Source organism: Nicotiana tomentosiformis, chromosome 10 (assembly GCF_000390325.3).
Source record: "Nicotiana tomentosiformis chromosome 10, ASM39032v3, whole genome shotgun sequence".
NCBI classification, from domain to species: Eukaryota; Viridiplantae; Streptophyta; class Magnoliopsida; order Solanales; family Solanaceae; genus Nicotiana; species Nicotiana tomentosiformis.
Genome location: NC_090821.1, coordinates 51,150,687 through 51,222,775, shown reverse-complemented (window position 1 = coordinate 51,222,775; position 72,089 = coordinate 51,150,687). Strand labels below are relative to the sequence as shown.

The following is a 72,089-nucleotide window of genomic DNA, read 5'->3' as shown; positions in this document are numbered from 1 at the left end:
AAGAGTTTCACAAAATTAGGTCAACTTTTGACATCAGCAACTATATTAGCCATTTCTCTTTGATTCTATTTGTAGTTTATCATATTTTGGGATATTTTAAAATAGATTTTATCATTTTGATTTTACAATATGAGTTTAATTAACATTTCTTCTTTTATTTCTTCAATTTCAAGCATGAGTAGCTAGATATTTACTAGGATTGTGACCCAACCCTAGTGTGTAAACCTTATGGGTGTTTAATTTATTGCTTGTTTATGGTTGAGTGTTTATTGTTTATCCTTGTTCATGCTTTAATTTGTGTAATTAATGGTTGCAAACATTAGTTCATGCCTATTTGACTTAGTCTTTACTTAAGAAAGAGAGACTTAGTCTAGGAAAGCTTGGCTAACAAGAAGTTGGATCAATCGAGAGATTGATAATCCCAATTAAACGGTTCAGAGATAGTAATAACCCGACTTGAGCTTTTATCAATTATTTTGTGCAATACCCATTTGGACTTGAGAAAGCCAAATCGGGCAAAATCACTCTCTGACCGAGAGGTATTGAGTGGGTAATTGAGAGTTGATAGCTATTATATACCCCGATCAACAAAAAAAGAATTAAGGTCTATATCCCATTAGGCAAACACCTAGGTGATGGTCATAGCCTTAGGCGTTTTACAAAACTGGAAAAACAACAAAACAATTTCTTAGTTTCATTTCTTAACTTTGCAATCTTAGTTTAAAATAGACATAGAAACAACACCAATTTGTGGAAGTGTAATTGAGGTAGTTCAAACTCATGTACTATAATATATACTCCTAATTCCCATATATAGCTCCCTGTGGAAATTGACTCTTGTTGGGTAGCAATCGACCGTTTCAGAACCTTGATTTGGGGTGTGAAATTGGACGAGATCAATTTTTGACGCCGTTGTCAGGGAGTTAAAAAATGATGTTAACTATATATTTAGGTGTGTTTTTGGAATATCTTCTTTTCCTTCCTTGTTACTAACGTGCTGAGAAATTGTATGTGCAATTATAGCAAACAATGAGCTCAGAAACATCGCTTTGAGGGATGTGGACGCTGAGGATGATCAAATGGATGAGGTCCCTCTTGAACCTCAAGACAATAGATGAGGCCGAGTGCCTCATGAAAATGTTCCTACTCCACTTCCACCTCTACCACGAGCGGCTCCACACCGAGTGTTGCCGAATGAAGGGTATGCAAGTTCTATAGTCCCTCCCCATTTTAGGGCGGGCAACTTTCAAATAACTAACGCGATGCTCACTTTTCTCGAGCAATGAGGGTTCTTCACTTTTGCACCAGATCAAAATGCATACAAACACTTGAAGGGGTTTGTAGATATGTTTTGGGGGATTAAAAAAATAAATGTCTCCAAGGATGCTTTGAGGCTAAGGCTTTTTCCCTTCTCTCTACAGGGAAAAGCTTTAGATTGGTTGGAACGTTTACCAAATCATTCCATTCATACTTGGGATGAATTGGTGGATAAATTTATTTCTAAGTACTTTTCTCCTAGGCACATGGCTATACTTCAGGATGAAATTCTAGTATTCAATCAATAGCCCAATGAGCTACTACACGAGATATGGGAACGATATAGAACAATGGTGAAAGAGTGTCCCAACAACGATATGACGGAGAACATGAATCAACAAACTTTGTATCGGTGAATCAATTCAACCAACCAATGTGTAGTGAATCAACTTGCCGATGGAAACTTCATGACTACGCCCTATGCGTAGGCGTGTGATATTTTGGATGAGATGGCAGATACTTCATCAGCGTGGCAATCCCGAGCTAATGTTCCTCAAGGTGATCCCAATGTGATTCACCTTCACAAAGAATTGCATGACCATGGACAAGCCATAGCCGAATTGACCACCACTATGAACTAATTGGCAAAGGCTCAATGCAAAACCTAAGGCAAGTCAATGCAATGGAGAGATTAAACATGACGGTGAACAAACAGAGAACAAAGGGTCCGCAAGTGCAACAAAGAGTAGAAAATTTTGTGCAAGAAGATAGTGGGTTTGAGCAAGATGATTCCTACAATGACCAAGAAGAAGAGGTCCAATATGTAAAAAACTTTCAAGGGCAAATAAACAACTTCCAAGGCCCAATACAACAACAATGGAGACCTCTAAACAATCAAGAAATTTGGAATTCTCACAACCAAGGTAATTGGAGTGGTGAAAATAATCAAAGCAACTAGATTAACAACAACAATCAAGTAAATTAGAGTGGAAGCAATAATTAAGGGAATTGGCATACTAACAATAACCAAGGCAATTGGGGAGGCAACAATCAAGGCGGTTGGAGTAACAATCAAAGAAATCGAAGGTCGGGTTTTCAGAGGCCCCCAATGTATCAATAACCGAGAAACCCACCTCCTTATCCTTCCTATGGTCCGAGTTCTTCCAAAAATGAAATAGGCCGTATTGAGAACATGTTTAAGCAAATGATGGAGAAGAATGCTGATTCTGAACTTGCTTCACACAACACATCGTTCCGTAACATAGAAGTGCAAATGTGGAAAATCTCTCAAGCTTTAAGTTCTCGTCCTAAGGAGGCACTACCAAGTGACACGGTGGTGAATCCAAAGGGTGGGAACAACATGGGGCATGCCACGGCCGTTACTACAAGAAGTGGAAGAGGTGGAAATTCACCCACCTCAAGTCAAAGGCAATTTGTGGATGATGAGCAAGTGGTAGAAGAATAAGAGATCCCGCATAATATGGTGCAAGCAAATAATGAAGTGCTGATTGATATTGATGACAATGTGGGACAGACGCAAGCGAAAGTGAACCCGTTTAGGGATCATGTTATTTACATACCGGAAACGATAGCACAAAAGGCTAATGTACCATTGCCTAAGCCTCCTCCTCCATATACTCAAAGTCTAGCCAAGCAAAATGGCGAGAATCAATTCAAAAAGTTCATTGACATGATGAAGAGTCTCTAAATAAATGTGCCATCAGTTGAAGCCTTGGAGCAAATGCCATGTTATGCAAAGTTTATGAAGGATTTGGTGACAAAGAAGCGGTCGATGAATTTTGAAACTATCAAAGTCACGCATCAAGTGAGTGCAATTGTGCATTCGATGGATCATAAATTAGAAGATCCCGGTGCTTTCACAATCCCTTGTACCATTGGAAGTGCCAAATTTGCTAAAGCACTTTATGATCTTGGGAAGAGTATCAATTTGATGCCCTATTCGGTTTTCAAGACTTTGGGAATTGAAAAACCAAGACCCATATCTATGAGATTACAAATGGCTGATTGTACCATGAAGAGACCATTGGGAGTGATTGAATATGTATTGGTTCGTGTTGATAAGTTCATTCATCCGGCAGATTTTGTTATTCTTGATTGTGAAGTGGACTATGAGGTGCCGATTATTCTTGGCAGACCTTTCCTTGCTACGGGAAAAACTCTTGTTGATATGGAAGCCGGAGAACTCACTTTCCTGGTGGGTGATGAAAAGGCGGTATTCCATGTGTGCAAATCTATGCGGGAGCCAAACAAGAATGAAGTATGTTCTTTCGTGGATTTGGTGACCCACGTGATTATTGATGATACAAGTGCCACGATTAATGTGGGTGATATATTGGAGGTCGTCTTGCTCAACTTTGATGATGACGAGATGGATGGCTTCATGAAATGTGTGAATTCTTTGCAAGGAATGCGGTCGTACAACTATGCGCCCTGGAAACTTTTCTTGGATCTTGAAAATAGGAAAACTCCTCCTATAAAGCCTTCAATTAAAGAGCCTCCTATCTTGGAGTTGAAGCCATTACCTCCACATCTTTGGACTATCGCAAGCTAAACAAAGTCACGAGGAAAAATAATATTCCACTTTCCTTCCTTGACCAAATGCTTGATAGGTTTTCTGGTTGGCTTTCTATTTTTTTCTAGATGGATATTCGGGGCTACAACCAAATCCTTATTACTCTGGAAAATCAAGAGAAAAGAACTTTCACGTGTCCCTATCGTACTTTTGCTTTCAAGCAGATGCCATGTGGATTATGTAATGCACCAGCGACTTTTCAAAGGTGTATGATGGCAATATTTACGGATATGATCGAGGACTACCTTGAAGTATTCATGGATGACTTCTCGGTGGTCACGGATTCCTTTCATGATTGCTTGGCAAATTTGGATAAAGTATTGGCAATGTGTGAAGAAACGAACTTGGTGCTAAATTGGGAGAAATGTCATTTCATGGTCGAGGAAGGCATTGTCATTGGCCACAAAATTTCAAAGAATGGCATAGAGGTCGACAAGGCAAAGATTGAGGTAATTTCTAAACTTCCACCTCTAACTTCGGTGAAAGGCGTGCAAAGTTTCTTAGGTCACGTGGGGTTCTACCGGCGTTTCATCAAGGATTTTTCTTAAGTGGTGAACCCATTGTGCAAGCTCTTAGATAAAGATGCTAAATTTAACTTCAATGATGATTGAATGAGAGCTTTTGAATTGCTAAAGTTCAAGTTGACAACCACTCCTATTATCACCGCTACTAATTGGAGTATCCCTTTTGAGCTCATGTGCGATGCTAGTAATGTAGCAGTTGGAGCAGTTTTGGGACAACGCATCAACAAGATTTTTCATCCGGTCTACTATGCTAGTAATACCATGAATGATACCCAAGTCAACTACATCGTTACAGAGAAAGAGCTCATTTCCATTGTGTTTGCAATTGAGAAGTTTTTGCCCGTACTTGATGGGTGCAAAGGTTATTGTTCATACGGATCATGAGGCACTTCGCTATCTTATGAGCAAGAGAGAATCCAAAGATCGGTTGATGAGGTGGGTGCTACTGTTGCAAGAGTTTGATATTGACATCCAAGATCGAAAAGGGAGTGAAAATTAAGTGGCGGCCTGTTAGGCCGGACTGACCGCTGAGCGCACCACCTCCTGCAGGAGGTGCACCAGAAAGTGGCTGAGCAAAGTGTGCAACATGAGACCTTAGAATAACCAGAGCACCACTAGAAGTTGGAAGTGTTGAATGAACTAGACGACTCACATAGCCTCTACCACTATAGGCTTTAGCTGCAACGTGAGCACTACTAAATCCTCTCGTACCACGAGGCCTCTTGGCCTACCTATCATCTCTCTCACGTCTTCGCATACCCTCCAACCTCCGAGCAATTTCAACCACCTGCTGATACGGAGTATCTGACTCCAACTCCCTGGCCATACTAAAGCTAATACCATAGTTGAGCCCCTCGATGAATCGTCGGACTCACTCTCTGACTATAGAAACCAAAGCAGATGCATGCCTAGACAAATCGCTGAATCGGACAACATACTCTGACACTGTCATAGTACCCTAGCGTAGCTTCTCAAACTTCACGCGCCATGCATCTCGAAGGGTCTGAGGAACAAAATCTATCAAGAAAAACTCTAAGAACTGATCTCATGTAAGTGAAGCTGCCTCGACTCGGCTACCCACCTTGTACGCCCGCCACCACTGGTGCGCCGCTCCATTTAGTTGGAACGTAGTAAAAGAAACCTCACTCATCTCCACAATGCTCATAATACGGAGAATACAGTGACACACCTCAAGAAAACCATGTGCATCCTCTGAAGCCAAACCATTGAAAGTAAGAGGGTGGTAATTCTTTAACCTCTAGAGCCTAAGCTCATCCTCCTCAGATGATGTTTCCCTAACCATAGGTTGTACTGTAGCAACAAGTGGCACTGATATAACCTTTGGGACCTGATCAACCTGGACTCGCGGCTCTGTGGTACGGGCCACAGAAGTTTGTGCTCATCCCCCAACCTGAGAAGTGGCTGGTGCAAGTGGGGTTCAACCCCACCTGAGCTAAGGTACCAAACTTACTTAGGAACTATGTGAGGGTCCCCTGAAGTGCTGAGGTGGCAATAGGCTCCTCGGGTGCCTATCCCCCGACTGGAGCTATTGATGGCTCATTTGTCACAGCTCGGACAGGTTCTCTAGCTGCACCACGTACCTCTCCTCGGCTTCTGTCCCAACCCCATCCTCCCGTGCTCTAGCAGGGGGCGTGGGTGTCTAATCGTCGGATCTAGCGGTGTGTGTCCTCACCACATGTGAGAGAATATAAAGTCAAATATTTAGTTTTCGAAATCAACGAATTTGCGCGATAAGGAATCAAAGAAGTGCTGTTTTCCTAACAGTTCCGTAGCCAATCAAATATAAGTACAGACGTCTCCGTACCGATCCGCAAGACTCTACTAAACCTGCTTATGACTTGTAACACCTATGAATCTAGAGCTCTGATACCAACTTGTCACGACCCTAATTTACCTCTGTAAGATATCGTGATGGCACCTTACCGCCGTGTGAGCCTTACATTTGAAATAGGTTTTGAAAACAGTTTTCCCGAAATAGCTACACGCACTTTATCCTACCTTATGACACCATATGGCTTCATATATGTCACGACCCAAAATCCACCTAGTCGTGATGGCACCTAACCCAACCTGTAAGGTAAGCCAATTAACAACTATCCAATTTAGATGAGATTTATTAAGAAAAGAAAGGATAATAAAACTGCTTTTATACAAGAATTCCCAAGGACTGGTAGTACAAATCATGAGCTTCTAAGATTAGAATTTACAAAGATGGTAAGAAATGAATATATCATCTGTTCGAAATGTACATAAACAGATTTTTATATATCTAAGGCTACCATGAACAAGAGGTAGCTACATCCGGAACGTAGGTACGTCTTCAAATCCTGCCCTCGTCGGTCACAGCATTATCAACATTCAATATCTACACGTAAGGTGCAGAAGTATAGTATGGGTACAACCGACCCCATTTACTCAATAAGTAACAAACCTAACCTTAAGTTGAAAGTAGTGACAAGTTGGAACACAGGTCAAAGTTGAACACCAATAGCCAACAATAGCTCATAACAATATAATAAAAGTGGTACAGGAAATAACTTAGAAATAAAATATTCAGGTCGTTCATAGTTCCAGAAAATAGATATGCTTTTCAAGTATAACAGTGAAAACCCAAATCTTTTGCTGAAAACACCAAAATATGAGTAAGTATGTAAAATCGTGATTTTCCTTCCAAAACATTTCAACAGGTAAATGTTTCATTATCAGATGCCATGAGGAAATGTACATCTCTATGCCTACATGTCAATGTGTATGAAAAGTCATGAATGACGTAATACCGTACAACATGAGGAAAATGCGTATCTATGCTTGTATGTCAAGTGTGCATGTCAACGCAGTACAACATAGGGAACAACCATATGCATACTCTCAGAGTATCAATCCACTCAGTCCTCCCAATCACTCGGCACTCGCACTCTCTCTCAATTGGTACCTGCGCTCACTGAGGGTGTGTACAGACTCCGGAGGGGCTCCTACAGTACAAGCCCTATAATCCGCATGGACAAATCACGTGTTGCATGGATAACTCACGTGCTATAGTATCAATATCTGGATCTGCACGGACAACTCACGTGTTGCACAAACAACTCACGTGCTATAGTATCAATATCCGGATCCGCACAGACAACTCACGTGTTGCATGGACAACTCACATGCTATAGTTTCAATAACCTCACAATTAGGCCCTCGGCCTCACTCAGTCATCAATCTCTCTAGTCTCTTGGGCTCAGTATGTCATGAAACTAGCTCAAAATGATGATGTGATGTGTCAATAATTAACAAGAGAGACTGAGATATGAAATGCAATGAATGTACATGACTGAGTAAGAAATTACAATTTAAAGATATAATTTGACAGCAGAAATGACCTGGTAGGTCCCAATAATACCAGCATTTGCCTAAGAATGATTTCTAACATGAGTCACAACTCAGTTTCTTTAACACATGACAAATACATGAAAACATACAAGTTAATTGACTACACAGCTCTACGACATCGATTGAGTCTATATTTCTACGGTTCACGCCCACACGCCTATCACCAAGCATAAGTGTCACCTCCAAAAAATCACATAACACGTAATTCAGGGTTTTATACACTCAACACCATGTTTATATGTGTTACTTACATCAAACAAGCAAAATCTAATACCGATCAAGCCAAACGACGCTCCAAAAATGCCATCCCGCAACTACCGACCTCCGAACGACTCAAAAATAGCCAAAATCAACTCAAATACATCAAATAATGCAAAAGGAAACAACCCGATCAATAAAGGTTGAATCGTTAATCAAAAGCCCAAAATTAGCCAAAAAGCCAAACTCGGGCCTGCATCTCAGAACCCGGCGAAACTCACAAAATATGACAACACATTCAATTATTAGTCCAACCATACAAGTTTCACTCAAATCTGACTCTGAATCGACATTCCAATCTCAAAAATTTGTTTTATAAAACTATAGACAATTCCTCTGATTTCTCTTTAAAAGTCAATAATCCAATGCCGCAAACGAAGATTAATTCATGAAATATAATCACAAGTGAGTCAAGAATACTTACCCCAAGTCGTGTGGAAACATATCTCTCCAAAATCGCCTAATCCAAGCTCCAAAATCCAAAAATGAGAATAACCTCAAAACCCACGATTTTATCTTCTGTCCAGGTCTCTTCGCATATGCGTAAAAACTTTCGCTCCTGTGGCCTCGCATTTGCGAACCAATTACCACATCTGAGGATCCACACTCAATAGCCAGCCCTCGCACCTGCGTAACCTCTTTTGCTTCCGCGCAATTGCAGGTTTGAGCCAAGGGTCCGTATCTGTGCTTTATCCGCTTCTGCGATCAGCACCACCGCACCTGCGATGTCGCAGGTGCACACAAAATACTCGCTTTTGTGGCCTCACGCTTAACTACCAATTCCGCTTCTGCACCTCCAGGTTCGCACATGCGGCCATCGCACCTGCGCCCAGTGGTTCGCATGTGCGACCACACCAGAACAGACCTACCTAGCCTTAACAAAAATGATCTGAAACGATCTGAACCTCATCTGAGCCACTCGGGATCCCGTCGAAACATACCAACAAGTTCCGAAACATAACATGAACCTAATCGAGGACTCAAATCACGCATAACAACATCGAAACGACAAATCGTACCTCAAATCAAACTTAAATAAACTTTCAACTTCAACTTTCAAAACTCGCGCCGAAACATAACAAATCAACTCGGAATGAACTCAAATTATGCACACAAGTCCCAAATAACATAATGAAACTATTCCAACTTCCGGAACCACAATCTGAACCTGATATCTACAAATTCAATTCTCGATCAAACTTATGAACCTTCAAATTTCCAAATTTTGCCAATTCATGCCGAATCCTTATAAGAACATCCAAATGTAAATCCTGGCATACGCCCAAGTCAAAAATCACCATCCGGACCTAACGAAACCATCAAAACTCCGTTTCGGGGTTAAATTTACAAAAGTTAAACTTGGTCAACTCTTCCAACTTAAAGCTTACACCATGAAATTCATTCTTCCAAATCGATTCTATATAACCTGAAAACCAAACCCGATGATTCTCATAAGTCATAATATCACATACAGAGCAACTCATTCCCCCAAACCTCCGAGCGAAGTGAAAATACTTGAAATGGCCGGCTGGGTCGTTACAACGTAGTTCCCCTACAAGACATATACACATAAGTCCCACCTTATACTGCCGCATGTACATTAACCCCAAGCCTTATACCGCCGCATGCGCGTCAATATAATATCATAATAACAATTCGCAGTAACAATTCGCACCACAAGTGCCTATATATCACAACTTGCCAACAACAACAATATCATTATTTCCATAGCAATAGCCCATGGCTCCACCACAACATATAAAAGAATATAAATAACAACAACAACAATGAATGAAAAATGCTCAGTATGACAGATGTTTCAACAATAACCAATATCGCCTCAACGTATTAACGACTTTCACAACTTCAACACCAAATAACTTAACATTGAGAGAAATAATGTATAACCACGATATTAGATAAGACTGACTCACAATAAAAGAGATAACATTTAACAATGAGTCTCAAATAATGGAAATCAACAAGTAAGGGGGTAACATGAACAATTACTTCAAGTAACGAAAACCAATAAGGGAAGAGATAACACGAACAATTACTTCAAATAATAATATTTATCAATGAAGAGATAGCATCTAACAATTAAAAGAGGAAACAAGTTCAACTAAAGCATGAGAGAAACTTTGCAAGTAGGATGTAGAATAAGTACTAAACAAGTCAATTAAGTCATGTAAGGATAGTATAACACAATTAAGGATAAATTGACTATGAAAATTTAGAACATGATATGGCCTTTAAATTAAAGCATGAAAATAGTCTAGGTAGTCTAAACTGGTCAAATACCACGTATAACTCGTGGTCCCACTTGTCACTTTGCATACACAAATTTCACTTAGCACAATTAAATCAAACAATATCAATCCTAAGGGGTAGTTACCCCACACGAAGTTAGGAAACACACTTAACTCAACTAAGCCAATTCAACACTCGAAAATAGCTTTTCCCTTAAAATCCACCTCCACACGGCTCAAATCTAACCAAAATTGACTCAATATCATCTAACAATGCTCTAGAATTCAATTGCAATAGATAAAGATAAGATATTTACACTTTTTCCAAAATGTCAACAAAAGTCAACCCAGGGCTAGCCCGGTCAAAACCTGGGCCCAGTGATAGATTATGCCTACCCATGACCCCACAAGTTCATATATGTGATTAGTTTCAAAATTCGAGTCCAAATCGACTCTCAAAACTCAATTTCTTATATTTAAACATTTTGACAAAGTTTCACAAATTTTCGCTTTGATTCACATGATTTTGATGTTAAAATGTAAGATATGTTGATGGAATATGATTAGAAATAGATTCGAATCAGTTACCCAAGGTTTGTAGGTGAAAATACCCTCTTCAAATCGCCTCGTACCGAGTCTAGGGTTCAAAAATGAGAGAATGAGAGATACAATCCCGACTTTCAGGCCTTATGTTCAGCTGCAGTTATCTCAATTTCGATACGGGTTCGCAATTGCGATTAGAACGTCGCAATTACGGGACTGAAGGCTTGGGGAGCTTCTTCACAAATGCGAAGATGGGTTCGCAATTGCGAACCTTGCTGCCCTCGCAATTGCGACATAAATCATCGCAAATGCGAACCTAGTCAGTCTAGACTTGCTTAGCAAATGCGATGCGCAAATGAAACCAATGCATCACATTTGCAATACCTGCAGATCCCTGATATTTTCGCAAATGTGACTTTGGTGTTCGCAATTGCGACATCAGAGGGCACCAAATACCATATTTCGGTTTTCAGTCCAAAAACCTTCCGAAACATGTTTGAAACTCGTCCGAAATCAACCTATGGACTTCCAAAATTAATTCCGGGAATACACCCAAGCTTGAAATCACGATGCGAAGCTATCGGAACCATAAAAATACAATTGTAGGGTCGTTTTCATAAAAGTCAAAGTTTGGTCAATATTTTCAACTTTAAACTTCTAAGTCAAGAATCAAGAGTCCAAATCGACCCGAAAGCTTTCCGAAACGAAACTAACCAGCCCCGAAAGTCATAAAAGCATAAAGACACATGTGTGAAGTAATAAAAGAGGTAACGGGACACAATTATACAAAATGACTGATCGGGTCATTACACTTTTACATAAAAAGTCTATTATGTCCTTGACATTATAAATCTTTTTATTTATGTAATACCTTCTATATTATATATTACATAATATATTTTTACCTAGGTATTTTACTTATAATAAAAATAACTTATAATTTTTTTATTTATTATTTTTATAATATATTCATACATTTAATTTTTTCATGGCACTCAATTTGTTTAATCATATTCAAGCATGAACATATTTTATATATATAAATGATAAGAAAATATTTATTTTTTAACATTTATTAAAAATAATAAAAACAGATTTGTTTAAAAAATGATAGTTTTTTTATAGTCAATAAAAATTTTAAAAGAATTTTGAAAGATATGAGTGTTTAATATTAAGTTTTTCAAAGCTTTATCTGTTAATATTATTTATTTGAAAGTATTAATCTGATGTGTCTTTTTTCTAAATGTGGGTATTTTATTTACTAAATTAATGGGTATGGCTTGATTGATAAATCAATGAGCATTGATTTTCTAATTTTCATTAAACATATTTCATAAAGCATAATTAAGAATGTGTACTTGATATTTGTTCACGGTAATATTATTAAAATATTTAATAATGCTACTTATATATCTTGAAAATTAATATTAAGAAAAAATTAAATGTACAAATATATTATAAAAATAAATTAAAAAAATAATATTAAGTTATTTTATGTAAGGACCCGGCTGGTCATTTTGAGTGTTGTAGCCATGTTCTCCCATTTACTGCTCATTTTACTTATTAGTAGCTATGTGACTTGCCAGGTTAGTTGGTTCGGTTCTGGGGATGTTTCGGACTAAGTTGAGACACTTAGTCTCAAAGTTAGAAGCTTAAGTTGAAAAGATTGACCGGATGTTGACTTGTGTGTAAACGACTCCAAAATGGAGTTTTGATGGTTCTGTTAGCTCCGTTGGGTAACTTTGGGCTTAGGAGTTTGTCCGAAAAGAGATTTGGAGGTTCGTAGTTGAATTAGGCTTGAAATGCCGAAAGTTGGAAAATTATAAGTTTTGGAAATTTAGACGTTTGACCGAGAGTTGACTTTGTGGTTACCGGACTCAGATTGGGTTTCCGGGAGTTGGCGTAGTTCCGTTGGGTTGTTTGTGATGTGTACAAAATTTGAGGTCAATCAGACGTGATTTGATAGGTTTCGGTATCGAATGTAGAAGTTAGAAGTTCAAAAGTTCATTAGGCTTAAATCGGTGCGCAATTCGTAGTTTTAGCATTGTTTGATGTGATTTGAAGGATCGACTAAGTTCGTATGATGTTTTAGGTCATGATGGTATGTTTAGTTGATGTCCCGAGGGCCTCGGGTGGATTCCGGGTGGTTAACAGATGAAAATTTGGACTTGAAGTATTGCTAGAAAATTCTGCATTCTGGTGTGATCGCACCTGCGAGGGATTTGGCCGCAGGTGCGATGCGGCAGGTGCGGCTGGAGAGGTGCAGGGGAGAGGGCGGTAAGAGCTAAGAAATTTCTCAGGTGCAAATGATTTTTTCGCACCTGCGAGGTCGTAGAGGTAGAGAGGTGTTACAGGTGCGAGATTGGGAGGGAAAGCCTGAAGGTGCAGGTGCAGAAGTGAATCCGCAGATGCAGATGCGCATCAGCGCATGAGGTACCGCAGATGAGAAGTGGGCTTGGGGTCCTGGATCACAGAAGGGAAGGGAAAATCTGCAGAAGGGGGACCGCATATGCGGTCAAGTGGACCGCAGGTGCTAGACCCCTGGGCAAAACAATAAATTCGAAGGGTTTGTGATTTTACTCATTTTAGATTTTGCAAACTCGGTCTAAGGCGATTATTGAGAGGATTTTCGAGGGGTTCTTGAGGTAGTCACTTGTAGTCATTTCTATTCAATAATTTTGTTTCTTCATTGAATTTCCCACCTAGTTTGTGTGTTTTTGAGGTGTAATTTTGGGGGTTGATGCTATGGATTTGGAGAGTTTAATTTGGGGATTTGACTGCGATTTGGTCTTGGATTTTGGTAAATTTGGTATGGTTGGACTCGTGGTTGAATGGGCTTCCGAATTTTGTAACTCTTATTGGATTCCGAGATATGGGCCTAGGGGTCGACTTTTGAGTTGACTTTTTGACCTTTGATTAAGAACTTAGCATTTTTATATGGAATTAATTCCTATAGCTTGAGTTGATCGTATCGAATTGTTTGTGGCTAGATTCGAGGCATTAGGAGGCTGTTTCGCGAGGCAAGGACATGTTGGAGTAGAATTTTGCTCAGTTTGAGGTAAGTAACACTTCTAAACTTGGTTCTGAAGGTACAAAACCCCAAATTACGTATTATGTGATTAGTGTTGAGGTGACTCAAATGCTAGGTTACTAGCATGTGGGAGTGCAGCGTAAGAATTTTGACTTGGTCGATTCCATAGAACTGTATAGTTGAATAATCTTGTTGTTACCCATATTTTCACCACGTGTTCGAGCAGTTGAGCTGCTAATCATATTAGAAATCCTGCTTAGGCTACGTGTTGTTACTGTTGGGACCCACAGAGGTCGTGTTGTATGTTGAACTATTTTCTTAACTTGCCATTTTATACTGAGCCACAACTATTATTTGTATATCATATCTCAGTCTTTGTTGTCCTTTATTGATACATCATATCATTATTATTGGGCTGATTATTATGATTCTTGTGAGCCCGAGAGCCTGGAGAGATTAATGAGTAAGTGAGGGTCTATTATGAGTGATATTCATGGGATTGGGCAACACGCCATAGTAGGGTTGTTTGATTCATGCCAGGATTTGGCTTATTATAGCACTTGGGATGGATCGACCCCTCCAAAGTATGCACATCCATAGTGGGTGCAGTTACTAGCAATGTTTTTACATTGGGGCTGGATTTGCTCTAGTTTTATTTGTATTTGGGCTGGGTCTTCCCATTACTGTGTTGAATTTTATTGCAAAACCTGAAAGCATATCTAAATTCTTGTATTGTTACTTGTAGATTTTGAATTTTTGAGATATCACTGTCATATTTTTCTCTAACTTTCTGTACTGTTAATGTCGTATATGGACTGTAATACTTGTACCCGTCACTACTTTCAGTCCAAAGGTTAGATTTGTTACTTATTGAGTTGGTTGTACTTACGCTACATCTTGCACCTTGTGTGTACAGATCCAGGTGTTTTCGGTCACGGCGGTTGCTGATTCATAGAGTTTAGACATTCAGAGATCATCGAGGTAGCTACTTTGGCGTCCGCATGCCTTGACTCTCCTTCCCTATATTTTAGTTTATTTATTCAGTTCTACTTTCCAAACAGTGTACCAGACTGTGTCATTATATAGATGCTCATATACTCAGTGAGACCCGAGTTTTGGAAAAAATTATGTATTGAGTTATGATATTCTATTTCGTTTTATGAGATTTTAATTTATTTAAATTATCTTAGTATATTTCAAAGTTGAAAGTGTAGGAAGTGTCTGAATAGTCGGCTTGCCTAGTACCATGATAGGCGCCATCATGACAGGTTGGGTTTTGGATCGTTACAAGTTGGTATCAGAGCCTAGGTTACATAGGTCTCATGAGTCATAAGCAACTCTAGTAGATCCTTACAGATCGACACGGAGATGTTTGTACTTATCTTCCAGAGGCTGCCGAACCCTTAGGAAAACTTCACATTTTTGTATTCTTGTCGTGCAAATTTGTTGGTTTTGGGAACTAAACTTTTGTTATTCTATTCTCTCACGGATGGCTAGGACACGTTCTACCAGACAAGATGGACAACCACCAGTAGCACTGACTAGGGCCACGAGAGGCCGGGGTCCCGGTAGGGGTCGCTATAGGGGCAGAGGTGCAACTCGTACAACAACTAGAATAGCACCTGCAGATCCACCAGTTGCCCTAGCTCAGGAGCAGGTTCCCGATGTGGTTGAGCCAGTAGGGCTAGCCTTGGCACCAACTGTGCCCATTGTGATTCCAGGCCTTCAGGAGGCTTTGGCTTAGATATTGATGGTGTGTACTAACCTTGCTCAGGGGGTTTCTGTTCATAGCGCGCCAACCACTTCTCAGGACGGGGGAGGTACTCAAACCCTCATTATCCGTACTCCAGAGCAGGTGATGTAGGGACTTCAGACCCCAGGGGTACTACCAGTCCAGCCGGTTGCAGCTGCTTAGGCCCAGGTGGGTCCCGTTATGACTGATGATGAGCAGAGGAGACTAGAGAGAGTTGGGAGGCTCCAACCTCCATCATTCAGTGGGGATGAGTCAGAGGATGCCCATGACTTCTTGGATAGGTGCCAGCGGATTCTTCCCACGACTGTTATTCTAGAGACTAGTGAGGTCTCGTTCACTACTTTTCAGTTTACTGGGACTGCCTTCATGTGGTGGGAGGCCGATGAGAGGCGCAGTCTAATCGGTGCAGCACCCCTTTACATGGCATGAGTTCTCCGTTCTCTTCTTAGAGAAGTTTGTGCCACAGACCCACAGGGAGGAGCTGCACAAATAGTTCGAGCAGCTATGTCAGAATGGTATGTTTGTGATCCAGTATGAGATGAGGTATTTAGAGTTATATCATCACACAGATTTGTTGGTTCTCACTGAGAGGGAGAGGATTATGAGGTTCATTTATGGCCTCTACTATTAGTAATATTTTCTTATGACTAGGTAGAGTGTATCAGGTGATCGGTCGACGAGGTGGTTGATATTGCTCGGTGGCTAGAGATGGTTCGTAATCAGGAGAGGGAGGCCAAGATGCCTCGTGGTTCGGATTGTTTCAATGTTATTCCTTCTGGGGGACAGTCCTACCACAACATGGGTCGTCCTTATAGGCCCTCTCAGATGTCTCATCCAGTTCATCGTGGTGCATTATCTAGCCATGGTTCATAGAGTGCTAGACCAGGTCAGTCATCTCTAAGCGCTCTCCCAGCTCAAAGTTCATCTTGTGCACCTTCAGTTCAGGGATCATCTGTATTGTCTCAGTATGCCACAAGGATGCTTCTGTATTATTTGACCCTGGTTCCACTTACTCGTATGTATCATCATATTTTTCTCGTTACCTGGATATGCCCCGTGAGTCCTTATCTTCATCTATTCATGTATCTATGATAGTGGGCGATACTATTATTGTGGACCGTGTATATCGGTCATGTGTAGTGACTATTGGGGGATTGGAGACTAGAGTTGATCTCTTATTCCTTAGTATGGTTGATTTTGACGTGATCTTGGGTATGTATTGGTTATCTCCGTGTCATGCTATTCTGGATTATCATGCTAAGACCATGGCATTGGTTGTCTCCATGTCATGCTATTCCCAGCAAGGTGATTTCATATTTTAAGGCCCAACGGATGGTTGGGAAGGGATATTTGTCATATCTGGCCTTTGTGAGGGATGTTGGTGCTGATACCTCTACTATTGATTCTGTTTCGGTGGTGCGAGACTTTCGGGATATGTTTCCTGCAAACCTTCCAGGCATGCCACCCGACAGGTATATTGACTTTGGTATTGACTTGGTTCTGGGCACTCAGCCCATTTATATTCCTCCATATTGCGTGGCACCAGCTGAGTTGAAAGAATTGAAAGAGCAACTTTAGGAACTTATTAATAAGGGGTTTATTAGGCCTAATGCGTTGCCTTGGGGTGCACCAATTTTGTTTGTGAAGAAGAAGGATGGTACTATACGGATGTGCATCGACAATAGGCAGTTGAACAAAGTTACAATCAAGAACAAGTATCCTTTGCCACGTATTGATGATCTATTTGACCAGCTTTAGCGAGTGAGGGTGTTATCTAAGATTGATTTGAGGTATGGATATCACCAGTTGAAGATTCGGGACTCGGATATTCTAAAGACGACATTCAGGACCAGTTTTTGTCACTATGAGTTCCTTGTGATGTCTTTTGGGCTGATCAATGCTCCAACATCATTCATGCATATCATGAACAGTGTCTTTTAGCCATATCTCGGCTCGTTGGTCATAGTATCCAGTGATGATATCCTGGTGTACTCAAGTAGCCAGAAGTAGCATGCTCAATATTTGAGGATTGTACTATAACGGCTGAGGGAGGATAAGTGTTATGCCAAGTTATCCAAGTGTGAGTTCTCGCTTAGTCCGGTGGTGTTCTTGGGGAACGTGGTATCCAGTGAGGGGATTAAGTTGGATCCAAAGAAGATAGAGGTGGTTCAGAGTTGGCCCAGACCATTCTTAGCCATGGAGATTCTGAGCTTTCTCAGCTTGGCCGGTTATTATCTTTGCTTCGTGGAGGGTTTCTCGACTATTGCATTGCCTTTGACCAAATTTACCTAGAAGGTTCCTCCTTTCAGGTGGTCGGATGAGTGTGAGGAGAGCTTTCAGAAGCTCAAGGCTGCCTTGACCACAACTCCAGTTCTAGTTTTACCTTCAGCGTCATGCTCTTATATAATGTATTGTGATGCTTCTTGGGTTGGTATTGGGTGTGTCTTGATGCAGGGGGCAGAGTGATTGCTTATGCTTCGCGTCAGTTGAAGCCTCATGAGAAGAACTACCATGTTCATGATTTGGAGTTCGCTGCCATCATTTGTGTATTGAAGATTTGAAGGCATTATCTCTATGGTGTGTCTTGTGAGGTATATATGGATCATCGCAGTCACCAAAGGATCTAAACTTCAGGTAGCGGAGATGGTTGGAGCTGCTAAAGGACTATGATATTACTATTCTGTATCATCCCGGGAAGACCAATATGGTGGCCAATGCCTTGAGTAGAAAGGCGGTGAGTATGGGTAGCCTTGCATTCATTCCTTTTGGTGAGAGACCGCTTGCAGTTGATGTTCAGGCCTTGGCTAACCAGCTCATGAGATTAGATGTTTTGGAGACTAGTCGGGTTCTAGCTTGTGTGGTGTCTCGGTCATCCTTATATGATCGCATCAGAGAGCGCCGGTATGATGATCCCTATTTGCTTGTCCTTAAGGTCATGGTTTTGCACGGTGATGCCAAAGATGTTACTACTGGGGATGATGGGGTGTTGATGATGCATTGTCAGATTTGCGTGCCTAATGTAGATGGGTTACGTGAGATGATTCTTGAGGAGGCCCAAAGTTCGCGGTATTCTATTCATCCGGGTGTCGCGAAGATGTACTAGGACTTGAGGCAGTCCTATTGGTGGAGGGGAATGAAGAATGATATAGTGGGGTTTGTAGCTCGGTGCCTAAATTGTCAGCAGGTGAAGTATGAGCATCAGAGACCGGGCAGATTGCTTTATAGGCTTGAGATTCCGGAGTGGAAATGGGAGCGTATCAGCATGGATTTTGTAGTAGGGCTCCCACGGACTTCGAGAAAGTTTGATGCTATTTGGGTGATTGTGTATCGGTTGACCAAGTCCGTGCACTTCATTCTAGTTGGGACTACTTATTCTTCAGAGAAATTGGATGAGATCTACATCTATGAGATTTTTCGCCTTCACGGTGTGCCAGTGTCTATCGTTTTAGATCGGGGCACGCAGTTTACATCGCAGTTTTGGAGAGTCGTGCAATGAGAGTTGGGCACACAGGTTGAGTTGAGTACAGTATTTCACCCTCAGATAGAAGGACAGTCCGAGCGCACTATTCAAATATTGGAGGATATGCTATGCGCTTGTATCATCAATTTCGGGGGTTCTTGGGATCCTTTTTTTGCCGCTCGAAGAGTTTGCCTACAACAACAGCTACATATCGAGCATTCATATGGCTCCATATGAGGCTTTTTATGGGAGACGATGGCAGTCTCCGGTAGGATGGTTTGAGACGGGTGAGGCTAGGCTATTGAGTCTGACTTGGTTCAGGATGCTTTGGACAAGGTTAAATTTATTCAGGATCGGCTTCGCATGGCGCAGTCTAGATAGAAGAGTTACGCCGATAAGAAGATTCGCGATATTTCTTACATGGTTGTGGAGAAGGTACAAGCTTGCCTTGCCACCTAGTTTATCGAGTGTTCATCCAGTATTTCATGTTTCTATGCTCCAGAAGTATGTCGGTGATCCATCTCATGTTTTGGATTTTAGCACAGTTCAGTTGGATGGTGACTTGACTTATGATGTGGAGCCGATGACCATTTTGGATCGGTAGGTTCAAAAGTTGAGGTCAAAAAATATAGCTTCAATAAAGGTGTGGTGGAGAGGTCTTCCAGTTGAGGAGGTTATTTGGGAAACCGAGCGGGAGATGCGGAGTAGATATCCATGCCTATTTGAGACTCCAGGTACGTTTGTAGACCCATTTGAGGATGAACGTTTGTTTAAGATGGGGAGGATGTAACCACCCGACCAGTCATTTTGAGTGTTGTAGCTCTGTTCCCCCCATTTACTGCTCATTTTATGATTATTAGTTGCTATGTGACTTTTCTGGGTAGTTGGTTCAGTTCCCGGGGGTGTTTCGGAATACGTTGAGACACTTAGTCATAAGGTTAGAAGCTTAAGTTGAAAATGTTGACCGGATGTTGACTTGAATGTAAACTACTTCAGAATTAAGTTTTGATAGTTCCATTAGGTTTGTTGGGTGATTTTGGACTTAGGAGTGTGTCTGGATAGTGATTTGGAGCTCCGTAGTTGAATTAGGCTTGAAATGGCGAAAGATGGAAAATTAGAGGTTTTGGAAATTTAGAAGTTTGACCGAGAGTTGACTTTGTGGTTACCGGGCTCGTATTGGGGTTCAGGGATTTGTAATATGTACGTTGTGTCATTTGTTACTTGTGTGCAAAATTTGAGGTCCATCAGACGTGATTTGATAGGTTTCGGCATCGAATGTAGAAGTTAGAAGTTTAAAAGTTCATTAGGCTTGAATTGATGCGCAATTCGTGGATTTAGTGTTGTTTGATGTGATTTGAAGATTTGATTAAGTTTGTATAATGTTTTAGGTTATGATGGTATGTTTGGTTGAGGTCCCGAGGGCCTCCAATGGATTTCGGGTGGTTAACGGATGAGAATTTGGACTTGAAGCATAGCTGAAAATTCGGCCTTCTGGTGTGATCTCACCTGCGATGTTTATGGCCGCAGGTGCGGCTAGAGAGGTGTAGATGCGAGGGCGGTCTGAGCTGGGAATTACATAGGTGCTAAGGATTTGTCCGCACATGCGAGGTCGCAAAGGTGTAGAGTTCTCGCAGGTGCGAGATTGGGAGAGGAAGCTTGGAGGCGCAGGTGCAGAAGTGAATCCGCAGATGCAGACGTGGGCTGGGGGACATGGATCGCAGAAGCAAAGGGATAATCCGTAGAAGCGGGATCACAGATGCGGTCAAGTAGAGCGCAAGAGCGAGACCCCTGAGCAGAACATTAGATACGAAGAGTTTGTGATTTATCTCATTTTGGACTTTGCAAACTCAGTCTAAGGCGATGTTTTACATGATTTTCGAGGGGTTTGTTGAGGGAAGTCACTTGTGGTCATTTCTATTCAATAATTTTGTTTCTCCATTGAATTTCCCACCTAGTGTGTGTGGTTTTGAGAAGTAATTTTGGGGGTTGAGGCTAGGGATTTAGAGAATTTAATTTGGGGATTTGAGTGACGATTTGGTGTTAGATTCTGGTAAATTTGGTATGGTTGGACTCGTGGTTGAATGGGCTTCCGGATTTTGATACTCTTATTGGATTCCGAGATGTGAGCCCAAGGGACGACTTTTGAGTTGACCTTTTGATTTTTGATTAAGAACTTATCATTTTATATGGAATTAATTCCTATAGCTTGAGTTGATCGTATCAAATTATTTGTGGCTAGATTTGAGGCATTCGTAGGCCGTTTCATGAGGCAAGGGCTTGTTGGAGTAGAATTTTGCACAGTTTGAGGTACGTAACACTTCTAAACTTGGTTTTAAGTTTATGAAACCCCGAATGACATGTTATGTGATTAGTGTTGAGGTGACCCACATGCTAGGTGACGAGCGTGCGGGCGTGCACCGTAAGAATTGTGACTTGCTCGATTCCATAGAACTGTATAGTTGAATAATCTTATTGTTACCCGTATTTTCACCCTGTGTTTATAGAAACATCAAATGCGACTGTCTTTTGATGGAGAAGCTAAGAGTATGACTACTGTGAAATTACAAGAGGGGGTGAATTGTAGATAATTAAAACTTAGTTGACTAAGTTTGAGTTTAGTCGACTAGTTTTCGTACAACATACAGATAAGATAGAGATGAATGGAATGAATTGGAAGTAAAACAAGACGCAACAGTTTTAATACTGGTTCAGTACCGGTGTGGTACTTACGTTCAGTTTCCCTTGGGTCACAAGAGTTCTCTTAGATCTTGATAAAGAATTACAACAGTGATGGTTTTAGCTCATTCACCACCAATGATGTTTAGCAACAATAATATCTGGATGTTGATACAACTCTCTTTTGTGTTCTAACTCTTCCTATATTTTGTGATACTTGTAGACTTAAGAATACAGTGCTTGTATTAAGAATTAGAGAGACTTAGAAGACAGTGTTTGTAGTTGCGCACTTCAATTCTTGAGTTTGCCAGTATTCTTATAGGCGAGTATTGTTGTGTATTGGTATTTGATCCGAGAAGATGTCTGTGATTCCTTCAAGAGTGATGGGCTTGTTGTGTATTGGTATTTTATTAGAGCAAGGTGTCTCTGACTCCTTCAAGAGAGATGGCCTATATATTTTAATCCAAGGTGTGCTCTGTTCCATGCCGAAATGTATCGAGGAAATGAGCAGCATTTCAAATTGTCTCCATTTGGTGGGATAGATTAATTAATCCAAGGAGTGCTTTATATTTTTTTAAATAAAGGAGCAGCACTCCCAATTATTTCCCACTATGATCTGTTTCCCACTTCAGTTGTCTCACATTGCTTTCGTCCTTCGTTCTTGGTCTCCTTGGCTTGAGTTTCTGCTGAATCTTCTGTGATTCAGTTTCCTTTTTGATAGCTTCATTTCCTTTTGTTGATGCCTTGATTCCTACAATTAAAGTAGATAGAATTTAGTATTGCACAATTGTCATCATTGAAATATAGATATAACAATCTTACTCTTTTTGATGATGACAATAAAAGAGAGAGTAAGGAAAGTATACTTCCTTTTCATCACTTGAGATGCCCTTTCATCACTTGTGCTCCTCCTGAGTTGTTGTACTTATTACTGCTCCCCCTGAGTTGTTGATTTACTTCACTTGTACTTTCCTTGAGTTATTTTACTTATTACTGCTCCCCCTGAGTTGTTGATTTATTTCTCCCATAATGTTCACCCCCTTTGGCATCAATCAAAAAGGAAGGAAAATGCAAGCCTAGTAAATATAACATACAAAATAATATATAGATAATATGCATACTAGTTAGGGAAGCATAAATAATACCTTCAGCAGAGGCATAGAGTGATGGTCCATACATACCAATAAAAAAATAAGTCTTAAAACAAAGACAAGCACACAAAAACAATTTGCTTTTGACACACACAAACACGCCTTAATTTCTCCCTGGGAAGTACTTAAGGGTATTGATCACTTTGGTGCAGTAGTAGTCATAGGAGGTTTCAACATCTTTGACAAGCTTGTCCATTTTTCTACCATGGATTTGAATGCCATGGTTTCTTGTCTCCGTGTGGCTCCTATATCCATCCTAAGCTTGGCCACATCTGTACATATTTCCTTGGTGACTTCCCTGATTTTGTCTACCTGTTCTTTCATTTCAATGAGCATGAGTTTTACACCATCTAGATATTGCTAAATCTGCTGAAGATTTTAAAAGGTAGTTGACTGAGACTCTGGTGGTTCAGTGGGAGCTTCAACCTGTGCTGGGACACTTTCAACTTTGGCGCGCTTGACCCAACCATCATCACTTAAAGTGTGGCCCATCATAGAGAAGGCTGTCTTATCATAGGTACTCGTAATATGCTTGGGTGTGAAAGATGCCAAATCAACCTTAATAGTTTCAAGAATATGTGGTATAAGTAGGCCATAGGGTAGATAAGAAGCAGGAGAGGATATATCCCTGATACTCTCAAGTATATATTGATGAATCCATACAAACCAGTTGGATCTTTTGTCATTCATAAGACAGTAAAGAACAAAGATATCTCTGGTAGAAAAAGTGCTGAGAGATCCAGTTCTAGGAAGTAAAGTGATGGCTATCATGTGGGCCAAAACCCGGTGTTCAAACTTTAGATTTTTGGGACCAATGTCGGGAGGATTATCATACAGGAAGGCTTTCGCTTCTTCTAAGGAAACTTCAAAGTCTTTTGGCCTGAAAGTTTGCAAAATAAAAAACTCATACCCGTTAAACTTAGCAGAAAAAATTTACTCCAACTGATAAGAGTCAAGAACAATTTGAGTGCCTAATCGACTCTAAGTCATCTTTATCATTCACAAACAAATTTTCATAGAACATTCTCACAGGCTCTTCAAACACGGAGCTCCCAATAGTATCAAACAAAGAGGAAAGACTTTGAAAATAAAAAGAAGCAATCACATCACAGTGTAGATTTTTCATAAGAGAAAGACTTACTGTGCGTCCATAAGCCATAGATTTCGACTTATAGGACTCAAACATTGATTTCTCACTTGGTCCATAGAAGATTAATTTGTCCTTTAGCCCAAATTCTGGACTCTCCACTTTCCCTTTCTTGCATGCAGATGTTTTGGGGGTTTCCTCCATGGGCCTCTTTCCTGCCTTTTTTTTGGCTAATGGGAAGGTTCTCTGAAGATTTACTGCTTTCATTGTCGGTTTTGAGACTGTCTGAGTCGATGGATGATTCCAAGTCTACATTTTCTTCAGGATTGAGGGTTTTCTGAAACCTTCTGCTTTGTCTGGTGGTAGTGGAAGATGTGAGGTTTCTTTTTTCCATGGTGAGGGTTTCTTTAGAGAGGATAAAGAGTGATAGGGAGAGAAAACGGTTATTATCTAGACATTGGGAAGGTTGAAGAGTTGCACTGGTTAAAAGAGAGAACAGATTGAAAAAGGAGGTGACTCTTCTGAGGAGATGTTTCGGCGGTACTGATGGAGGTGTAATAATTACACTTATGTCAAAGTAAAATTAAATACCCATGAGAAGGAAAATAAAATATTTTAAACATATAAAGAAGATTTGTTTTATAAAACAAACATAATGACAATTATTTTTTGTAGTAGACAAAATCTTTCTTCTAAAAGAGGTTTTGTAAAAGTATCAGCAAGTTGAGATTCGGTACTAATGAATTCTAATACAATATCACCTTTGGCCGCATAATTATAGATAAAATGATGCTTTATTTCTATATACTTTGCTCTGGAGTGATGCACAGAATGTTTTGCCAAACATATAACACTAGTATTATTACAAAATATAGGAGTAGAGGTAAGAGATAAATCATAGTCGAGAAGTTGATGCATGATCCAAAGAACTTGTGTACAACAACTTTCGATAACTAAATATTCTGCTTCAGTTGTTGACAAGGCAACATAATTTTGTTTCTTGCTATGCCAGGAAACTAGTGCATTTCCCAACAGTTGGCATGTGCCACTGGTACTTTTCTTGTCGATCTCATCACCTGCAAAATCTGTATCTGAAAAACCTTTCAAGACAAATTTGTTAGAGTGAGAACACACCATTATCCTAATTCAGAGGTCCCAATAAGATATCTCATAATGCGTTTAACATCAGTAAGATGTGATTCCTTTGGAGCCGACTGAAACCTTGCACATTTACACACACTGAACATTATATCTGGTTGAATAGCACTGAGATACAATAAGGATCCAATCAATCCTCTATACATAGTTTCATCAACACTTTTTCCATTGTTATCTTCATCAAGCGTAGTTGTTGGACTCATTGGAGTCCCAATGGGCTTAGCATTCTCCATGCCAAACTTCTTTATAAGCTCCTTGATGTACTTAGTTTGACTAATAAAGATCCCATTGAGAGACTGTTTGATTTGTAGTCCAAGAAAATAAGTTAGCTCTCCCATCATGCTCATTTCGAATTCTCCTTTCATACAATGAGCAAATTCTTCACATAGAACAGAGTTAGGACTTCCAAAAATAATATCGTCAACATAAATTTGAGTAATAAGATTACCTGAATTTGAGTGCTTAATAAATAGAGTTGTATCAATATTACCTCGTTTGAAACCTTGATTTAGAAGGAAGGAACTTAATCTTTCATACCAGGCTCAAGGAGCTTTTTTGAGTCCGTATAGAGCTTTAGTCAACTTATATACATGATCTGGAAGGGTATCATTTACAAATCTAGGAGGTTTCTTTACGTAAACTTCTTTAGAGATGTATCCAATTAGAAATGCATTTTTTACATCCATTTGGAATAGTTAGAATCCTTTATGAGCAGCAAAGTCAAGTAATATTCGAATAGATTCCAATCTTGCTACATGTGCGAATGTTTCATCGTAGTCGATTTCTTCTTGCTGAGAATAACCTTGCGCAACAAGCCGTGCTTTATTTTATACCACTAGTCCAGATTCATTTAACTTATTTTTGTAAACCCATTTGGTTCCTATAATAGAAGCACTTCAAGGTTTTGGAACCAGTTTCCGCACTTTATTTCTTTCAAATTGATCAAGTTCATCTTTCATTGCTTTGATTCAGTAAATATCTTTTAGTGCTTCATCCACTTTCTTTGGCTCAAATTAAGAAATTAGAGCCATGTGAGAGTTGAGCTATTGAAATCTTCTGGTAGTGATTCCTTCATGTGGATTTCCAATAATGAATTTGTGAGGATATCCAGGTTCAATTTTCCATTCATTTGGGATGCTTGTGGTTGGTTCTCTTCCCTCAGTAGTCGACTGTTTTGTTGAAGAAGATTCTTGGATTTCATTATGTTCCTTAGTTGACTGATTTTGCTGAACAGTTGACTCCTCTTCATAGTCTTTTCCTACAACAACAGACTTTGGAACAATAGAAATTTCCTCATCTTCAGGAAGTTTTTCATTCCTTAAGCGAGGGTTAGTATCAACAAAAATAACATGAATTGATTCTTCAATGCATAAGGTTCTTTTATTATAAACTCTATATGCTTTACTTGAGGGAGAATATCCAAGGAATATACCTTCGTCGCTTTTTAGATCAAACTTACCCATATTGTCCTTTCTATTATTGTGAATGAAGCATTTGCATCCAAAAGGATGAAATTAACTGATGTTGGGTTTCTTACCATTCCATAGCTCATAAAAAGTCTTTTTAAGAATGGGTCGAATCAGACACCTGTTGATAATATGACATGCTGTGCTTACAACCTCTGTCCAGAAGTGGTGAGGTAGAGAGTTTTCCACAATCATGGTTCTAGCCATGTCCTGTAAGGTTCTATTTTTACGTTCTACCATCCCATTCTATTGAGGTGATCTTGGTGAAGAGAAGTTGTGAGAGATTCCTTGGTCATTGCAAAAGTTTTCAAAGGCTCTGCTTTCAAATTCTCCTTCGTGATCACTTCTGATAGTGGAAATGTAGTATCCTTTTTCACGTTGGACCTTCGTACAGAAAACTTCAAAATTTCTTAGGGCTTAATCTTTATGACTTAGAAAAATAACCCACGCAAATCGAGAAAAATCATCCACAATGACAAAAGCATATTTTCTACCCCCTATACTAGCAGCTCCAGTTAGACCAAACAAATCCATATGCAATAGTTGAAGTGGTTTAGTAGTAGAAACTATGTTTTTGATTTTGAAAGATGAGCGAGTTTGTTTTCCTAGTTGACATGCATCATAAATATGATCTTTTGAAAAATCTAGCTTTGGAAGACCAATGACAAGATCATGTTTAGAAAGTATTTGGACAGTATGCATGCTAATATGTCCAAGATTTCTATGCCAAACCCAAGGGTCATCAATCATAGAAGCAAGATAAATTTGATCACCAAGACTATCTATATTAATAGACATTCCTGTCTCTATTACCTGAAAGAATAACTTTACCTGATTTGTCTTCTATAAACCATCCATGTTTCTTAAAACGAACCTCATAGTCATTGTCACATAGTTGACTGATACCGAGAAGATTGTAATCGAGTTCATCAACTAGGTATACTTCGTCCACATCACAGGTTGAGCTTAGAGGAACTTTCTAACTTCAATTACGTTTTCTTTTGATTTATCCCCAAAGGTAACTGTTCCTCCATCTAGTTTGGTGACTATTTTGAATAATTGTTTGTCACCAGTCATATGTCTGGAACACATGTTGTCAAGATACTATTTTCCTTTTCGATTCTTCTTGCGGTGTTCCTCACTGGTTCCCTCGTCTGCCATAAGACCAAGTTCACCTGATTTTTCTTCCTCATCTGCTCCTTCATCTGTCATGAGCCCAAACTCTCCTGAGTCCTCATTGCTATCTTCTTTTATGGACATGAAACATATGTTTGTAATTTTTTCATGGTCAGATTCTTCTTCATCACTCCAGGCTCCAAAAGACTTCTTCTTTTGAAGGTTCCTGCAGTTTCTTCTTCAGTACAGGACAATCAGCTTGAATATGTCCATGTTTTCCACATTCATAGCATCTTCCATCATTTTAATCATTTTCATTATTTGTCCTTCCTTTTTCTGAAGTTTGATTTTCCTCTTCTGCTATATCCGTTCTTCCTCATCATGCTTGCTACAACTTGGGAAAGAATGGCTATTTTTTCTTCTTTTTCTCCTCCTTCCTCTTCCACTTCATTTTCTGGTTCAGCCATAATAGCTTTAAAGGCTACTGTTTTCTTCTTTTCTTGTTGAATTTGCCTGTCCAAGTGAGTTTTCTCAAAGGCAATTAGATCACCTCTAAGTTCATCATAAGACATTTTGTCAAGGTCCTGACATTCCAGAGCAATAACCTTGGGCTGCTATATTGTGGGCAGACTTCTAAGGATATTTCTGACATGTTCTCTGCTCTTTATTGGTCTACCAAAGGATTTTAGATCTCCAAGGATTTTGCTGAACCTTGAGAACATTTCTTCCACTGGTTCTCCATTCTTCATTTGAAATAGCTCATAGTCACGAACTAGAAGATTGATCCTTGTTTCTTTTACCTTGTTGGTTCCTTCATATGTGATCTCCAATTTATCCCACACTTCCTTGGCAGTTTCACAACTTGAAATTTTTTCATACTCTTCTCCACTGATAGCATTATACAGTAGATTTGTTGCTTTGGCATTCACAGTTATAACAACAGCTTGTTCATCAGTGTAATCATCTAAGTCAAGTGGATTAGTTGATACAATGACTTGACCATTTTCATCTTTTAGTTGCGAAATTGGAAGATTTTTCTTTTTGATAACACGCCAAACTTTGATGTCATATGGCATAGTGCATGTTTCCATATAAACTTTCCAGTGAGAAAAATGTTGTCCGTTGAAATATGGAGGTCGTACCTGAGAGGTTCCTTCTTGAAATAATGCACCGACGACTGTATTTGATCCCATGATCTTTTCCTCACTAGCTGTTTAGAAAAGTTTGTGAGCCAAGCTGTGATACCAATTGAAAGTACAAGAGGGGGAGTGGTGAATTGTGGACTATTAAAATTTAATTGAATGAGTTTGAGTTTAGTCGACTAGTTTTCGTACAGCATACAGATAAGATAGAGATGAATGTAATGAATTGAAAGTAAAATAAGACACAACAGGTTTTATACTGGTTCAGTACCGGTGTGGTACTTACATCCAGTTTTCCTTGGGTCACAAAGGTTCTCTTAGATATTGATAAAAAATTACAACAATGATGGTTTTAACGCGTTCACCGCCAACGATGTTTAGCAACAATAATATCTGGATGTTGACACAACTCTCTTTTGCGTTCTAACTCTTCCTATCTTTTGTGACACTTGTACACTTAAGAATAGAATGCTTGTATTAAGAATTAGAGAGACTTAGAAGACAATGTTTGTAGTTGCATACTTCAATTCTTGAGTTTGCCAGTATTCGTATAGGCGAGTATTGTTGTGTATTGGTATTTGATTCGAGCAAGATGTCTCTGATTCCTTCAAGAGTGATGGGCTTGTTGTGTATTGGTGTTTTATTAGAGCAAGGTATCTCTGACTCCTTCAAGAGAGATGTGCTAGATATTTTAATCCAAGGAGTGCTCTGTTCCATGCCGAAATGTATTGAGGAAATGAGCAGCATTTCAAATTGTTTCCATTTGGTGGGGTGGATTAATTAATCCAAGGAGTGCTTTATGTTTTTTTAAACAAAGGAGCAACACTTCCAATTGTTTCCCACTATGATGCATTTCCCACTCAAGTTGTCTCCCATTGCTTTCGTCCTTCCTTCTTTGTCTTCTTGGCTTGAGTTTCTGCCGAATCTTCTGTGATTCGGTTTCCTTTTTGATAGATTAATTTCCTTTTGTTGATACCCAATGTTTACCCTCATATTTTTCAAAATACATATACACTTTCAAAATAGCATATTTGCATTAATATTTAGTTTACAAACCTATACAAGCATTTTCTATAATTTTTCACAATATTTTAGAGCTTTAAATTAATTTTTCTGTATTTAAATTATATGAATATTTAGTAATTATCCCTTTAAATTATTTTGTGATGACTAGTTACCTAAAATTAGTATTTTGCACATATAATATATGTTTCAAATATTTTATATTATTTCATATAATTATATTAGCATTTTTGAGCTATTTATCTAATTTTGCAATAATGGCACGTATTCATATATAAAGGCTCTTTATTCTATATTATTTATGTCAAAATAACAAATTTATATTTTAATAATATAAAATTATTATTTTAAGCATTTTAGTGCATAAATAATAATTGCATTCATTTATTAAGCAGTTTCCATAAATTATTTTGATAAAATTCGGGGTATTTAATTAATAGCCCAATTTTTTGCCTATTTTTTGGACCCAAATTAACCCAACAGATCTGACCCAACCCCCTAAAGCCCAAACCAAATGACCCCTGTGAGAACCCGGTCGGAACCCACTTAAAACGACCCACCCAAGCATCTTAAAATCCTGATCAACGGATCATCAGCCCACGATTAACCACCTCTTTTAATTATCCACCCCCTAACCCTAACCCTAACCCTCACACTCACTCCAAACAGCCGCCCTAAAACACTCTCCACTCCCTTCTCTTTCACGAACCCTAGCCTATATATCACTCAACTTCTCCACATCCGGCTCTAAAATGGAATCAATCACCGACTCACTTACCTTATTGGTCTTCTCTTGATACTGGTAGTCCATTTGTGGTGTTACCTAGGTGCTTTCCTAAACATGGCAAACAGTACCTTCCGTAATCGAACCAAAGAGGTTCAAATCATTGATTTTGAGCATTATTTCGTCCACATACGTCCAACACTTATTATGTTAGTCCGATTTCATTTGAATTTATGTGATTTACATTTTCCCTGAAAAACTAGGGTTTACCGAATTCCTCTCTTAAATCGATTTCAAATTGATTTGCATGTTGTCTTTCCTTATTTGTTACTTAATTTACTCTGTTTCCTTTTGTGTTTGTTCAATTATTTCTGCTATATAAACCCCTCCCCATTCCCTTTTGAGACGGAATTTTGAGTCACGAAAATCTCAGTAAAACTTGAGGCTTGTTATGTTAATTCCTTCATTATCCTGTTATGTGCTTTGTGTTGGCCGGGTGAAATCCAAGGCCACTGAGAGTCTACTGTTCGAACTTTCTATTGGTGCGAGCATTGCCCGGGGTTCTTTTGAAGTTCTTGGGAACTTTGACGCATCGATATTTTTGGGTTCTTGTGGATCTTTTGTTCTTTATCATTGTCCGTTTAACTCGTAAGCTACTTGACTTTGCAATTTCATCCCTATGTGTCTTTGATTCACATGTGTTCTCCCCTCTGAAATGCACATCTTAATATATTTTCTAGATTATTTTGTGCGCGATTCTGTTAAGTCTACTGTATTCTAATTCTCTTTAGCATCTAACTTCCTCCCAATGCTGCTAGTTTTGAGATTTCTTAAGTCTAATTTGGATAATCTGATTCTCTTAAGTTTGTTTAACCAGTGTATTGGTGCATGAACATTCCCTAAAACTTGCTTACTTGCCTTGTGCTTAATCTCTATAATGATGCTTCACACTTGTGTTAGAATTTCCTGTGTTAATTATAATATGTTCCCCTGCTATTGTGTCACTCAACATGAGCCCCCATACCTATTAGTGATTGACTGAGATCTTAACAGTTACCTCAACTTGTCTTCCATGCCCTGCTTGAATCATTTTGTTTTATGGCATAACTTAGACCTTCTTTATTTAATTAATTTATTGTGTCAATCCCAGAATATCTACATGTGTTATTTGGTATGAGCTTGCTATCTTGTAGTGCTCTGAATCTCTGCAATGTTTGTCATGTATGTACAATATGTTTCAATTTGTATTAAGACCATTTTCTATCGACTATGACCTTGCTTCTATGCTAGTATGTCTCCCCAGCATGTCTATGGTTCATCTGATATCCTGTTCTTTTAGTGATTATTTTGCTTGTCACAATGTGCATCCCCATTATGTTTAAATAGTGAAATACTGATTAACATGACACTAGGATGTGTGTTTAGCATCATCTCTTAGGTTTTAACTTGTTTGTATTGTGCATCTGTGACTGCAAACTTGTTTCTCCCCACATGTGGTTTTGTCATAAGTTGTGCTCCCTATCATGTCTCAATGCTGCCCTGTTTCTTGGTGAGAGTTAATATGTCTATCTTATTGATGCTAAGATATATACTTAACCTTAATTAGACTTCTTAGGTCGCAACCTGTTTGAATTAACTTTTGTCAAAAATTTATAAACCTGTTCCTACCTATAATATGGGGTTGTTCTGTGCTACTTTGATAAATGTTGAAGTTCCACTGAACAAAGTCTTGTGATCTACTTGATTAGTTGTTTCGTATGCTCAGCTTGACTATGTCTGTTTTAAGTATAAGTGTATCACCTACCTTCTGTCCCTCCATCACTATCCACCTTCCTTGCTACTTAGGCTATTCTGAATCCTTCATTCTTAGCCAGCTGAAAGCCAAGGCTATCTAGGTTCTGTTGTCCACCTCCCTAGTGTGAGCACTGATCGGGGTCCAATTGAGACTCTTGTAAACTCTGACACACTAGGGCGTGGTCCTAGTCATTCTTTCAATCTCCAAACCTATCCCCAGTACTCTATTTCCCTGTCATGTATTGTATATCTATATTTGTTGTTCCAAGTGGTGCAACACTTGGCGCTGTGGCTCATTAAATTGGTATGGGCTCTTCTATGGACCGATGATCGTGCTTTGAACATGGCTCTTTGTTGAAGGCCCAGTAAGGCTGGGTATTTAGTTATTTTATTTGGGCCTACGGCTGGCCTGTTCACTGTTATGTAATATTGTTATTCATTACTGTGTCTGTAATAATTTTTGTATAAACAATTGGGGTTGTTAGTAAAAGGGAATGGGGTAGATTTTAATATTTACATGTGATGGGTAGATAACATGCCTATAGGACTTAATAATATGTTTGCTATATGTGTTGTTCAATTACATGAGCAATGTAGAGATCATGACATTAGGAAAAGCACACACACACTACTTGTTTACCATTAAACAAGAGTTTTAAATGCTATGTCCACTGCTATGTGTTTATAGACGACATGCCTATAGGAAGTGAGCACTCTTTCAATTTGCATGACTACTTTCAACCGCATTAGAAACCTGCCTATAGGAATACATGAATTCTCCTTCAATTCATTTCAGCATATATACTAGAAATCATGCCTACAGGATTTGGATCATTTCATTTGTTACTGTATTGCACTGATCACTAGAAACCATGCCTATAGGACTAAGTATAACAATAAAATCAGTTCTAAGTGCTAATCGTTAGAGATCCTGCCTATAGGATATCACGATTCGCTTTAATAACTGTTAATGATGTCCCTCTAAACATTGTTTATTGTTCACTTAGACCACTATCAAAGCGTGAGTAATTCTAGGTTACTCCCGATAGATTCCTTTGTCTTTACTACGTAAATCACTTTGATGCAACATCTACAGGATTAATAACTGGAAATCTGCAAACTCTAATCAACATGCAACAATCGTATAATTATTTGGAGATAAGTAGCGCCTAGCCTTTGAAATCTTTTGTATGTTTTAATGCCTCGTCACATAGAAACCATGACTATAAGGCTTAAGGTTCTTAATTCTGAAATTTGTCTACTGCCTATAACATGAGCTTGCTCGCGTACATTTGTTGCTTACATGTGGAGGCAGACTTGAGCCATTTATTGTCTTTATGTGTAGTCCTACATATTTTTAATGTCGCCTAGATTTATCATTTTGAGCAACTTGAATAAAGTCTAGAACCATTCAAATAGAGGTCCAAATGCCTCCTGGACCATAGGCATGGGACAGGTAGTGCACGCATAAGGCACGATTTAGAATCAACTAGTGCGCTTTAGGTAATAACTTAAAGATAGGAATCGGGTAGCAGGAGATGATAGTCTGTGCCCGCTCAATAATATGATTAATACCCCATCTTGAGAGAGTTACGAAGTATTATTTATAATGCACAGGGTGATACTTTAGGCTAAAACACTTAGGACCCCCATTCTACCTTTGAATCAAGTGTTTGTATTTACTCAAAGTCTTCGATAATCAAACTTCCCAAACTCCTTGATTTCTATGTCTTTGTTTATCTGACTAATTCATATAATTCAAGTTCGGCCGGGAGCCACAGTTCTGGACCTCGAAGAGTTTCTAACACCTTCTCTTCGAGGTAATTTCGAGCCCTTACCCGATCTTTGGTGATGCAAACTAGTCAAACCCGAGTCATATGCAAATAGGTGCCCTATCGCACCTTAAACCATTAGGTGGCGACTCTCCTCTTTTAATTCCCTCCTTTAAAAGAGTTGTCACACGTCGAGTCCCGCTTTTCGAGAGGAAAAAAATGGGGGCGCGACAACATGGCGACTTTGCTGGGGATTTACACTTAGGCTCTTACCATAACAAATTTGGCTAATGTGAATTAGTCTTCTCTGATAAACGTGTTTCCTTTTTATTTTATTATTTTATTGCTACATGAATATCCCACTCTTGTTTCCTTTTTTATTTGCTGCATGCACACCCTTTCCCTTATTCTCCCTCTATTTGAATTCGTATGCAAACCCCTTCCCTTATTTTCCCTTCTTTTGCTCAAATTGGCTCTAACATGCGTGTCCTTTTTTTTAGTCGGACTTATTTGCTCCAAGTCGCATTTTAAATTTCTACATCATGTCTCTTCCCACCCTTACTCCCTCACTTACTTTATTAAAACTTCCAAATTGCGCGAAACTTCTTCTTGTTTTCCTTTTTTTGTTTTCATGTCTTTACGTTTCGTTTTAATACTGCATTTACAGTCTTCATCATGCAAAATACTTGACAACATGTTGGTTATATTTGCATAAAGCATGCTCCATATCATATTGTACTCGTGCCCAATTAATACCATAGCAGCGCTTGATGAGTGTCCGCGCTCTTCCGAAATTACCCTTTAAATTTGGAAAGGCTTATTTGCAGTAAAACTAGTCGATCAGTGGTGCAGTCGACGGTTCCGTGCCTTTCCCTCTCAAGTTGTACGCTTAAGGGTACCAGTACCTTTATAGAAACCCCACTCTAATATTAACTGTGCATGCATCATGTCCAAACCTAGTATGGGTTAGAACGTTGTCCGCGTGATAATCTGCTAAGGCAAGCCTTGTCCAAAATCCGCCGGGTTTTCCGTAATCCCAATGGATACCATCACGATATGTGCATTATTTGGAGAAAACATGCCTGTATGCCGATCATTAATGTGTAAATAGTCAAATCCGGAGGGGGAAAGGGCTAACTTTATTTGTTTTGCAGAAATGAGGCACAAAATCCCAGGTTCAGCATGGTTCAAAATATCCCACTTTGCTGCTGGATTGGTGGAAAAACCTCTCACCAAGTGACAAAAATCATGTAAAAAGAGTCCTTTGGAATCTACCCTTTTTATTAGACATTCAGTAAAACAATGCATTAATTGAGGCTGCCACCATGTTTTGGGATGAGAAGAGAGTCGTCTTCCATTTTGGCGAGATAGAAATGACTCCTCTTCTAGAGGAAGTAGAAGGCTTCGCTGGACTTCCATGGGATAGCCCTGGCTTGTTGATACCGGAAAACCGTACTTCCTGAGGTTTCTTGAAAATAATGGGTTTCAAGAAAAATGATGAGTTACTCTGTCTGAAGAAGTCTTATATACCATTTGAGTTCCTTTATGAGCGTTATGGTCACAACAAGTCATATCGCCTTTACCATGATGAACTTGCCATTACCTCTTTGGGTTAGACGCACCGCCAGATTTTCATATTCATTGTCTGTTTTTTGGGAATGCTGATATTTATGATGAAGGGAGAAAGGATCCACACCCACCTAGCTATGGTCGCTAGGACTTTAATAGAGGGAATTGAGGGGAAAAATTACACCATTGTCCCTATGTTGTTGGCTTAGATGTACCGAGCTTTAGACCGTTGTAAAAAAGGGTATGGGCACTTTGAGGGTTGTAATATGTTGCTATAGGTATGGTTGTTAGAACACTTTCAGAGAGGTGAATTCCGTCAAGAACATCCGCGACGACCATGGAATGGCAACATAGACTATCATCATCTGACGAGAATGACTTTTATCCCAAACAGGTTTGCGCAATCGGGAAATGCTGTGAGCTGGGTAAGTTTCTTTGGCAATTTGACTGATGAAAAAGTACATTGGATGTTCGAATGATTCCCTAGCAGCGAGTTCATCATCAGGTCAAGAGAGACTCCTCATCTAGTTCTAGTCGGGTTGAGAGGGATCTACCCTTATGCTCCTATAATGGTTATGAGGCAAGGTGGGAGAAAGAAGGTTATACCTCGAGTTTCTAACATGGTCCAGTACAAAGAAGACTTCAAGGGGAACACCATTCCATTCAAGTTTGAGGCACAACATATGTGGCATCAAAAGATCATTGTGGAGAAAGATACCATCGAGCCAAATCGGTATCATGCCTACCATGTGTACTTCTACCCATCATGGTTGGTAGATGATATAGCGGGAGATGCCAAGCGAGGGATTAATCTAAGGAATAGGGTCATAGACGATGCTGCTGAGGCACAAGTCAAATACAATATGTTGCGCAAAAGGGTTTTCGAATCTGAAGCCAGATATTTGGAACAACACAAAGTGGACATGGAAGCAATCAACGAGTAAAAAGGAATCACTACTAAATCAACAGAGAGGTTGGAATATTTGGAGCAGGGGTTGATGGAGCTTGAGGGAAAGATGAGGAAAAGGATCTCAGACTGTCAGAATGCAGAGGACAACGAAGGAGGGCATCTAGAAAGGGCTTATCTGCTATTGGACATGCGCGACCTGGGGAACTTGATTGATGGAGCCAAGAAGGCCAAGCATGGAGAAGGCCCCTCTGGGACCAAATAGATTAGGAATAATGTTTTATTTGCTATCTAGACTCATTTTAGACTTTGAGTGTAATAAGGTAAATGTCATTAGTAACTCTTTATAATTATTGTCGTTTTAGTAGAGGTTTGGTTCATTTATCACATTAATGAAATGACGTAATTATTGGCATCAATTTTATCCAAATCTATATGTCTCTTAGGCCTACCTCGGGGATAATGAGGTCCCCAAAATTAGGATGCGAATTTATTTATTAATTCTGCAACACATGTTCAATATCGCAAATATCCTCTTAATAATCCTTACTAGCTTGTTTACCTTTTTGTTTTTTTTTCTTTTGTTTATTCCCATTCCCAAATGTTGGTTCGTACATACTGGCATCATCCGTATATCATACTAGATCTAGAGGTCCTCCACCTTTTCCTCCTCCAAGTGATCCCAAAAACAAAGGAAAAGCTAAAATGGATGATATGAGCGGTATCAGAAAAGACACCGCTACACATACAAAGAATGTCGAAACTTCAGATGGTCGGAGTACTCCGGCACAGAACAACTTGGTCTTACGGTTGGAACAGAAAATACTGGAGTTCCAAGTGGAACTTGAGCAGGTCCGGAATTTGGTAAACCTTTCCCTCACCCTAAATGTCCCCGACCTTAACCAACAAAACACAAACGCCCAAAACCCGGTACCTCCCCAAAACACACAAAATCCTCCCGTATCACATCAATACGCCACACCTCCTCAAAACCCCAACCCTCCGCCAGTACCAACCCCTCCACAACATCATCATTATCCAACCTAGTATCCACAAACCACCACCTACCACACTCCTCAAAATGTAGTACAGCCTACTCCTGACCCACAAAACTCAACCAATGACAACCATTACGCCCAGATTCCCAGAGTTCACCAAAGCAATCCCATATATGTGAAAACCTTACCCCACACCCACAACAGACCCTATACATACCCGAACCTGCCGAGAAGGACCTGCTCATCAAAAATATGGCGGAGGAACTCAAGAAACTTACTGGTAGAGTTCAAAGTATCAAAAGGGGCAAAGGCATTGGGGGTTTGAATTATGAAGATTTATGTATTCAGCCAGATGTATAACTTCCAGAGGGCTACAAACCTCCTAAGTTCAAAATGTTCAACGTGACTGGTGATCCGAAGGTGCATTTGAGAACGTATTGTGACAAGCTTGTAGGGGTTGGCAAAGATGAAAGAATCTGCATGAAGCTGTTCATGAGAAGCCTCACTGGAGACGCCCTGTCTTGGAACATCAGTCAGAACCCAAATAAATAGGTTAATTAAGTAAGCATGGCATCAGATTTCATGGATCGGTTCAGGTTTAATATAGAAAATGCACCAGACATTTTCTACATTCGGAATCTCAAGTAGAAGCCAAGAGAAACTTTCCGCGAGTATGCTACTCGGTGGAGGTCAGAAGCTGCGAAAGTACGGCCATCACTGGAAGAAGAACAAATAAATAAGTTCTTCATCAGAGCTCAGGATCCGCAATACTACGAAAGACTGATGGTTATTGAAAACCATAAATTTTCTTACATAATCAAATTGGGAGAAAGAATAGAAGAAGGGATCAAAAGCGGAATGGTGACAAATACTGAAGCACTCCAAGCCACAAATAAAGCTTTACAGTCAGGAGGTATCTCTAAGAAGAAAGAAGTAGGTGCGGTGATGGTAGCCCAAGGTCCAAAGTCTCCTCTTACATAGCAAACACTCCTACCCACATATCAACCTTCACCTCCTAGATACCAACAACATGCCGCCACTTACCATACCTATAACACCCAACCAACATACTACCACTCACCACCAGTCCACCAAAACTACCAAAAACCTAGACCAAATTTTGACTGTAGACCACCCAGACAGTACATCCCAATTGTTGAACCTATAGACCAGCTGTACGAGAGAGTGAAGGTTGCCAGTTATATCACTCTCCCGCTGTTGCTATGGAAAACTCTTCCTAGTGGATTAATCCAAATAAGACATGTGCCTATCACTCAGTCATGAATAGTCATACTATTGATGAGTGTCGTACTTTGAAGGATAAGATTCATACATTAATTGACACCAAAGTCATATAGGCAAAGGAGGCTACACCCAATGTGCGTAAAAATCCTCTCCCAGATCACAGGGGTGGAGGGGTAAACGTGATAAAGACCGATGAAGAATGGGACGCAGAGGGGTCAATTGGACTCATTCGAGAAGGGGATAATCCTGAAACATCTCCAGTCACTCTCACACCTATCATGGTACAAACTCAGGCACCTATTGAAGCTGAGGTGGCTGCACCAACTCTGTTTGAGGTTGAAATAACAACACCCTTCACCGTGATGGTAGAACCTACACCGCCTTATAAGTCTAATGCTATACCATGGGATTATGTTACAGAAGCAAGAAGGAAAGGAAAGGCAAAAATGGAAAAAATAAGTGCAGCACAAGGCATGACCAGAACTGGTAGAATTTATACACCCGAGCATTTTGGAGGAACGAACAAAGAAGCGGCCTCTAAACCGCCTGTCATTGAGAGTGGCCCAGAGAGGTGTAGGCAAGAGAGTATTCTGTGGTTGATCATATGAACAAAACCCCTACTCAAATATCCATTTTATCACTGCTACAAAACTCTGAGGCACATAGGAATGCCCTGATGAAGGTGTTGAATGAAGCATATGTACCCAACAACATCACCAGTGGAGAGATGGCCAACATGGTAGGGCAAGTGTTGGAAAGACACAAGATCACTTTTTATGAAGACGAGCTGCCACCAGAAGGACTAAGTCACAACAGGGCACTGCATATTACAGTGCAGTTTGAAGACAAGTTCATTGCCAGAGTCCTGATAGATGGGGGTTCGAGTCTCAACATATGTCCACTAACTACTCTGAAAAGATTGGGTAAAGGACTGCACGAGATACGAGCATGAAGTATGAATGTGAAAGCATTTGAAGGGTCTCAAAGGGCCACAATTGGGGAAACTAACCTCAGCCTATAGATGGGCCCAACCTGGTTGGATGTTGAGTTTCAAGTGTCGGACATATCTGCTACCTACAGCCTATTGTTAGGACGACCTTGGATGCATGTCGCTGGGGCCGTAGATTCTAGTCTACACCAGGTCGTTAAGTTTGAATGGAACCATCAGGAAGTGATCATCCATGGGGATGGAAGTAACCCCATCTACACCAATCAGACTGTTCCAGTCATCGAGAATAGAAGTAAGTTGGGTGGAGAAACATTCTATCGCATCGAGCAGGTCAATGCAATTGAAAAGGACAAATGGTGGAGCAGTAAGATAGAAGGCATATTGGCATGGACAGGGTATAAGCCTGGAAAAGGTCTCGGTAAGAATTTCCAGGGAATCACCAAATCGATACAGCTAAAGTGTCACGGCACAACATTTGGGCTTGGGTACGAATACAAATGGCATGAGTATCAGAATTGGTCACCACCATGGCGTGGTCCTTATTACCTTCTAAAGTAGCCAGTACCACATTTGAGATAGTTATTTCATCAAGCCGACATGATCTGTGAGTCAAAAGAAAATGAAGTTCTAGCTGGCATAAGGAATCTATTTCTGGATGATGAAGACATGGATTGCGGTGCGATAGTTGAGGAGAAGGAGGAGGAAGGCCTTATTATTCAGACCATGGAGAAGGGTGCTATTCTCAAGAATTGGACTGATGCACCATCAAGGGTCCATCGAGTTCCTGGGTAGCCTAGCAATTAGCATCATTTATTTTAAAAGCTATTTTATGAGCATTTAAGACATTTTCAGTATTTTGTTTTAAGCATGTTTTGTTTTGAAATAATTTCTCAGGTCATCGAGCCATACTTGTTTGATGTTTTCAAGATTTATCTAATGCATTGTTATTTTTAGTATTTATTATTATTTCTTATGTTTTTTTCTACAACATTATTATTACCTATCCTGATGAACTTACGACTGTGACATGTAATGAGACAACGCAACATAAGGATAATGATTTAGAGGATCTGGAAGAGGATATAATACTCGAGAAAATTGTCAGAGAAGTGGAAAACTTTGAAAACAAGCCTAAGTCCAATTTGGATGAGACTGAAATAGTTAATTTGGGAGACTCGGAAACAGTTAAGGAAACGCATGTAAGCATTCACCTATCACCATCAGAGAAGGCAGAGTACGTCCAGTTCTTGAAGGAGTATGAGGATATCTTTGCATGGTCCTATGATGATGTGACCGGTTTGAGCACGTCCAAAGTGGCTCATAAACTACCTACCAAACATATATGTCCGCCTATAAAGCAAAAGCTCAGAAAATTCAAGCCAGATATGAGTCTGAAAATAAAGGAGGAAGTCACCAAGCTAATCAAAGCCAAGGTTCCTAGAGTGGTTGAATATCCGACCTGGTTGGCTAACATCGCGCCAGTTCTAAAGAAACATGGAAAAGTCAGAGTGTATGTCGACTATCGAGATTTAAGCAGAGCAAGTCCCAAAGATGATTTTCCTTTGCCCAATATACACATACTAATCGACAACTGTGCCAAGAATGAACTCCAAACCTTTATGGATTGCTTCGCGGGATACCATCAGATCTGGATGGATGAAGGGGATACACATAAGACAACCTTTATTACACCATGGGGAGTGTATTGCTACAAAATGATGCTGTTTGTCCTAAAGAATGCTGGAGCCACTTATATGAGGGCCATGACAACTATTTTTCACAACATGATACACAAAGAGATAGAGGTGTACATGGATGAGATAGAGTTGACGTGGATGGCGTCATCATCAAATCCAAGAGAAGCACAAATCATATAGCAAATTTGAGGAAATTATATGATCGACTCCGAAGGTACAACCTGAAACTGAACCCCGTAAAGAGTGCCTTCGGGGTCCCTGCTAGAAAGCTGTTAGGGTTCATCATCAGCCGTCTAGGAATTGAGCTAGACCCGTCAAAGGTCAAGGCTATCCAAGATTTGCCACCTCCAAAGAACAAGAAAGTTGTGATGAGTTTCTTAGGGGGTCTCAATTACATTAGTCATTTCATAGCACAATCAACTGTGATTTGTGAACCGATTTTCAAAATGTGAAATAAAGACGCTGCGACAAGTTGGACTGAAGAATGCCAGAAAGCCTTTAACAAGATCAAGGAATATTTATCCAAACCACCTGTTCTGGTCCCTCTAGAACCTGGGAGACCTATGGTACTCTATTTATCTGTACTGGATGGGGCTTTCGGCTGTGTCTTGGGAGAACACGACGAGACGGAAAGAAAAGAACAAGCCATATACTATCTAAGCAAGAAGTTCACACCCTATGAAGCACGGTATTCTTTGTTGGAGCGCAACTGCTGTGCTTTGACGTGGATAGCTTAGAAGTTGAGGCACTACTTCTGTGCCTACACCACATATCTCATATCAAGAATGGGTCCGTTAATATATATCTTCCAGAAACCCATGCCTACAGTAAAGTTGGCAAAATGGCAGATACTACTGAGTGAGTTCGACATCATTTATTTAACTCAGAAGGCGGTCAAGGGGGAAGCGTTGACAAATCACTTGGCAGAAAATCCTATGGGTGGAGAATACGAACCACTGAAAATGTATTTTTTGATGAAGAGGTATCATTCGTATAGGAGAAGACATCACCGAAACCTATGACGGTTGGAGAATGTTCTTTGATGGAGCTACAAACTTCAAAGGAGTAGGAATTGGAGAAGTTTTAGTGTTAGAAACAAGTCAACACTATCCAGTATCCGCAAAGCTCAGGTTTCCATGTACCAACAATATGGTAGAATATGAGGCCTGCATCTTGGGGCTCAAGTTTGCCATTGACATGAACGTTCAGGAATTACTGGTAATTGGAGATTCAGACATTTTGGTACATCAGGTTCTAGGAGAATGGGCTACAAAGAATATCAAAATATTTCCATATTTGTACTACGTACAAGAGTTGATGAAGAGGTTCAGAAAAATAGAGTTCAAACATGTTCCGAGAATCCAGAATGAGTTCGCAGCTGCGTTGGCCACTCAATCTTCCATGATACAACACCCAGACAAGAATTTCATCGATCCTATTCCAGTAGGAATCCATAATCAGCCAGCTTATTGTGCTCATGTTGAAGAAGAAATTGATGGGAATCCATGGTTTCATGACATCAAAGAATACTTGGCAAAAGGAGAGTACCCGGAGCACACAAATCATACTCAGAAACGCACACTCCGAAGATTGTCCAACCATTTTTTCCAAAGTGGAGGAGTACAGAAGGACTCCAGACCTAGGATTATTACAGTGTGTTGACGCCAAGGAAGCTTCCAAACTGCTCGAAGAGATACATGCCGGAGCTTGCGGACCACACATGAATGGTTTCGTTTTAGCCAAGACGATATTAAGAGCAGGATATTTTTGGATGACTATAGAAACAGACTGCATTAGTTATTTTCAAAGGTTTCATCAGTGCCAAATACATGCAGATATGATACGAGTGCCACCCAATGAACTCAATGCAACAAGTGCACCATGGCCTTTCTCCGCTTGGGGGATGGATGCCATCAGTGCAATCGAACCCGCCGCTTCAAATGGGCACAGGTTCATTCTAGTGGCCATAGATTATTTTACAAAATGGGTTGAAGCCATATCTACAAGGCTATAACTACAAAGGTCATTGCAGATTTCGCTAGGGATCGTATTGTCTAACGAATCGGGGCTCCGGAATCAATCATCACCGACAACGCCGCCAACCTTAACTGTGATTTGATGAAATCCATGTGTGAAATCTTCAGGATCAAGCATAAGAATTCCACAACATACAGGCCACAAATGAATGGAGTTGTGGAAGCCACCAATAAGAACAACAAAAAGATATTAAGGAAGATGGTAGATAATCATAAACAATGGCATGAGAAGTTACCATTTGCCCTACTTGGATATCGTACCATGGTTCGCACATCAACTGGGGCAACTCTTTATTTGCTGGTTTATGGCACTGAAGTCGTCATTCCCGCCGAAGTAGAAATTCCTTCTTTAAGAATCATACAAGAGGCTAAACTCAATGATGCAGAATAGATACAAAGTCGTTATGAGAAACTGACTCTCATTGACGAAAAAGGAATGAACGCGGTATGTCACGGTCAACTTTACCAGAACAGAATGTCTAGAGCTTTCAACAAAAGGGCCAGGTCTAGACAATTCACATCGGGGCCGCTGGTGCTGAAGCAGATCTTCCCGCATCAAGATGAAGCCAAAGGGAAATTTCCACCCAATTGGCAAGGTCCATACATGGTTCATCGAGTATTAACAGGAGGAGCGCTCATACTCGCAGAGATGGACGGAGAAGTTTGGCCAAAACCTATCAACTCAGACGTAGTCAAGAGATACTATGTTTAGATTGTTTACATTTCTTCACTTGATGTAACTGAACTACACTTGACCTGATTCCCATTTAAGAGGGGATACGTAGGCAGCCCTGTGGGTTCGGTCACAACTCAATAAAATCATCATTTTTGCAATGATCAGAAAACTGGGGTAGAATTTTGAGAAGGACCTAAAAATTCTAAAGCAAGTTCATCTGACATCGTCATACACAGAACAATCAAAGAATTTCTTTTAAACTAGGGCAGCATTTTGAGGAGGACCCTCAAAATTCCAAAGCAAGGAGGTCGCAATATCTCTAAAATATGTCACAGTCATTGGTTCATCTAACTTAGTCGATATTGTATACTACTATATCTCAAATAACTACATTCATCAAATGCACGCATTTCTTTCGAAAAACTTTATTTCTATAAATAGCCAGATGCTACACAAGGTGACTCAAACTTGATCTCAAGACAGGAGCACATGCAAAGCAAAAGACAAAAGCGCGAACCAAACTTCCCCTGCAAAACTCACAATGTTTCTTTGGATACAGGCACAGTAAGACAATAATATCTGCAGATACGTTAGGTCACTACCTTTAAGATAGCAGATTATCTATCCCAATCATCTCCAGCTAAGAAACACTCTACTGTCACTCATCTTTTACCTTACATCGAGAGTAAGCATCGTCTCTTATTTTTGCATAAGGCTAAGCATTGACTCCCTAATTGCATAAGGCTAAGCACTGCCTTTCCTTGCATCGAGACTAAGCATTGTCTCCTATTTTGCATGAGGCTAAGCATTGCCTTCATAAATTGCATAAAGCATCGCCTTTCTTTGCATGAGACTAAGCACTGTCTCCTCTTTCGCATGAGGCTAAGCATTGCTTCTCTAATCGCATAAGGCTAAGCTCTGCCTTTCCTTACAAGAGACTAAGCAATGTCTCCTAATTGTATGAGACTAAGCACTGTCTCCTTTTCTTTGCATGAGACTAAGCATTGTCTCCTTTCTCTGCATAAGACTAAGCACTGTCTCCTCTTTCGCATGAGGCTAAGCATTGCCTTTTTCTTAGGATTAAATACTATCCCCACTATGCCACCTAAGACCTAGCACTATCCTCTGTTCACCTAGGGCTAAGCACTGCCCTCATCATACACAAGACTAAGCCTTGTCTTGTCTCATCTTTGCATGTGACCAAGCATCACATCTTTGCACTTCATAGGCTAAAATATTGCCATTTTGTCCAAATGTGTCATGGTCTGAAGGCATCATCCTCATAGTGGGAAGACACCATTCCATGGCCTGAGGATCTCTCAGTATTGCACATCATTATTCAAAGGAGTCATGGTTCAGAGGCATCATTTTCATGGCCCGTGGACATCATCTCATGGCCTGCAAATCCCTTATCACAAGATTCATGGCCCAGGACGTCATGGTCTAAGGACATCATCCCCACCGTCCAAAGACAAATTTCATGGTCCAAAGTGAATTTTCATCGTGTTTAAGTTTTGCAGGTAATCCGGGAAGTAACCGTTTTCCTAAAGGGAGCAATCTTCGCTCCAGTTTCCGTTCAACGCTCATATCCTATAATTATTTCAAACACAACCAACCACCATCAGTTACCCACTTTTACTTGATAACCGTTCAGATACTCATTTTGAGAAACATCAATAACATTTCAGATTCACATTCATGATTTCGCGCAAACTCATCTGATATTGTCCTACCCCAAAAGAACCCTTTCCGAAACATACAACTCCATCCGTTCAGTTCACCGTTGGATCCAGAACTACATACGGCCTCATTCCCGTAACACCAAGGATATGTAGGCAACTCAGGAACCAGGGTTCGGCCTCCATTTTTTAAATCACCTCATTCGGTCAAAATCGGTCATCATTTTCTTTACCCGACAACTCTTTCATCAATCCCGGGTAAAATGGGGCAGCTGTTGATACCCAAGTTTTGCCCTCATATTTTTCAAAATACATATACACTTTCAAAATAGCATATTTGCATCAATATTTAGTTTACAAACCTATACAAGTATTTTCTATAATTTTCCACAATATTTTAGAGCTTTAAATTAATTTTCATGCATTTAAATTATATGAATATTTAGTAATTATCCCTTTAAATTATTTTGTGTTGACTAGTTACCTAAAATTATTATTTTGCACATATAATATATGTTTGAAATATTTTATTTCATTTCATATAATTATATTAGCATTTTAAAGCTATTTATCTAATTTTGCATTATTGGCATGTATTCATACATAAAGGCTCTTTATTCTATATTATTTATGTCAAAATAGCAAATTTATACTTTTATAATACAAAGTTATTATTTTAAGCATTTCAGTGCATAAATAATATTTGCATTGATTTATTAAGCAGTTTCCATAAATTATTTTGATACAATTCGGGGTATTTAATTAATAGCCCAATTTCTTGCCTATTTTTTGGACCCAAATTAACCGAGCAGATCTGACCCAACCCCCTAAAGCCCAAACCAAATGACCCTTGTGAGAACCCGGTCGGAACCCACTTAAAACGACCCGCCCAAGCTTCTTAAAATTCTGGTCGTTGATCTCTAAGATCAACGGCCCACGATTAACCACCTCTTTTAATTATCCACCACCTAACCCCAACCCTCGCACTCACTCCACCCAGCCGCCCTAAAACACTCTCCACTCCCTTCTCTTTCACGAACCCTAACCTCACTTACCTTATTGGTCTTCTCTTGATACTGGTTGTCCGTATGTGGTGTTACCTAGGTGCTTGCCTAAACATGGCAAGCAGTACATTCCGAAATCGAACCAAAGATGTTCAAATCTTTGATTTTGAGCATTATTTCTTCCACATACATCCAACACTTATTATGTTAGTCCGATTTCATTTGAATTTATGTGATTTACACTTTCTCTAAAAAACTAGGGTTTACCGAATTCCTCTCTTAAATCGATTTCAAATTGATTTGCATCTTGTCTTTCCTTACTTGTTGCTTAATTTACTCCGTTTCCTTATGTGTTTGTTCAATTTTTTCTGCTATATAAATCCCTCCCCATTCCCCTTTGAGACAGACTTTTGAGTCACTAAAATCTCACTAAAACTCGAGGCTTGTTCTGTTAATTCCTTCATTATCATGTTCTGTGCTTTATGTTGGCAGACTGAAAGCCAAGGCCACTGAGAGTCTACTGCTCGAATTTTCTATTGGTGCGAGCATTGCCCGAGGTACTTTTGAAGTTCCTGGGAACTTTGAAGCATCGATATTTCTAGGTTCTTGTGGATATTTTCTTCTTTATTATTGTCCGTTTAACTGGTAAGATACTTGACTTTGCAATTTCACCTTTATGTGTCTTTGATTCACATGTGTTCTCCCCTCTGAAATGCATAGCTTAATGTATTTTCTAGATTATTTTGTGAGCGATTCTGTTAAATCTACTGTATTCTAAGTCTCTTTAGCATCTAACTTCCTCTTAATGCTGCTAGTTTTGAGATTTCTTAAGTCTAATTTGGATAATCTGATTCTCTTAAGTTTGTTTAACTAGTGTATTGGTGCCTGAACATTCCCTAAAACTTGCTTACTTGCCTTGTCCTTAATCTATATAATGAATGCTTCACACTTGTATTAGAACTTCATGTATTAATTATAACATGTTCCCCTGCTATTGTGTCACTCAACATGAGCCGTTATACCCATTAGTGATTGACTTAGATCTTAACAGTTACCTCAACTTGTCTTCCATGCCCTGCTTGAATAATTTTATTTTATGGCATAACTTAGACCTTCTTTAGTTAATTAATTTATTGTGTCAATCTCAAAATATTTACATGTGCTGTTTGGTATCTTGTAGTGCTATGAATCTCTGTAATGTTTTTCCTATATGTACAATATGTTTCAATTTGTATTATGACCATTTTCTATCGACTATGACCTTTCTTCTATGCTAGTATGTCTCCCCAGCATGTCTATGGTTCATCTGATATCCTATTCTTTCAGTAATTATTTTGCTTGCCATAATGTGCATCCCCATCATATCTAAATACTAATTAACATGACACTAGGATGTGTGTTTAGCATCATCTCTTAGGTTTTAACTTGTTTATATTGTGCATCTGTGACTGCAAACTTGTTTCTCCCCTGAGCCTTCCCGTATGTGGTTTTGTCATATGTTGTGCTCCCTATCATGTCTCAATGTTGCCCTGTTTCTTGATGAGAGTTAATATGTCTATCTTATTGATGCTAAGATGTATACTTAACCTAAATTAGACTTCTTAGGTCTCAACCTGTTTGTGTTAATGTTTGTCAAAATTTTATAAACATGTTCCTCCCTCTAATACGGTGTTGTTATGGGCTACTTTGCTAAATGATGAAGTTTTACTTAACAAAGTCTTGTGGCCTGCTTGATTAGTTGTTTCGTATGCTCAACTTGACTATGTCTATTTTAATTATAAGTGTATCATCTAACTTATGTCCCTCCATCACTATCCACCTTCCTTACTTGCTACTTATGCTATTTTGAATCCTTCATTCTTAGCCGGCTGAAAGCCAAGGCTATCTAGGTTTTGTTGTCGACCTCCCTAGTGTGAGCACTGATCGGGGTCCAATTGAGACTCTTGTGAACTCTGACATACTAGGGCTTGGTCCAAGTCATTATTTCAACCTCCAAAACTATCCCTAGTACTCTATTTCCCTCTCATGTATTGTATATCTATATTGGTTGTTCCAAGTGGTGCAACACTTGGCGCTGTGGCTCATTAAATTGGTATGGGCTCTTCTATGGACCGATGATCATGCTTTGAACATGGATCTTTGTTGAAGGCCCGATAAGGCTAGGTATTTAGTTATTTTATTTAGTTTCGAGAGAAAACAAACGGGGCGTGACAATGCCTTGATTCCTACAATTAAAGTAGATAGAATTTCGTTTTGCACAATTATCATCATTGAAACTTAGATATAACATACTGCTCCATTTGGTCGATATTGGAAGGTGAGGCCAAGAAATATCTCATTAACCAATTATCATTGTGGGTGTCTAATGGGTTTAATTATGGTAGCAAACTCCTGCTCGGAATCTATGAACCCCTGAAATGTTTTTTGTCTATGGAGAAGATCTTTTATTTCCTTTGTACTTATAGTAGAATAAAAGAGAATTCAAATGATTTAAGGCTAGCGTAATAAGAGTTTCAAATGTAATGTAGTTACCCTCCAATACTATAGAATGAGGTGGCTTGAGATAAAGTTACTGGCGCCACAGGCTTGATTTGTGCTGTGTAAATTTTGTTGCTGTAAATGTTATACTATAACTTTTATTATTAATAAAGATCTAAGATATGGTCATTTCCGCTTATGGTTCTTGCTTAATATGGTCTGGTAGCCTTTGAAATAGTCCCAAGTCATCTTCATTAGTAAATGCCATTTGCTGAATGGTATGATAACTAGAGCGTTGATATTATGCTAAACATGAAATTGTTATTCCATATCATACTAATATTAATCTCTTTTCAGTAAAAAAAAAAAAAGTGTATTGCGGCTGAATGTAATTTGACGGCTAAATCTTTGACCAATAATAACATTTATTGGGGGGCAAAGTGCTTTACATGATTAAAATGGATACAAGGATACAAAACCTGAAGTAGAGGCTGCAAATAGGGAAGCCATATTAACGAAAGCGAAAGAAGCGCCACCAATAGCAGCAGAGGCACCAAAGGCTTGATAGTATGATATAATAAATAACAAATAAATCTGTTTAGCTAGGGAACATTCTACTTTATATATATAAAAGTTTTTTTAATAATCATCTACCTTTTCTTTTTCCTATACAATTTTAGTAAGACCAAAATTGGATTCATTATTCTTAATTTTTTAAGTTGTAACTTAAAGCATTGTGTATCGTCCCGACCGATCGTTTTGAGAATTAGCATTCTATTCAGTGGCTTAAGGTCTTGAGCAGCTTCGTATTATGTATTATGACTTGCGTGTTTGGCCGAGTTTGATTTTCAGATGATTCGGGATTAATTTGGAAGGATGATTCTTGTCTTAGAAGCTTTAGTGGTAAGAGTTGATCGGAGTTTGACTTTTATGTAGACGACTCAAGAATAGTATTTTAATAATTCCAATAGCTTCGTATAGTGATTTTGGGCTTAGCCGTGTGTCCGGATTTGGTTTTGAAGGTTCGTAGGTTGATTTGATGCATTTTGGCAAAAATTAAAAAGTTGAAGGTTTGGAAGGTTGAGAGGTTTGACCGTGAGTTGACTTTGTTGATATCGTATGGTGATTCTGATTTTGTGGAGGAATAAGCGCAGATGCGCAAGAGCTTCTGTGGGCTATGGATCGGTTCGGCGAGCTAGGTATCTGCTTTTGTGGTGAGACTGCCATTTCTGCGGGGTCGCAGGTACGGATAATTCTCCGCAGGTGCAGTCATGGTTCTTTAAGTTGATGTTGCAGATGCGACATGATGGCTCGCAAATGCGAGGCCGCATGTGCGGCATTTTGTCTGCAAATGTGAAAAGGGTTGGATAGAAGCATATATTTTGAGGGTTTGATGTTTTATTCACTTTTTTGAGTTAGAGGCCTCGATTTTGGGCTATTTTGGAAGGGTTCTTTACGTGTTTGATTGGTGTAAGTATTCTTTATCCGGATTTAATTATATTTTGTGATTCCATCTTTACTTTTAACACTAAATTAGTGAATTGAATGAGAGAAAATGGGATTTTTTGTAAAATATTTCAAAAATGTAAAATTAGGATTTGAAGGACGATTTGATACCGGAATTGAATAATTTTGATATGGTTGGACTCGTATCAGAATAGGTGTTCGCATTTTGTGAATTTTGTCAGGTTTCAAGGTGCGAGCCCGAGGTTGACATTATAGTATTAATTAAAGATCGAATATTTATTATCCGGATTTGTTTCCTATGGTTTTATTCATGATATGAAGTTATTTGTCTAGATTTGAACCGTCTAGAGGTTGTTTCATACAAGAATGTCATTTTAGAGTATCTCCTTTGAGGTAAGTATCTTGCCTAATTTTGTGCGGGGAAACTATCCCTTAGGATTTGAGTCGTTTGTGTTATTTGTGTTAAGTGAAAGTCGTATACGCGAGGTGACGAGTACATACTCGTCCTTATATATAGAAATTGTCCGGTTTAGACTCTTAGGCTTATTTCATATATTTAATTGGAATTATTAGCACATGTGGAATTGTGTTAGGTGAAAGACTTGTATGCTTATTTGAAGTTGTTACCACTTTTATCATTATGCGATGTCTTCAATTGTTGAGTTACTCTTAGTTGAAATTATTCTATACGATATCCTTTGTTGCCGGGTTATTCTCATGCATTTAGACGTAGTACTATTTTGTGCCATCTCTTTCATTTTTAGCCTAATTCATACACTGGAATCCGAAGTTTTCCATTTCATGAAAATACTTTCACTATCGAGTTTATCCTTAAATAATTAATTGGAATTGAGGCTATCGAAAGTCATTAATCTATTTTAACTGAAGTTGTGTAAAAAGGGGGTGTCATTACCTGTTGAGTTACTTTCCCATTCCTTTTGTTGTTATTGAGATTTTACACATTGTGTTTGAGCCAAGGGCTATTTGTTGCGGAAATATTGATATTGTTGGATCTGTAGAGAGGTTGTGGCCTATGGACACTTGTGTTACGAGTTAATACGTCGTGTTGTTATGATGTTAGAATTTATGAATTGTTGTGTGGTTTTGGTTGTTGTTATGCAAAGTATAAGGGTGACATTTCACTGTTGTTGTTATGCAGAGTATAAGGGTGGCACTTCACCATTGTTATTATGCGGAACATAAGGGTGGCATCTCACTGTTGTTGAATGTATGGAGAGATAAGGGTGGCTATAGTGTTATTGTCCGGGCGAAGTGATAAGGGTCGCTATTACACGGAGTGATACGGGTGCCTATCAGAGAGATAAGGGTGACAATATTATGGATGATGTGTGATGGTTTGGAGACATTGTGTTGGTGATTTTTATGTAATGATATGCTTTTCCTTGTGTTTGTCATAGACCTTACATGGCTTGCTTGTTGTTTCGATGAGCTATTCGATGTCTTTGATATTACTTGTTGACTTGGGCTGTAGTTGTCACGACCCCGATTTCCCTCTGTAGGATGTCGTGACGACACCTAGTCCCTAGGACTAAATAAGCCTAATACTTACTAAATAATTAGTAGAATTCAACCATCAAATGAAAAATACGAGATAAAAATCTTATACAAATTATAATTCCCAAATCAATAGTACAAGGCATAAGCTCTACTAAGTTTGCTAGAAAATTCCTAAATACAATTGTTTGGATAGAATTAAATAGTAGAATGAAAATATGAGAAGGTGACTTTGAGGCCTGCGAACGCGACGACAAGTTTACCTTGAGCATTCATAACTAGCTAACTAACAATCAATAAGAACCGAGGCACCTGGATCAGCACAAAATTATGCAGAAGTGTAGTATGAGTACACCACAACGGTATCCAGTAAGTATCAAGACTAACCTCGGTGGAGTAGTAATGAGGGACAGTCAAGACACCTACCAGACTAAACAACCTGAACAAGTGTGTAGATGAACCAACAAAGAAATAATATTAATATAAAGCTAAGAAGGATAAGGAATACAAAAATACTTGCAATGATACACTAGTAAAAACAATATTCACCAGGAAACAGTCAGGTAATAATGTTGTAGGGTATCTAATCACAGTCTAAGTCTGGGGAAACCAAAAAAAGGAAAAACCAGCAACAACTCAATGAGAACAACTGCTTTCACACCAAATCGGTTCAAGCATTTCCATGAGGTACCGAACCTCATAATCACAGCTCACGGGTCTCAATTCATGATCCCTTATCACTTGTCATCTTGTGTCCACATTACCACTCATAGCCGCACAGACGACTCACGTGACAATAAAATAATACTCACACAGAAGGCAAGAAGACGAGTACGTATAATGGTTAATGTCATCAGGATTCACCTTTTAAAACTGATATGGGTGATTTAACTACGTGTATGCTTGAGCAAGTGTTTTACCATAACTTCAATCAAAAAATAAGAGTGGAGTCAGTGAATGGCACATAAACAACGATCACCACGAAATGTACGGTTTAATAGAAGCATCAATGAAGTTTGAAGCAGTGACAAACACAACAAGAATAACTATACAGAGCTGAGCAAATAGTGCAACACATAGGAAAACAATTAATAGTATGCTACGGAAAACAAAAATCAAGACAAGTGCACAGAAAAGGGGAAATGACAACAAGAGCACTCCCGAGGTACCGCCTCGTAGTCTCAAATCGTAAATGAATTACAACATTCCTTATATCACTGTGGGAGACTATATATTTAGTTAAGGTTAAGCAATTACGGAAGAGATAATAATGATTTCAATTATGGTTAAGCAATTACGAAAGGATAGGATGATGATAAAAGGGGGAAACAACTTCAGTTAAGGCACATAAGAGTTTAATCATCAATAAGGGTAGAACATGAAGCAATTAATTCCAATTAAGACATGTAAGGGTGAATTTAGTAAATGAGGAATTTAACATGACAAAACAACTTCATATTTAATGGACATATGAGCCTAAGAGCACTGGACATTAGCACAAAGACTCCAATCCTAAGGGGTAGTTTCCCCACACAAAGTTAGGTAAGATACTTACCTCAAAGAAGCTAGACTGTTACTCTAAAATGTCCTTCTCGGGTGAAACAGCCTCTGGGCGGCACAAATCTGACCAAAATAACTTCAAATCATAAATAAAACTCATAAAAAACAAATTCGGATAATAAAGCTTCAATCTTTTACAAGAACTAAAAGTCAACCCAAAAGTCAAACCCCGGGACCTCACCTCGGAACCCGACCAAAATATTAAAATCCGAACACCCATTCGATAACGAGTCCAAACACTCAAGAATTACCAAATTCCGATAATGAATCGCCCTTTAAATATCCATTTTACATTTATGAAACATTATGCAAATTTCTCAATTTCTTCAATTTTATTCACTAATAAATGATGAAAATAACCATATAATCATGAAATACAACCAATTTTAGATATAGAACACTTACCCAAACAAAACGCGTGAAGAATTTCTCTAGAATCGCCCAAAACCGAGCCTTCCAACTCAACCAAAATAATGAAAAATGACTGGCTTCGATCCTTTATGTTTCTGCCCAGAATCACACATGCAAAACAATTTGCGCATCTGCGTTGTCGCTTCTGCGAAGTCCACTGCCAGTTGAACCCATCGCACCTGCGGCAAAAAGTCTGCTTATGCGCAAACGCAGGTGCGAGCTTCAAATGCACTTCTGCGCTTACCTCGCTTCTGCGTCCCCAGGTGCGGAAAATAACAACACACCTGTAGCCTCTGGCCTAATCCTTCCCAGTTGCTTCTGCAGCTACTTCCTCGCTTATGCGACTGCGCACCTGCGACCAAATCCATCGCAGGTGCGATGGCACTAGTCCAGAACTCCTCAGCATTTCTAAAGTCCAAAAATTGATCCGTTAACCATTCAAAATCCACCCGAGCCCCCCGACCTCTACCAAATAAACCAATACATCCTAAAACACAATATGAACTTAGTCGAGGCATCAAATCACATCAAAAAATGTCGAAACTACGAATCACACCACGAATCGAACTTATGAACTTCCAAATCTTCAAACTTTCAAAACGCGTGCCGAAACATATCAAATCAACCCGGAATGATGTCAAATTTTTCACAAGTTTCAAATGACATAATGGAGCTAGTTCAACTCCCGGACTCCCAAATGACATAATTTTTCAACTTTCAAATTGTTTGTTGAAATGCTTCACGTTACCCTTTGGATCTCCAAATCTAAATCCGGACGCACGCGTAAGTACAAAATCACCATACGAAGCTGTTGAAATCATCAAAATTCCATTCCGAAGTCGTTTGATCAAAGGTCAAATTCCGGTCAACCTTTTTTATTTAAGTTTCAAAATAGGAATTATTCTTTCAATTAAATTCAAAATCATCTGAAAATCAATCTCGACCACACACGCATGTCATAATATACATTACGAAACTTCTCGAGAACTTAAGCCACATAACGGGGCGCTACTTTCGAAAACGACCGGTCGGGTCGTCATATTCTCTCCCTTTTAAATAAATGTTCGTCCTCGAACGCGCCCAATAGCACTTCGAGGTCATCAAATCACTAAATGTACTCATCATACACATACTCGCGGGTGACTCCACGTCACCCCAATAAACATAGGCTCGACAATGCCATCTCAGCTGAATATTATTCCTTCCACCCACACTGGCAAGCCTTAGAACCAAATTTCTCACCGTCCACTTACTTCCAAAAGACCCGATTCCTATATCGACACACGGTACCGAACTCAACCAGCTGCAACAACCTATGCCTACACCCAGCATGTGCAGTCACACGACGTAACACGTCACACATATTCCTTAAAAAATAACTCTAGCCACAGTAGCTGCCCATAATCAAATCCAGTACCGGCAATTAGCCTTATATTCGTTAGAACCCTATTTGAAACCTTCACAGCACTGACAACGATGCAAGAGACATGAAGACCTCATAACTATTCACCCAAATCAATAAGTCACATCTAAAGCCATCGGGCACAAACCTCGCAAGCTAAAACTCAATAAGCATAGCACGAACATGATTGAATATGTAATGAGAAACACATAAGAGAACTATCAAACAAGCCGGACATGCACCACTCTCTATCAGTATCAGACTACGAATTGATTTCACAAATGGAGAATCAAAGTATATGAATAAATCACAAGGATCTCATCCTGATATAACTCCACGGCGCCCCGTAGCCCGACTCAAACATATCAAATAACATGAAAATGCAAGGATCTCGCCCTCATCTCTGAATCAAAAGTAGAATACACATCATACCAACCGTAACCTTCCACTAATTCAATTATGCCAATAAAATCACAACACATACTGAACTCCCACACTAATAGAACATTTAAACCACAAATCGTAGCAAACCATCCAGAAATCACATCAAAACTACCGTATTTAGTAACAAAAATTCACTTTTAATCTCATAGTTCTCACTAATGAATTAAAACAACACGGTAGACGCATAAATCTCCCAAAAGGGGTAAACGCATAAGTAGAGTACAAAATCACGAAACTCACCCATATGTGAAGTAAAATAGAAGGACTCACCCCGATAAGCAGAGACGGAACAAGATACGAATGATGCTCCTCTATACTAAATAAAAACCATAACTGTACAACATCATCTTGTGTAGCGGCCTCATCCCTACCATAGAAAACACATTAATGGACCGGGCCTCCCCCTCTTAGGCTCCCTCTACTTTCTAGACATGCAACCCAAGCTGGCGGTACAGGGATATCAACAACTGAAGCAGAACTCATAGTCAGAATACCCCACAGTGACACATCTTTTTGGAGTCTGGGACAATATCCCACTATGTGGCTGATATTTCCACACTCAAAGCAACCTCTCCGCTGATGTGGATGTGGAAGCTGTCCGGTATGGGTACCTGAAACACCGTGCAAAACCTAGAGTACAAATTGAACTGGCTGATCCACAAAACCTCTACCATGCCATACTCTGCCTCCAAAATTAGAACCAATAGGTGTCTCCGATCTACGAGGCCTCTTTAGCCTCCCCGTCCTCTATCTCCTGACCCCCACATGACCTCTAATCAGTGTGCGATCTCTACCACCTGCTGAAATGGAACATCCAACTCCCGAGCCATGCTGAACCACATATCATGACTGAGCCACTCAATGAGCCTGCAGACTCACTCTCCAACTATAGAAACCAAATTATGTGCATGTCTGGACAATTCATTGAATATAGCAGCATACTTATGAAAGTGAAGTTGCGTCGTCCAAACTACTCAACTTATATGCTCGCCACCATTGGTATGCAGTTCCTTTTAGTTGGAACACAGTAAAAGAAAATCCACTCGTCTACACAATGCCCATAATGCAAAGTATACAGTAGCACTCCCCTAGGAACCTACGCACATCCTCTGAAGCCCAACCACCGAAAATGGGAGGGTAATACTTCTTGAACTTCACAAGTCTAAAGTGTTCTTTCTTATATGATGCTGCCCTAACCGCGGGCTGAAATGGGACAACGGGTTGTGTCGGCATGACACCTGGAACCTGACTAACGTGGACTCGCTGCTCTGGAGTACAGGCGGCGGGAGTCTAAGCTCCTCCCCCGATATTTGAAGTAGCTGGTGCAACTGAAATCAACTTTTCGCCTGAGCCAATGTACCAAACATGCTGAGGAATTGTGCTAAAGTCTCCTAAAGTCCTGGGGTAACCACAGGCCCCCCCGGTACCTGTCCCCCAACATGAGCTACTAGCTGTAGCACGTGCCTCGGACTCTGCCTCTGCCCTGGAACTTAGCAATACCGGCTCTGGGGGTAGTGTTATCGGTAACTGTAGCTCGTGTCTTCACCATTTGTGAGAGAATAGAAAGACGAGGTTCAAATTCCGAGATCAATAAACTCGCACGATAGGAATGAAAAAAGTGAAACTGTCCTAATAGTTTCGTAGCCTCTCGAAGATAAGTAGAGAAATCTCTGTACTGATCCGCAATCCTCTACTAAACTCGCTTATGAGTCGTAGCACCTATGAACCTAGAGCTCTGATACCAACTTGGCATGACACCAATTTCCCTCCCTAGGATGTCATGACTGCACCTAGTCCCTATGACTAGGTAAGCCTAACACTTACAAAATAATTAGAAGAATTCAACCATCAAATGAAAAATACAAGATAAACATCTTATACAAATTACAATCCCCAAAGCCGGTAGTACAAGTCATAAGCTCTACTGAGTTTTCTAGAAAATCCCTAAATACAACTATTAAGATAGAATCAAACAGTACAATGAAAATATCAGAAGGTGACTCTGAGGCCTGCGAATGTGACGACAGGTTTACCTTGAGTCTCCATAGCTCGACCAACCAGCTAATAATCAACAACAACAGAGGCACCTGGATCTGTACAAAAATATGCAGAAGTGTAGTACAAGTACACCACACCGGTACCCACTAATTATCAAGACTAACCTCGGTGGAGTAGTGACGAGGGACAGTCAAGACACCTATAACAATAATATGAACTAACAGAGAAACAATATTAATATAAAGGTAAGCCGGATAAGCAATACAAGACAATACTTGCAATGATACACTAGTAAGAATAATATTCAACATGAAGCAGTCAGGTAATAATGTTGTAGAGTAACTAATAGCAGTCTATGTCCGAGGAAACCAAAAAAAGGGAAAACCAGCAATAACTCAATGAGAACAACCGCTTTCATACCAAATCAGATCAAGCATTTCCATGAGGTACCGAACCTCATAATCACAGCTCGCGGGTCCCAATTCATGAACCCTAATCACTTGGCATCTTGTGCCCACATTACAATTCATAACCGCGTAGACGAGTCACGTGCAAATAGAACAATCCTCACACTGAAGGCAAGAAGACAAGAGTACGTAAAATGGTTAATGTCATCAGGATTAACCTTTTAAAACCAATACGAGTGATTTAACTACATGTGCATGTGTTCTACCATAATTCCAGTCAACAAATAATAGTGGTTTCAATGAATAACACATAAGCAATGATTACTACGAAATGTACAGTGTAACAGAAGTAGTAATAAAGTTTGAAGGAGCGACCAACTCAACAATATTAACTACACATAGCTGAGAAAATAGTGCAACACAGAGGAAAATAATTAATAGTATGCTAAGGAAAACAACAATCAAGACAAGTGCATAGAAAAGGGGAAACGACAACAAGAGCACTCCCGAGGTACTGCCTCGTAGTCTCAAAATGTAAATGAATCACAACATTCCTTATATCACCATGGGAGACTATATATTTAGTTTTTGAAAATTATTTTTCCAAAATGGCATCCCGCATTTTAGCCCACCTTATCACACCTACTAGCCATACGTTCCAAGCCCACTTTGTCTCACCGCATGCATTTCAATACCCCAGACCTTATACCACCGCATGCGTATCAATAACAAGAGCTCGACAGAAATCTCGTGCAACACAATAACAACCGCACGACATAAACCTAGTGCAACACAATAACAATCGCACGGCAGAAACCTCGTGCAACCCAATAACATCCTCAAGAAACCTCGTGAAACACAATAACAACCGCACGGAAGAAACCTCGTGCAACACAACAACAACTGCACGACATAAACCTCGTGCAACACAATAACAACTGCATGGCAGAAACCTCGTGCAAACACATAAACAATACTCTTAATAAAATATATATGTCAAATACGTAACAACTGAAATAAATGACTTTCACAATTTGTGCCCACATGCCACAACATTTCCTCAAAACATTTACAATATCACAACCACATATACCCCTCGGCTCAAAAACACTGTATACAACAACAATAACATGAGAATACGACAAGTAAATCAATACAAGAACTTCATAACATAAAGAAATCGAATAACGAACTCATAGAGAAAGACACAACAGGGAAATAATAGTCTCAACAAGAATAGTTCAACAAGGGAGAGGCAATGTGTAACAATGATTCCACGAAAATGCAATTTGACGATAAGAGAGATAACATGAATCAATGACCCCAAATAAGAATACGTCAACAATGAAAGGGATAAAAACTTCAATGAAGGCTAAGGAATTACGGAAGAGATAATAATAATTTCAATTAAGTTTAAGAAATTACGGAAAGGATAGCATGACGATAGAAGGGGGCAACAATTTCAATTAAGGCACATAAGAGTTTTATCGGCAATAAGGGTAGAACATGAAGCAACTAATTTCAATTAAGACACGCAAGGATGAGTTTAGTAAATGAGGAATTTAACATGACAGCACAACTTCATATTTAATGGACATAAGAACCTAAGAGCACTAGACGGTCAAATTTTCACAAATAAGTCCTTGCACGTACTCGTCACCTTGCGTACTTGACCTTAACATGACACAATTAGCACAAAGACTCAAATCCTAAGGGGTAGTTCCCCCACGCAAAGTTAGGCAAGACTTACCTCAAACAAGCTAGATTGTTACCCTAAAATAACCCTCTCAAGTGAAACACCCTCTGGATGGCTCAAATCTAACAAAAATAACTTCAATTCATAAATAAAACTCATAGAAAACAATTCTGGATAATAAAGTTTCAATCTTTAACAAGAACTAAAAGTCAACCCAAACATCAAACCCCAATCCCGCACTTCAAAACCCAACCAAAATTATAAAATACGAACACCCATTCGATAACGAGCCCAACCACACAAGAATTACCATGTTCCGATAACGAATCGCCATTCATATCTCCATTTTACAATTTTGAAAGATTATGCAAAATTCTTCCATTTGATTCACTAATAAATGATGACAATAACCATATAATCATTAAAATACAACCATATAATCAATAAATATAACCATAAATGATGAAGAATCCCTCCAGAATCGCTCAAAATCAAGGCTTCCAATTTAACCAAAATAATGAAAAATGACTGACCTCGATCCTTTATGTTTCTGCCCAAAATCGCATCTGCGATGTCGCTTATGCGACACAACCATCGTTTATGTGGAGTCCACTTCCAGTTGAACCCATCGCACCTGCGGCAGAATGTCTGCTTCTGCGCAAACACATGTGCGAGCTGCAAATGCGCTTCTGCGCTCACCTCGCTTTTACATCCCCAGGCACCGTTTCCGCGATCACGGAAGTGCAGAAAATAACATCGGACCTACGACCTCAACCCTAATCCTTCCCAGCCACTTTTGTTGCTACATCTTCTCTTATGATACTGCGCACATGTAACCAAATTCATCGCAGGTGCGATGGCACCAGTCCAGAACTCTTCAGCATTTCTAAAGTCCAAAAATCTTATCAGTTAACCATCCGAAATGCACCTGAGGCCCCCTGAACCTCAATAAAATATACAAATACGTCCTAAAACATGATACAAACTTAGTCGAGGCTCAAATCTCATCAAAAAACATCAAAACTATGAATCGCGCCACGAATTGAACTTATGAACTTCCAAATCTTCCAACTTCCAAAACTTGTGCCGAAATATATCAAATCAACCCGGAATGATGTCAAAGTTTGCACACAAGTTCCAAATGACATAACAGAGCTAAGCCAACTCATAGAATCACATTTCGACACCAATATCACCAAGGTCAACTCTCGGTCAAACCTCTCAACCTTCTAAAATTTCAACTTTTAAATGCCTCACATTACCCTACGTACCTCCAAATCCAAATCCTAATGCACACCTAAGTCCAAAATTACCATACAAAACTATTGAAATCATTAAAATTCCAATATGGAGTCGTTTCTTCAAAGGTCAAACTTCGGTCAACTCTTTTCATTTAAGCTTCAAAAATAAGAATTGTTCTTTCAATTAAATCCCGAATCATCTGAAAACCAATATCGAACCAAAAATGCAGGTCATAATACATATTACAAAGCTTCTCGAGACCTTCAGCCACCGAACAGGATACTACTTCCCAGAACGACCAGTCAAGTTGTTACAGTAGTAGTACACTCGCACATGCATACACTATAGCATGCCACTTATGCAAGCTAGGAGTATGAAACTTGACATTTATTGATCATGGCCATGTGTCCTTGTATTATCTGTTTCCATGTTAATATTGAGCATGTGACCATACCGGGTGGATTGTGATTGTGAGTGTGTGACCATGTCAGGAGGATTGTGATTGTGAGCCTGTGATCACGCCGGGCAGATTGTGATTGTGATCCTGTGATCATGCCAGTCAGATTGTGATTGTGAGTGTGTGACCACACTGGCCGGATTGTGAGTGTGAGCCTGTGCTCATGCCAGGAAGATTGAGATGTTGGCACATGAGTTGTCCGTGAGGTTGTGATTCGAGCAAGATGTAGGCATGAGGTTCCGTGAGTACATGATGGTGGGTTGAAACCGTGACTTGTGCCTATGAGATAAGGTATCACAGTGTGATTTCCTAGTGAGCCTTGTGTTAGCACGCTTGATTAATTGATTCTTCTCTATGTTCTTTATTTTCTTTCAATGATACTTCATAGTGTTCTTATTAACTTACTATTTATATCACTTGTTGATTCTTGCTACTATTTACTGATTTTAGCTTTCCATTGTTAGTTTTATACTTCTATACTACCCAGGTTATTTTGTCTAGTAAGTGTCTTGACTTGTACCTCGTTACTACTCCACCGAGGTTAGTCTTGATACTTACTAGGGTACCGACCGTGGTGTACTCATACTACACTTCTGCATATTTTTATGCAGATCCAAGTACTCAGAATTTGTTGATTGTTAGATAGCGAACCAGTTATTGATGTAGAGACTTCAAGGTATACCTGCCGTAGCGTTCACGGGCCTCAGAGTCACCTTCGGAAGTTAATTTTTATACATTTTATTTCTATTCTGGAATAGTTGCTTAGAGATTTTGTAGTGAACTCAATAGAGCTTATGATTTGTACTGTACGTTTTGGGATTGTTCGCTTTTTTAGAAATTTTTGTTTCATATTTAATAGTTGTTGGTTGAATTTGGCCTTTAATTCAGTAAGTGTTAGGCTTACCTAGTCTTAAAGACTAGGTGCCATCACGACATCCTACAGAGGGAATTCGGGGTCGTTACAAGTTGGTATCATAGCTCTAGGTTCATAGGTGCTACGAGTCATAAACGAGATTAATAAAGTCTTACAGATCGGTACGGAGACGTCTGTACTTATAATCGAGAGGCTGCAGAACTATTAGGAAAAATCTCCACTTCTTTCATTCTTGTCGTGCAAATTTGTTGATTTCAAAGTTTGAGCCTTTGCATCTCTATTCTCTCACAGATGGTGAGGACACGCACTACTGGATTAGCTAAGAAAACACAGGTGCCCCCTGCTAGAGCCGCGAGAGGCCAGAGCCGAGGAGGGGCATGTCTCGTAGCTAGAGCACCTTCTAGAGCAGCAGTTGAGGAGCTGCCAGTAGCTCCGATTGGGGGATAGGCACTGGAGGCGCCTGTTGTTACCCCCGGGCTTCAGGAGAATTTAGTGCAGTTCCTAAGCATGTTTGGTACATTGGCTCAGGCAGGATTGATCTCCATTGCACCAGCCACTTTACAGATTGGGAGAGGAGCTTATACTCCCACTGCTCGTACTCCAGAGTAGCGGGCTCACATTGGTCAGGTTTTAGGTGTGGTGCCAGTACAGCCTGTTATTCCGGTTTAGCCCGAGGTTAGGCCGGGGGCATCGGAGGAGGAGCAGAAGAGGCTTGAGAGGCTCGAGCAGTCGACCAGTACAATCTGCACTTCATACTACTCGTGAGGCTCAAGTTGGTCACCATACTGATGTGGGGCAGTAATGGTTTTGTGCACCACCGGCACGGGGTTCCTACAAAAGTTATTCAAGTTATCCAACACGGACTCAGTACGATCAACCAACCGCAGAGGGGTCGTTATGAGTATGGTGATACTCAGCACATCATGAGAGAGTGTCCCGCACTCGGGAGGGGAATATTTCATCAGAGCACTCATGCTACGGGCTCCATTCCAGTTGCTACTCCACTTGCACAGAAAGTTAGAGGTGGAGGATAGGAGGGTAGAGGGCACCGTAGAGGGGGAGGCCTGGCCCGTTGATATGCTTTCTATGGTAGGGCTGAGGCCGCTGCACCAGATGGTGTCATTACAGGTATGGTGTCAATTTTTTATAGAGGGGCTTCATTCTTATTTTGATTCGGTTCTGCGTATCGAGGTGAGTCCTCTTATATTGCTTCATATATGGGTGAGTTTTATGATTTTGTACTCTACTTATGTGTTTACCCCTGTGGGGAGGTTCTATAGTGATATCTCGTGCCTATCCTTTTGTTTTGTTCACTATTGAGAGCTATGAGACTAGAAGTGACTTTCTATTAATCATTACAGTAGGTTATGGTGTGATTTTTGAATGATTTGGTTAAAATTTGTGATTTAGGTGCTCCCCCGGTATGGGGAATTCGTTTTGTGTTGTGATTTTGTTTTGCAGAATTGAGTTAGTGGAAGGTTTCGGTTGGCGTGATGTGTATTCTATTGGTGATTCAAATCTTAAGACGGGATCCTCGAGTTTTTATTTGGTTTGATATATGGAATGGTTCTTGGCACGTTCGAGGGCGAACGTTTGTTAAAAAGTGGGAAAATAACGACCCGACTATTTTTAGAATTAGCATTCTGTTTGGTGGCTTAAGGTCTTGAGAAGCTTCATATTATGTATTATAACTTGCGTGTGTGGACGAGTTCGGTTTTTGGATGATTCGGGATTGATTTGGAAGGATGATTCTTGTCTTAGAAGCTTAAGCTGTAAGAGTTGACAGAAGTTTGAATTTTATGCAGACGACTCTGGAATAGTATTTTTATGATTCCAATAGTTTCGTATGGTTATTTTGGAATTATGCATGTGTATGGATATGGATTTGGTGCTACTTAGGTTGATTTGATGCATTTTGGAAAAAAATGAAAAGTTGAAGGTTCAGAAGGTTAAGAAGTTTGATCGGGAAGTGACTTTGTTGATATCGGGTTTGCATTTCGATTCCAAGAGTTGGAATAGCTATGTTATGTCATTTGGGACTTGCATGCAAAATTTGACGTCATTCCAGGTTGATTTGATATGATTCGGCACGAGTTATAAAAGTTGAAAGTTAGTAAGTTCATTTAAGTTTGATTTGAGATGCCATTCATAGTTTTGACATTGTTTGATGTGATTTGATGCCTCGAACAGGTCCGAATTATGTTTTGGAACTTGTAGGTATGATTGGACGGGGATTTGGGTGTGCTTCGGAGGGTTTCAGATCATTTTTTGTCGTGATGGCAATTCTGGTGATGGTGTTTCGCACCTGTGCATATTTGGAAGCAGGTGCGGATGCACTTATGCGATGGATTTTTCGCTTCTGTGAACCAGAGGCATCTTGATGTGTTCCGCTTCTGCGGAGGAATAAGCGCAAGCACTTCTGTGGGTTAGGGATCGCTTTTGCGAGAAAGGGGCGTGAGCTGGGTATCCGCTTCTGCGATAAGACTGGAGCTTCTGCGGAGTCGCAGGTGCGGAAAATTCTCCACAGGTGCGGTCGTGGTTCTTTAAGTTGATGTTGCAGATGCGACGTGATGGCTCGCAAATGCAAGGCCGCAGGTACGGCATTTTGTCCGCAAATACGAAAAGGGTTGTACAGAAGCATATATTTTGAGGGTTTGATGATTTATTACTTTTTGGGTTAGAGGCCTCGGTTTTGGGTGATTATGGAGGGGTTCTTCACGTGTTTGATTGGGCTAAGTATTCTTTATCCGGATTTAATTATATTTCGTGATTCCATCTTTATTTTTAACATTAAATTAGTGAATTGAATGAGAGAAAATGGGAATTTTTGTAAAATCTTTCAAAAAATATAAAATGAGGATTTGAAGGACGATTTAATGCAAGTATTGGATAAATTTTGTATGGTTGTACTCGTATATGAATGAGTGTTCGGATTTTGTGAATTTTGTCGGGTTCCGAGGTGCAGGCCCGAGATTAACTTTCTGGGTTGACTTTTTAGTTTTAATTAAAGATCGAATCTTTATTATCTGGATTTGTTTCCTATGGTTTTATTCATGATATGAAGTTATTTTGGCTAGATTTGAACCGTCCGGAGGTTGTTTCACACGAGAAGGTTATTTTAGAGTAACGGTTTAGCTCTTTTGAGGTAAGTATCTTGCCTAACTTTATGTGGGGGGGAACTACCCTTTAGGATTTGAGTCATTTGTGTTATTTGTGTTAAGTGAAAGTCGTGTACGCAAGGTGACGAGTATGTACTCAGGCCTATATGTGGAAATTGACCGGTTTAGACTCTTAGGCTTCTTTCATATATTTATTTGGAATTGTTAGCACATGTTATATTTTTTATTCGCCATGTCTACTATCACATGCTTTACTTAGAATTGTCATTACATGTCACATCTTTTACTTGCTGAGTTTGCTCTTATATGCTTATTTGAAGTTGTTACCACTTTTATCATTATGCATCTTTTCTATTATTGAGTTACTCTTAGTTGAAATTATTGTACATGATATCCCTTCGTTGTCGGGTTATTCTCATGCATTTAGATATAGTACTAGTTTGTGCCATCTCTTTCATTGTTTGCATAATTCATACACTAGAATTCGAAGTTTGCCATTTCATGGAAATACTTTCACTATCGAGTTTATCCTTAAACAATTAATTGGAACTGAGGCTATCGAAAGTTATCAATCTATTTTAACTCAAGTTGTGTAAAAAGTGGGTGTCATTCCCTGTTGAGTTACTTTCCCATTCCTTTTGTTGTTGTTGAGATTTTATACACATTGTGTTTGAGCCGAGGGTTATTCGTTGTTGAAATATTGATATTGTTGGATCTGTGGATACGTTGTGGCCTATGGACACTTGTGTTACGAGTCATACGTCATGTTATTGTGATGTTAGCATTTGTGAATTGTTGTGTGGTTTTGGTTATTGTTATGCAAAGTATAAGAGTGGAATTTCACCGTTGTTGTGATGCGAAGTATAGGGGTGGAACTTCACCGTTGTTGTTATCCGGAGCATAAGGGTTGCATCTCACCGTTGTTGAATGTACAGAGAGATAAAAGGTGGCTATTGTGTTATTGTCCGAGAGGAGTGGTAAGGGTGGCTATTATATGGAGTGATACATGTTGTTATCGAAGAGAAAAGGTTGGAAAATTTTATTGTGAGGGCGGAGTGATATGGGTGGCTATTACACGGAGTGATACGGGTGGCTATCAGAGAGATAAGGGTGGCAATGTCAGGGATGATGTGTGATGGGCTGGAGACATTCTGTAGGTGATTTTCGTGTGATGGTGTGCTTTTCCTTATGTTTATCATAGACTTTACGTGACTTTCATATTGTCTCGATGAGCTATTCGGTGTCTTTAATATTACTGTTGACTAGGGCTGCAGTAGTGCACTCGCACAATCATACACTGTAGCATGCCACTTATACTAACTGAGGATTATGAAACTTGACATTTATTGATCATGCCCATATGTCCTTGTATTATCTGTTTCCATGTTAATATTGAGCATGTGACCATGTCGGGCGGATTGTTCTTGTGAGCCTGTGACCATGCCAGTAGGATTGTGATTGTGAGCGTGTGACCATGCCGATCGGATTGTGATTATGAGCCTGTGATCATGCCGGGCGGATTGTGATTGTGAGCCTTTGACCATGACGGACGGATTGTGATTGTGACCACACAGGGCGGATTGTGAGTGTGAGCCTGTGATCATGCCATGCGGATTGATATGTTAGCACGTGAGTTATCTGTGCGATTGTGATTCAAGATGTGGGTATGAGGTGTCGTGAGTACATGATGGTGGGTTGAGACCCATGGCTTGTGACTATGAGATGAAGTATCACAGGGTGATTTCGTATTGAACCTTGTGTTTGCATGACTTGATTAATTGATCGTTCTCTGTGTTCCTTGTTTGGTTTCAGTGATACTTCAAAGTGTTCTTATTGCCTTACTGTTTATATTACTTGTTGATTCTTGCTACTATTTATTGATTTCCATGTTCCATTGTTAGTTTTACACTTCTATACCACACATGTTATTTTATCTAGTGAGTGTCTTGACTTGCACCTTGTCACTACTCCACCGAGGTTAATCTTGATACTTACTGGGGTACCGATCATGGTGTACACATACTACACTTCTGCACATCTTTGTGCAGATCCAGGTACTTGACATTTGTTGATTGTTAGATAGCAGACCAGAGCCTCATAGTCTCCTTCAGAAGTTAATTTTTGTACTGTTTATTTCTATTCCGGAACAATTAAACTTAGAGATTTTCTGGTGAACTCAGTAGAGCTTATGCCTTTAATCTAGTAAGTGTTAGGCTTACCTAGTCTTAAAGACTAGGTGCCATCACGACATCCTACGAAGGTATATTGGCATCGTGACACATTGTTTTCGTGTCTTAAATAGTGGAGTACTATACTACTATAGAGGATTCACTATATTTAGATGAAGCACGAGGTATTTATCTCAAGTTAGAACTTTCAGTGAGTAAAGATTATAATTTAATTTTTAATTGTGTAAAAGACTTTTCACTGTTAGTGTATTTTTAACAATTCTAATATGTCATTATCCATTGTAATAGTTCATAGTAAAATCGTGAAAGATATTTTTTATAAGTAAAGATTAATTTTCTTTTATTTGCCATTACTTATTTAGCCATATTTTAGCTTTTTACTATCGCGCGAGGCGCGAGCAAATTAACTAGTATTATAATATTTGTGTGGATATAAAATTTTATCATTAAGGAAAAGATATGATGTTTAAGTTAAATTCTTTCTAAATTTAGAAAGCTAACATTTTTTTTAAAACAGATAAAACATAAAATGATATCACATAATATAACGACCCGGTCGTTTGTTTTTTTTGTATTTGAGCCTCTTATTCCCATTTTATAATTCTTGTATGCTTGGTTGTTGTTTTTTGACCTGCGTGGATGATTTCTTTGGTTTCGGGTAGGTTTTGAAGTGAATTGGAACACTTAGTCCCATTGTTGGAAGTTTAAATTGTAAGAGTTGACTAAGGTTTGACGTTTGTGTAAACAACCTCGGATTCATGATTTGATTGTTCCAATAGGTTCGTATGGTGATTTTGGACTTAGGAATATGTTTGAATTTGGATTTAGAGGTTCCCAGGACGTTTTCGCTCTATTTGCAGAAAGCTAGAAGTTTGAAGGTTTGGAAAGTTCACAAGTTTGGCCGGGAATTGACTTTGAGGGTATCGAGTTTAGATTGTTATTCCAAAATTTGGAATAGATTCGTTTTGTCATTTGAGACTTGTTGCAAGGTTTTCTTGCATTCAGAGTTGGATTGGTGTAAATCGAATGCTTGTTATGAATATTTGAAGTTCTTGAACTTGAAGGCATGCATTATGTGCTTTGGTATTCGATTCTTGGTTATAGATGTTATTTTGATATTTTGAGCTTACGAACGAGTTCATATGTGGATTATATACTTGTATGGATGTTTGGTACGGGGCCTGAGGGGCTCAAGTGAGTTTCAAATTGGTTTCAGATTGCGTTCTGGATGTTGCAAGATTTGTTGGTGCTTGATGGACTGCTCACAATAGTGAATCCCGCATTTGCAGACTGTTGATCGCATTTGCAAAGCTAGTGTCGCACTGCGACATCCTCTTTTGCGAAGGGAGCCTCGCATTTACGATATTTGGTCGCTTTTGCAAGATTTCTAGCCGTAATTGCGAGGTTTTTGCTCAGGGACCATGTTCTCATTTGCAAGCCCTTCTTCACATTTGCGAGGTTCGTATTTGCGACTCCCTGATTGCATTTGCGACTTTTGCATATGGTGTTTAAAATCCATTTCGGGACTTAAACCCATTATCTCATATTTTGTACCCTATACTTGGAGAATGGCAATTTTTGAAGGAAATTTTCACACAAGGCTTTGGGGTAAGTGATATTTACCCTTTTTGTATTATTTTAATATTCTACATGGATTAACACCCAAAACAAAGAATTTTGAGGGAAAATTGGGGATTTGTTTCTACAACTTAAGAAAATAAAAATTAGAGTTTTGAGCTGTGATTTGAACTTAGTTTTGGATTCTAATCACATATTTAGACTCCCGGGATTATGGGTAGTCGAGATCTACCCCTTGACTCAGATTTTGATCATGTGAGCCCGAGGTTGACTTTTTGGAATTGAATAAAGACTAAAACTTTATTGTTTGGAATGATTTCTATAGCATTGTTTGACGCTATTGAGTTATATTTTGCTAGATTCAAGCCGGTTAGAGGTGATTTCTAAGGGAAAGTATATTTTAGAGTGTGATTTAGGCTTGTTGAGATAAGTATCTTGCATAATCTTATGTGAGAAAATAAACCTTAGGATTGGCCCTTACTTATATAATTTCTATATATGTAAAGCAACGTATATGAGAGATATGTGTATATGCGGGCGAGATGTATGAAACGATGACCAAATTAGACGCTAGACTTCTAGTATGCCTTAATTTTGATTGTGTGCTCTCTATGATACATGTGTAATCCTTTGTATGACTACGTGATTATTATTTCATGCTAGAAATCATGTTTTAGGATTATTGTCTCCTAATTATCCAAGATGGGCATTTGTGGAATCATTGCCATGTTGATTTAGCCATAGTCGTACTTTATATCTTGAGCACACATTCACACTTTATTATTATTATGTCCTTATGCACCTTATTGATAACTTGTGAGTATATGTCTCTTTGATGATAAATTGTTATTATTATGGCACATGTGGATGTGATGAACGAATTGATTTGGCGATGCCACGGGGTCTCTTCCATGCAGATATTATGGTATAATAATATTGTGTCACGAGGTCTTTGTCATGCAATTGTGATAATATTGTTATTATTAAGGCACGAGGTATGTATTGTGCTCCTATCATTATGGAATGGGGTTTTTGTCATGCAGTGTGTGGATATGGATCCATCCCCCTAGGGTCGCCCTCTCATGTTTCTCTCTTGATGGCATACATGTGGATTGTGGTACTTTAATTGATGTGGTTGATTTCGATGGGGAGTATAAGGGTGACATTCTTGATTGATGATGAGTGGAGAATGAGGGTGGCATTCTCGGTGGATGATAAGTGGAGTAAAAGGGTGTCATTCTTGATCATGGAAGTGAATTCTTTATACTTTGTCATGCATTTTACATGTCTTCACGTTGCGTTTAACCTGCTATCTTATGCCCATTGTTATTACTTGATTATTTCAGTGCCAAGATGAATTTATTTATGTTGATTTGATATCTCATGTTTATTGAGTTGATGGTATCGTAACTTGTTATATCCTTATTGAAAGTAATTATATATATGTATGTTGCACATGTTGTTTGGTTAGTGAGTATCTCATGACTTGAACCTTGTCATTACTTCACCAAGGTTAGTCTTAATACTTACTAAGTACACGTTGTGTTGTACTCATATCTGCATATTTTTGTGCAGATTCGGGTGTTACCAGCAACGAATCTAGGGATTGAGTTCATTGCTGATTGAGAGGATTTAAGATAGAGTTGCATGGGCGTTGCATGCCTTTGGAATCCCATTTCCTTTACTTTGATACCGTTGCTTTTATATTTAGACAATATTGTACTTTTGAGACATCTTTATGTATTGGTTTAGAGCTCATGACTCTATGCTACCTTGTTTTTAGGAGTTGGTATTATGTATCACTATTTTGGCTTAGAGTTTTATTCTACTATTAATGTTGTTCAGACATTTTATATCTCGTTTTATTGTTTTTAATTCTTATTGTATGTTTGTTTACCTAGCCTTGGGGGTTAGGTGTCATCACGGCCTTAGGGTATTTTTCGGGTAGAGAAAAATTGGTATCAGAGAACTAGGTTCATAGGTTCTATGAGGCATGAGCAAGTCTAGTAGAGTCTGGCGGATCTGTACGGAGATGTATGCACTTATTATTGAGAGGCTAATGGACAAATAGAAAAAATTCTAGTTCTTTCATCATTCTTTATCGTGCAGATTTGTTTATTCCTAAGTTTGAACCGTTACTCTTTTATTCTCTCACAAATTTTGAGGACACATTTTGCTGGGTTAGCTGAGCAGGCAGAAGTATCCCCTGTTAGAGCCGCGAGAGGCCGAAGCCAGGGTTATTCCGTTTGCGCTAGCAACTTCACAGGATGGGGGAGGAAGATGAGATTTGAATATCTTTGAATGTTGTAATGACTT

The 72,089-nt window shown here is 39.4% G+C and overlaps 3 protein-coding genes across 3 annotated transcripts; 1 reads left to right on the top strand and 2 right to left on the bottom strand.

Moving 5' to 3' along the window:
- Positions 1 to 25,117: 25,117 nt before the first annotated feature.
- LOC138900157 (uncharacterized mitochondrial protein AtMg00810-like) lies at positions 25,118 to 25,486 on the bottom strand. Its single transcript, XM_070186870.1, has one exon. It carries the CDS (start codon positions 25,484 to 25,486, stop codon positions 25,118 to 25,120), a length of 369 nt encoding a protein of 122 aa, XP_070042971.1.
- Positions 25,487 to 28,335: 2,849 nt separating this feature from the next.
- On the bottom strand, positions 28,336 to 28,914 carry LOC138900156 (uncharacterized). The gene has a single exon (XM_070186869.1). The coding sequence runs from the start codon at positions 28,912 to 28,914 to the stop codon at positions 28,336 to 28,338; it is 579 nt and encodes a 192-aa protein (XP_070042970.1).
- Positions 28,915 to 42,104: 13,190 nt separating this feature from the next.
- On the top strand, positions 42,105 to 43,968 carry LOC138900155 (uncharacterized). The gene is made up of 4 exons (XM_070186868.1): positions 42,105 to 42,229; positions 42,522 to 42,654; positions 42,751 to 43,049; positions 43,686 to 43,968. The coding sequence occupies exons 1-4, from the start codon at positions 42,105 to 42,107 to the stop codon at positions 43,966 to 43,968; spliced, it is 840 nt and encodes a 279-aa protein (XP_070042969.1).
- Positions 43,969 to 72,089: the final 28,121 nt, after the last annotated feature.

Excerpts from the sequence above, each read along its gene's own strand:
- LOC138900157 (XM_070186870.1), bottom strand. The coding sequence starts at position 25,486 with ATGAGCATGATGGGAGAGCTAACTTATTTTCTTGGACTACAAATCAAA.
- LOC138900156 (XM_070186869.1), bottom strand. The coding sequence starts at position 28,914 with ATGGGATCAAATACAGTCGTCGGTGCATTATTTCAAGAAGGAACCTCT.
- LOC138900155 (XM_070186868.1), top strand. The coding sequence starts at position 42,105 with ATGGTACTCTATTTATCTGTACTGGATGGGGCTTTCGGCTGTGTCTTG. Across the intron at positions 42,230-42,521 it reads TTCACACCCTATGAAGCACG|AGGTATCATTCGTATAGGAG; the intron begins GTATTCTTTGTT and ends TTTTTGATGAAG. Across the intron at positions 43,050-43,685 it reads GAAATTGATGGGAATCCATG|GATCAAGCATAAGAATTCCA; the intron begins GTTTCATGACAT and ends TGAAATCTTCAG.